This window comes from Henckelia pumila, unplaced genomic scaffold (assembly GCF_033568475.1).
Source record: "Henckelia pumila isolate YLH828 unplaced genomic scaffold, ASM3356847v2 CTG_466, whole genome shotgun sequence".
NCBI lineage: Eukaryota > Viridiplantae > Streptophyta > Magnoliopsida > Lamiales > Gesneriaceae > Henckelia > Henckelia pumila.
This window is the reverse complement of record NW_027331833.1, coordinates 4,574,251-4,646,339: the sequence shown is the minus strand read 5'-3', so window position 1 is coordinate 4,646,339 and position 72,089 is coordinate 4,574,251. Positions and strand designations below refer to the sequence as shown.

General features: G+C 33.1%; 6 protein-coding genes and 1 long non-coding RNA gene across 9 annotated transcripts in view; 2 read left to right on the top strand and 5 right to left on the bottom strand.

The window, feature by feature from the left end:
- The window catches only part of LOC140872458 (luminal-binding protein 5-like), a 3,747-nt gene extending 3,582 nt beyond the window's left edge, over positions 1 to 165 (top strand). Inside the window, exon 8 of the mRNA XM_073275299.1 lies at positions 1 to 165. This exon is cut by the window's left edge and continues 444 nt beyond it. Coding sequence (XP_073131400.1) covers positions 1 to 52 — 52 coding nt within the window. The 3' untranslated portion in view covers positions 53 to 165.
- A 9,119-nt stretch (positions 166 to 9,284) lies between these two features.
- On the bottom strand, positions 9,285 to 13,025 carry LOC140872500 (acyl-CoA-binding domain-containing protein 1-like). Of its 2 annotated transcripts, none has more exons than XM_073275344.1 (6): positions 12,334 to 13,025; positions 11,264 to 11,369; positions 11,048 to 11,154; positions 10,111 to 10,202; positions 9,901 to 9,998; positions 9,285 to 9,537 (listed from the first exon to the last, which is right to left on the bottom strand). In XM_073275344.1, the coding sequence occupies exons 1-6, from the start codon at positions 12,783 to 12,785 to the stop codon at positions 9,367 to 9,369; spliced, it is 1,026 nt and encodes a 341-aa protein (XP_073131445.1). In that variant the 5' UTR covers positions 12,786 to 13,025; the 3' UTR covers positions 9,285 to 9,366. The 2 variants fall into 2 exon arrangements, with proteins under 2 accessions (XP_073131445.1, XP_073131446.1); XM_073275345.1 differs by having other exon boundaries at positions 11,048 to 11,151.
- A 1,574-nt stretch (positions 13,026 to 14,599) lies between these two features.
- Positions 14,600 to 16,192, bottom strand: LOC140872654 (glucan endo-1,3-beta-glucosidase). Of its 2 annotated transcripts, XM_073275542.1 has the most exons (3): positions 15,232 to 16,192; positions 14,836 to 15,118; positions 14,600 to 14,734 (listed from the first exon to the last, which is right to left on the bottom strand). In XM_073275542.1, the coding sequence occupies exons 1-3, from the start codon at positions 16,075 to 16,077 to the stop codon at positions 14,700 to 14,702; spliced, it is 1,164 nt and encodes a 387-aa protein (XP_073131643.1). In that variant the 5' UTR covers positions 16,078 to 16,192; the 3' UTR covers positions 14,600 to 14,699. The 2 variants fall into 2 exon arrangements, with proteins under 2 accessions (XP_073131643.1, XP_073131644.1); XM_073275543.1 differs by lacking the exon at positions 14,600 to 14,734 and having other exon boundaries at positions 14,980 to 15,146.
- Positions 16,193 to 44,248: 28,056 nt separating this feature from the next.
- Positions 44,249 to 45,805, bottom strand: LOC140872605 (thylakoid lumenal 17.4 kDa protein, chloroplastic). Its single transcript, XM_073275497.1, has 4 exons — positions 45,636 to 45,805; positions 45,410 to 45,519; positions 44,834 to 45,080; positions 44,249 to 44,673 (listed from the first exon to the last, which is right to left on the bottom strand). Exons 1-4 carry the CDS (start codon positions 45,742 to 45,744, stop codon positions 44,450 to 44,452), a joined length of 690 nt encoding a protein of 229 aa, XP_073131598.1. The 5' UTR covers positions 45,745 to 45,805; the 3' UTR covers positions 44,249 to 44,449.
- Positions 45,806 to 47,648: 1,843 nt separating this feature from the next.
- On the bottom strand, positions 47,649 to 51,212 carry LOC140872454 (uncharacterized). The gene is made up of 8 exons (XM_073275294.1): positions 50,988 to 51,212; positions 49,999 to 50,143; positions 49,749 to 49,917; positions 49,279 to 49,549; positions 48,740 to 49,005; positions 48,447 to 48,662; positions 47,993 to 48,095; positions 47,649 to 47,879 (listed from the first exon to the last, which is right to left on the bottom strand). Exons 1-8 carry the CDS (start codon positions 51,136 to 51,138, stop codon positions 47,815 to 47,817), a joined length of 1,386 nt encoding a protein of 461 aa, XP_073131395.1. The 5' UTR covers positions 51,139 to 51,212; the 3' UTR covers positions 47,649 to 47,814.
- A 5,116-nt stretch (positions 51,213 to 56,328) lies between these two features.
- LOC140872674 (uncharacterized) lies at positions 56,329 to 58,842 on the top strand. Its single transcript, XR_012147880.1, has 3 exons — positions 56,329 to 56,651; positions 57,651 to 57,786; positions 58,706 to 58,842. It is a non-coding gene; the product is annotated as an uncharacterized lncRNA (long non-coding RNA).
- Positions 58,843 to 63,431: 4,589 nt separating this feature from the next.
- On the bottom strand, positions 63,432 to 65,545 carry LOC140872470 (adenine/guanine permease AZG1). The gene has a single exon (XM_073275317.1). The coding sequence runs from the start codon at positions 65,492 to 65,494 to the stop codon at positions 63,761 to 63,763; it is 1,734 nt and encodes a 577-aa protein (XP_073131418.1). The 5' UTR covers positions 65,495 to 65,545; the 3' UTR covers positions 63,432 to 63,760.
- Positions 65,546 to 72,089: the final 6,544 nt, after the last annotated feature.

Sequence of the window (72,089 nt, the reverse complement as noted above, 5' to 3'; positions counted from 1 at the left end):
TGGTCCTAAGTCAGAGGATGAAGATGTTGATGATTCCCATGACGAACTGTAAAAGATTCTTGAGTAGATTTTAGAGGTTTATTTGGGTGTTCCACAAATGTTTTTCGCCTACAGTTTTACTTGTGTAGACGGAACAACACTTGGGTTATCAAATATGTTTGTTGACGTGAGATTCTGAATTAGGCTTGGGTTGTATTGGTGATGTGAGGTAGTCGTATATAGGAAAAAACCACATGCAAATAATTTTAATACATTTAATTTTTTTCAGTTGGGTTAAATTGCATTTACGTTTCTCGTGCATAAATCTATTATATATAGTATAGATTACTCTTATAAAAGTTACACTTTGAGTTGTGAAATTCCACATGTATCCTCTTTTATATTAGATTAGAAATTTTATTTATTTTTTGGGCTTTGTTGGCATTTCCAAAACTTTTTTGAGGTTTTGTATGTCATTTTATAGTTTAACTAAATATGTCATCAATTTGTCTCCATTTATTTATTTTAGTTAGATTAATGGCTAATATTTAATATATTAATAAAAGTCCTTGATATTTGTGCTCTTAAAACATTATAACTTAAAAAAAATTATTATTAATTATAACTAATATTATTTCCGTGTGCTTAAAACTATACAAATTAACATTTTATTAATTATTATTATTATCTAAATTAATTATTAATTAACAACTAGCATTTTGCGCACGCAATGGGTGTGTTTATCAAATTGCATGCGTGTGTTTATCAAATTATGATATGAAAAAAAGAAAGGAGAAAAACATCTTATTTCATGTCTTTAACTTGTCCTATATATTACTTGATTGTGTTTCATTGGCATGGCATTTCGATCAGATGAGTTGTGAACCATTGCCTTTCTGCTAGTCATATCTAATCTGTTATATATTTCAGGTTAGTATTATTCTATTTGAAGAAAATCGGAAACTTAATTTGGGTCAGTGGGATTAGCGTATTGTTATGAGGCAAATGACTCATTATGTGCTGATGATGTTTTAAGCTAGCATGTTTTAGACTAATTAGTCTAAAAGATCCATAAATGTCAAATATATCTAGATGCATGTGACAAGATCCGAAAGAATTAAATTGGTGCACTTTCACTTACTAGCTTTTACGATAAAATTATACTAATTTCAAAATGGCCGATTTGTGGTTTAAACAATGACGGAAAAGAATTATAGCCCAAAAGTTCAAGTCTGGCACAGTTTCACAAAATGAAACCAACTTTTCCATGACCAAAAATGTTGAATGGCGTTAATGATATTCATTTGGAAGAATTGTGAAAACTTTGTTGGACATATATTCTTCCAGCCCAGCAAAGATATCTTCATCCATGAGATTCTTCACAGCTTGATCATCATCTACATAAGCTTCTTTCTGATTGTAGTCCGTGAGATTAAAATTCGCGTCTTCAATCGATAATTGGCCGCCATCCTGCATGATGTTGACATCTTGATGATCATCTACAGCATTCTGATTAATATTCTGATCTTCATCCATTAATATCAAGTAGTCGTCGACATTAAAATCTGCATCATTCACTTTCTTGGCTCTCTTGGCAGAATTAGAAGACTCGCAGAAGTAGTGGTCGTCGTCGTCGTCATGATCTTTGATTCTAATCTTCATGTCTGCCGCCTGTTTATTCTTGTATATTTTCTTAAGAACCCAATATTTCATCTGCAAAATTAAGTTTAATACGGTTTACACGACAAATTAAAGGAAAATTTAATCCATGATATGAAAATTATGTATTTACTTTTATAAGTTACCTTGTTTGAACTACTCGTAGTTTTGACACAAGCAGATGATGTATATTCATGCATCTTGAACTCCGTCCTCTTATTGTGTTGGTAGAAATCGAGTGATCTTTTGTGACCGATCACCGAGCCAGTGCGATCGCACACGGGTTTATCTTTAGCAGTCGCTTTCCAGAACCCATCTTTGGCCTTGCGAGAACAACGCTTGCCGCTGCCCTCCATCTCTGTAAGGAAGTACCAGCCTAGTTCCGATCCCCCCATTTTCGGCATCCCTGCAGAGCGTACGTGGATCAACAAATATATTAATTAAGCAATTTATATATATTTTACCAACTAATCGGTGCATACATACATACATGGTAATTCTAAAATATATAAAATTGCATGTATAAATTCAAGATCCATCGATCGATCGATCCCAAGAATGCCAAAAATTCTTTTCTTTAAAAAATGGCTCTTCCAGTTTCTTAAAAAATTTCATGAACAATATATAATCGGATGACAGAAAAATAAATTTACATAAACAACAATATTAATAGATTAGTTACCAATGAGTTCTTGAGGGTTGTGATCGTAGAAGTTCACGCAAGGAATAACATGATCCATTCCGTTGGGCAGCGGGAAACCGTTAACTTTGAGCGCCAAATAATAAGCTATCAATACTTCGTCCGTGGGATTGAATCTAAAGCCAACCGGTAGACGACGATTCATCACTCCTGCAGATCCAATCGTATGCATGACTAGCTAGCTGCTCGATCAAGTTGAATTTGAAAGTTGGTGAAGTTTCTTTTTCTGTTTTTTTTTTTTTTTTTTTTTGAGATGAGAAAGTTAGAATATTGCTTTTAGTTCGCATATATATATATATATATGAGTTATTAATTATGTTTATGCGTATGTCAATAGATAATGTAAATTTAATTTGAGTTATCTATAAAATTTTAAATTATTTATCCACTTTCAGATCTAAATATTTGAATCGACTGGACAAAGATTTATTAAGATTGCTACTAGATTCTCTCTCTCTCTCCAAAAAGAAAAAAAAAAAAGAAAAGAAGATTGCTACTACTACTAGATTCCTGGCCCATTTGTTTTATGATTAATTTATTATTTTCCCATGACGAAATTGAAACCCAATTCGGAAGCCATGAGATAAATTAAGATGCATAAAAAGCTCTTGCAATTATAATATATAATATTAAGATACCAATAAAGAAAAACAAAATAAAATAAAAAGAAAACAGTTATTTCAGTTTGAAATTATCAATTTTTTTTTAGTACGTTGTCCCTTGAAATTATCATATTAAAATACATAATTAGCTATATATAAATTGTAATAGTGTAATAAAAGAAAGAAATAGACATATTTTTTGAACTATCATAATAAAAAATATAACTAAATGTTTTTGAAGATTTTAACCATTTTAAGACTTCAATGAAAGATGAGTTTAAGATATATAATTTATGGATAGAGAATCATCATAAATGCTGTTATAATGATTTTAATATTTTAATATATTAAAACAAAAAATAAAATATCTCATCACAAATCAAACTCAATGATTTATGCCATCAAAAGAAAAATAACATTAACAACGGATTTTGTTGAGATTTAACACATTTCATTATATATTTTTGTACTATTAGTATTTCTATCATCTGAATTACGTACACTTGATGTTCAATTTTTAATTGGTAAATAGAAAAAAAAAAAACACAACAAAATACTAATTTAACATGCTAAATTTAGAATGAGATTAAAATAATAATTAAGACTATTAATTAACATGAAATAAGACTTTATGAAACTATCATTTATATATAATAATGATTATAAAACATTTATTTCAGATGACTAAATTATTATGACGATAAAATACACTATTAATTAATATAAAATAATATATTTTAGGGATAATTATATATACCACTCTTGTGAAATCATGAGTTTATTGAAAATCTTCTATGACTATTAACCCCTTGTGTTTTCAATTTTGTGCACAAATACCCCTGAAACACATACAGACAAGGGGTTGTGTGCTCAAAATTTGAAAACATGTATGAGGACGTATGTGCTCAAGGTTAGAAAACACATGGAACTAATAGATCGTTCTTTTTTCATATGAGTTTTTTTAGCAATCTCGGTATTTCAAAGGGGTAGTATATGCAATTACCCCTATATATATAAACTAATTACTGAAGATAAATTTTTTTGATAATTCCTCATAATCTATCTGCATATACTACATACAAGTGATATAGAAACAAGAAAAATGGAGAACAAAGTTTTTTTCATTCTAAATTTATAACTTTGCCCACAAATTATCCATGAATATAAAAAAAACATGCATGAATAATAATGGAAAATCGAGGTAGAAAACAAGGATGAAAAAGAGAATAAAAAGTTTAGTCTAATCTAAGAGTGATGTGATTTATTGTATCATGACTTTCATGAGTAATAGAGATGTATTTAATTTTTTCATTTATATCCATTATTATCTTAAAATTAATTATTAATAGAGTACTATATATTGTTAGGATCGAAAATATGTGTAGAGGGAGGGGTGAATATACACTTTAAAATATTTTGAAAAACTTTGACTGACAATTAAGCTATGTTACCAGCTCGATTGCTAAGATTGGCTTAGCAGATAATTAGCTGTGGGAACTGAACTGGTAAATGCTGAAGCTTCTTACAGTCTAAGTTTGAAATTATATCTAAGGCGAGAGTAAATATGCAGTAAATTAAATAACACAAGGAATTTTTTATGGAAGTTCGAAGTCTAAACTTCTACGTCTTCTGTTTTCAGAAGGATTTTCATTAAAAAAATTTGATTTATACAACTCTTTTCACAAACCCAATCCAATCCATCACTCGATTGAAACTCCTAGCAACACAATCTCATATAAATTATTTTTGAATATTTTAATTGGATGTTAATCCTTTTTTTTGGGTTAAATATCATTCTTGTCTTATAAAGTATTTCTAATACCTACTTTTTTCATATAAATTATTGTTGAATATTTTAAGTGGACGTATAATTCTTTTATTTAGTTATTATATACGATCATTATTGGTGATAATTTATTTTTTTTCGAAAATGTAGGGACATAAGATAAATTAAAATGTATACAAAATTCTTTTTATATGATATTAAGATACTAATAAAGAATTTTTTTTAAAAAATAAAATAGAAAATTATATTTAGTTTCAAATTATCATATTAAAATACATAATGAGCTATATGAGCTCTCCCTCACGCCTTGGGAGCCAACATGCTTCTTCTTCAACACTTACCTCTATGGACCGACTCTATCTCTTAGAATGAGACTCGAACCTTAGTCCTTAGTTTATTGGCCTCAAAAAAATCAATTTTATAATTTTCGTAGCCGAGTTCTTAATTTTTTTAAAAATTTAGGCAGAGATCGGATCACGTATTTTGTCACTCTTCCTCGAGAATCCTTAAATTATGAAATAACACAAGTTTGAGTAGTGTTAGCTAGAAACTGTCACGCATCTCCCACCCTTTGTAGTTTTGCAGTGTTATTCCATTCCTTGGACTTTCCGGTGGATTGCACCATTTTTTTCCCTACTTCTTGATCCTGGGTCAACCGAAAGGTGGATCCATTTACGTGGCATCTCGTTCCAATCCTAAAATTTTTGGCGGTGCTCCTAATCATGTGAACAATTGGAAAAAAATGATTCTTCTTCATCCAACCCCCTAAATAATGGCAGTGCACCACTGAGTGGTATCCTACCTTCACTAAACATGACCCTCCCAAAAAACCTTAAGAAAAACAAAGCATATCTTTGCATGCTAGAGAAATTGGGAGATAGGTGTTTTAGCATTCCTCACCTTTTATCCGAAGATCTCTTATGTCATGCTAATCATAGCGCAGCTGGTGTTCCGTTGAAGGATGATGCCGATAACTACTTTTACTTTTTAAAATTTATGATGAAAATTTTATCACATCTTGTAAACTTCTCATACTTGTTTACTTTTATATTTGTAGGGAAAAATTTGAAAAATTGCAAACAAATAAAAATATAAGGCCAAAAACGTAGTTTTGCCCTTTATTTTTTATATTATAGTTGTGAAAAATTGGAAAGATTGATGGGATGTTGAATTTAATAAAATAATGATAACATGATAAAGTAATAATATTTTTTAGAAAATAATTAATTAATGATAATACATTTAAAATAAAAATAATAATTAATAAAACAAAAAATGTTTGCTAAACATTTATAATTGGATTTTATTAAAAATTGCGTATTATGAGTTAAATAGATTTAAAAATTATTTTCACAGGGGTTAAATATGCATTTTTAATATTTCACATGGGTATTTGGTGCAAAAAAATATCAAAATCTTTGCTCAGTCGCATGAGGGGCGCGTGCGCAACAATCATGCATCTGAAGGGGCGGGTGTGCTAATGTTTTAAAATGTTAGGGTTGAAGATGCCTATTAAAATTTCACAGGAAAGAAATGTGCATTTTCAATATTTCATAGAGATGGTTGGTGCAAATAACTCTGTTAAACTGTAACGAGATGAGTGACTACAAGAAACAAACCTTAAGATTAAAGTTGTTTGAGCATGATCTCTTTTACGTGCCATAACCTCTGAATTTTTTTAAATAGCAACTCTTTCTTCTTCGTAAGGAAAGAAAACAAAGAAGAATAACATGAATTGGAAACAATGATTTGGGAAATGTAAACGGGTAAAACTTCAGATCCTCATGATCGAGTGAATCACCATTTTTAGTAGCATCTACCACAAAGCACTCAAAACCTCACAAAATCGAACATATAAATAAGGATCTAAGTTAAGAGGAACCTGTGTGTCAAACCCATAAGAAAGAGAAAAGGGAAATAACCCTAAAATTTAGAAATTTACATCAATTCAAGAAATGGTGGAGCTATGGCAGAGGAGTTGAAAGCGCGTGATTCTTAGGTAGTGTTTGTGAGAATTTTTTTTAGCTTTTTTCTTAATAAAATTTAACAAAATTTCAAAATTTTGTTAAGAAAAAGCTGATAAATATTTTCTAGCTAGAAACTCTCTTAAACACTACCATAGGTTTGGAGAGATTACTGGAGCCAAAGTGAGGACCGAATTAAAAATATTTAATTTGAGCATTAGAGACAGTTTTGAATAATCCCATACACCACTTAATTAGTGAGTAGGATATGATGAAACATGCTCACAGAGGCATAGGCGAGTTGGTAAGGTATGAGATGACGTGAGAAGAAATTTCTCAGCATTGTGGGTTTGATCCTCGTGTGGAGCATATTTTGTGCTGAAATATTGTGGGGGTATGCCTGGGGTTGGCCATGTTGCTCCCTCTGGTTGGCCATGTTTCTCCCTCCCTCAGGTCTCTGCCGCTCGTGCACATTCCTCGATTTAACCCCGCATGAGCCAATGAGCCTCTGAATCATGTGAGATGGGGTCCCCTTCGGGGTGAACCTTTTTTTTAAAAGGGATATAATGAAACATCGAGATAACATTACCTATTTTTCCACTTCTATTACCGCAAAATTTGAACAAAACAAAGGATGATGCAAAAATATTAAATCACACACGTATCTGCATTTGACGCATGATAGATATAAGGATATTGAATTAATGATGTACAAAATGAATCTAACACGAGTCGATCCGAAAAATATCGGATTATGTTCAGGATTTTTTAAATTTGGGTCGAATCGAGTTGGACATGAAAGCTAACTCGAAGAGCTAACTCGAAGAAATTAATAAGATTCGTGTCAATTTAGGTTGACCCGACATGACCCGATACTGTTTATTATTATTATTATTATTATTATTATTATTATTATTATTATTATTATTATTATTATTATTATTTATATAAAATTAAGAATAATTTGCTATATTTTTTTTATATTGTATGTTTGAAAGATATATATATTGTATATTGATATAATATATTTTCAACATTTACTGTTTACTTAATAAAATTTTGATTTTTTAAAATATTTTTTTTATATTTTGTAATAAATATAATTTAAATTTTCTTTGACTAGACTTTCAAATTTAAATTATGTATAAATCTTATTCAAATTTAAATTATGTATAAATCTTGATTTTGGTATTATGTGTTTAAATTGAATATTACTATTATTATTGTGTTTTTTCAATTTTATTTAATTTTTTTTAAAAGATTAAAAATAAAATCGAGTTTGTTCGGTTGATCGGGTTAGTTGGATTTGGGTTCGGGTTGGTCATTGTTTGATTCGGATTCGGGTCAATTTTTTTTACTAGTACATTGTACCGACCCAACCCAACCCGAACCCACTCGACCTATTCGAATTGACACTTATAATTTAAATTTGAAAATCTAAACGTAAAAAATTTAAAATATATTTATTATAATTTTTTTAAAAAAACCAAATGTTTACAAATAAACATTAATGATGAAAATATATTATATAAATATACAATAAATTATTTTTAAACATAAAATATATAAAATGTAGCAAATCTTTGTTAAATTTTATATAATAATAATAATAATAATAATAATAATAATAAATTTTGGGTCATTTCGAGTTAACCCGATAGATTCGAACCTAACCCAAACCCGATTATTTTTTAATATTAGTTTTCAGATCCAGTTCGATTCGACCCAAATCCAATAACCCTCATGTTTTTCGAGTCGACTGGTTGGATACTTGGATTCATTTTTTACGCCATTAATTTAAATTATATATAAATTTATATTTTATTATTGTGCTTAAATTAAATATTACTTTTATTTGTGATTTGAATTTTTATTAAAAAAAATCAGATTAATTCAGATTAATTGGGTTAAAGGTTTCGTGTTTGGCCATTTTCGAATTTGTTCGTGTGGAGAACTTTTTAAATTGTTTCTTGCGTCAACCTAGCCCGAACCTATCCGAATTAACAAGTCTAATCAAACAACTTATTTTGACATCTTATTATCGGTTTGAAAAAAAAAAATTGTCAAACAAATTTAAAAAGCTTAAAGTCCTGAAACAACTCTCATAAGTTGTTCTCAAAAGCTTATAAGTTCAACGAAACACCCTTTTAACACATTAACTTGCAAATTACATCCATAAATTATAATGAAAACCCTTATAATTCTTTCTGTTTCATCCAATACCAGTTTTACAAGGGCATAAAACTCTGTCTTCCCCTCTGTATTTGGCTTATGTGGAAACCATGGCTAGGAAAGTTTTGGTCTTTTTCTTCATTTCCTTTCTCCTTAGTTTATAGTCAATTCTACATATAGTCAATTCTACATAAATTTACGAGTATTTTAATGAAGTACAACGGTATCAGGGAGCAAAAACTAAATTCTTCAACTAAACAAGTAATGCAATTAGATAATCGAAGCATAAGTTCATGTGTTTAATTATTATTCTGAAAAAAAAAGGGAAAAAAAGGGATGGGGATTTCCTAACATGTGCCCAACATATAGATGGCATGGGACCGCGAAACCCTGGGTCGAAAAATACCACAACACACGAGATATAGGGAGGAAAAGATACATGCAACTCCAAAAGGTTAAGATACCATTTACATGAGTGGAATTACCAATTTGGAAACCACTGATTTAGCTATCGACATACTGCATCCAAGGCCACTTCGACTCACAGAGATCAGTAGCTGTGTTTCCCTCATTGTCCTTTATCTCTATGTCAGCACCGTGCTTCACAAGTAGCTCGGCTATGGAAGCTCTATCACAAAGGGCGGCGTAGTGCAATGCTGTTTGACCCTCGTCATCCTATCAATGAAATGGGGACAAGAAACTTATGAAAGAAGAGTTGGATGAATCTTTAGTCGAAGAACCATCACAACCACCTCTTACTTGAATCTACGTCACACAATAAATCAACTGGTATTCTGTATGGCAGAAGTTCATGTTCACAACAGAGAACATGAAACTAAGCTATGCCTTATGTCCATAAGATCGAATAAAATCACATCAATAACAGCACAGCACGTAAAAACAATTTTAATTGAGGACTAGTCTTCACACGTAACGGTAGATGGACCTTCTTTCAAAGCAAAAAAATAAATTCCCATTTACATTACCACAGTAACAGAGATTCACAAGGAATTAGCAAAATACCAAGTTTTTATATACCTTGGTATTCACGTCAGCATTCTTGTTAAGGAGGAACTCTGTAACATTTATATGGCCACGATCCACAGCCCAATGCAAAGGAGTACGACCCTCGCTGTCTGCAACGTTTCAAAAAATAACAAAGAACTGTCATTAGCATCACATATTAATAAATATAGCCATCACACGAGTAACATAGTTGAGGAATTCAGAAATCAAACATCGATAAACCTTTCAGATTCAAGGGGACGCCACTCTCAATACACTTGAGCAGATTCTCTTCATCTCCTTCTTGTGCAAAGGAATGTATGGCATCCAATTTTCTGAAAAGAGAAAGGAATGGTGATCCTCATTTTTTTCAGTCCAGATCATGGTAACCAAGGAAGAAACAAGAAAGATTGGTTCAGCTTATTGATATTTAACGCGTAGATGCCCCAGAGCATTCTCAATTGTAGATTGATGAACACTTATCAGAAGCTTGATTGCTCAGTTGATGGGGTACAAAAAAATGGGCATTCACCAACTGATCCTATACATAAGGTATGGGTGAAGGATATGTGGGGATGGTACCCAGAGTGACATAGAATCGAAAAAACACAGGGTTTGTTAATACAAGGAAATTTTTTTCAAGAATTCAGCTTTATAATGCAACTAAATGTTTTTCCATCCAATTCGAAACTACATAGAGGTCTTTTTAACCTCAAAGTTTTCAAGTAACCAGGAAAAAACACAAGGGTATATACTCCATGACAAGCTCTATCCTATTGCCCTTCTTGAGAAGGTATATCCGTATATGAATCGAATTAACCCTCCCGAGACTCCATACCAAGACATACACAACCCACAAACAGAAGCTTGCAATTTTTTTTTCTTTTTTAATTTTTTAGTATCTATCCCCTGACCCATCTCTCTTACCACCTCTATTCTGCACGAGGATGAGGGATTATTTTGAGAGTATGAACTCCGGGGGGCATTAACTAAAAATTACAAAAGCCATTTCATCTTATGCGTATAGCATAAATGGGATAACATTAGTTGGAAACAACAGAAAGAGTCCTCTGGAATAACATAACTATATAGAGAGGATAACGAGACCAGGCTTCACATGATGCAGACTATAGTAAAATGCAAAATGCAAAGAATATATGTTTAAGTTCAGAATCCTCACAAATCGCATCCAGGATCTTCCTCGTAAACAAAACTGCTAAAAACAGGTCCCATTGGTCCCTTGGAGCCTGCGTTCGGTGCATCACTGATCTCGTTATCCATTTTCTTCTGCCATCAGTATGGTACCAAGTAATAAGGGCAACAACAAGGTAAAGAACAGTGTAAGCACACATAAAATTTGGTAAAAACCGAATAAACAGAAAAGGATTTTTCTCACTGTTGCAGAACCAGCATCCCAAGACGGATATAATTCAGTTACAATGGCAATGTACTTTTCCATTGCTTCTTCAGGAGGCATAGCACCTAATTTTTGCCATGCTTGCCTGTCACACGAACAAAAAGAACATATATTCCAACTGGTCAGAGATCTCCAGTATCAACTATCAAAGAGCCCAGAAAACAAGCCATCAACATGTGCACCAAAGACAACCATGAATTGGAATTTCAAGGTAATCTCTACAAATAATCACTAGGAAAAAATGATAAAATCCATATCAAAGACAAATGAATATCTATAACTATATATAAAGGGAGAGGGCTTAATAGAAAACCGTAATTTGGTAAAGCCTCGCGTTCCAACAATTCCCTTCTAACTCCCACTACCTACATTTTCCTTATTCTATCCAAAAAAAAAAAAAAACTCATCCAATCATGTTAATCCACATTTTCATTCCTCCCACAACCTCATCATTTTTACACACGAAACATCTACATTGACTGGTTAATCACATTAACCCATTAGTGGGTTTTCAAATTATAAAAAGAAATCTTATCCTAATGATGTAAGTATTAAAAATTTTATTAGATTCGGATTTAGTTTTGATATAAAATTGCATAAAAAATTCATTTTTTTTAAAAAAAAACTAATTTTAAAAAATAAAATATTTCAGCCACACGCACCCATGTGCATCGTTGCTAGTATCAGTTGATGATTAAAAGTAATGAAGAAAATGTAAAAGCCACAGAAAATACATTAAAAGGATGAAATTCTTCTAACTCAGGCATTGACCTCAGAAAAGGGAACAAAATTTCTGTCACAAACTAAACTCTTAAAGAGCAACAAGTATGCCCTAAGAACAGATTACTCCTATCCTATCTTCAGTTCCAGTCCTTTCAATTTTCTAAAAGACAATAAACCCAGGCCTAATCAGTAGATAATGAAAAAGAATAGTAATAATAAAAAGTAAAAACCAATAAAATAACAATTGAAACTTTCGCTATTAACAACAATGAATCGTAAATGACAATCAGAAATCCCAAGGATCGTAATTTAATAGCTCAAAATACCATTTGGCACGAGCAGTCATTTTGAGAGCAGATGGCTGGGGAGCAGAACACGGCCCCTCAGTAGCAATCTTATACAACCCGTACAGCTGCAACTGCACATCATTGGACACCTTCAACGCCGCACGATCAACTGCAGTCGCCGCCACAAAAGCCGTCGCAGCACTAAATGTCTCATCCAACTCAGTACTCTCCACCCCCTCCCAATCATCATCACTGTCGCTGCGATCACCAGTAACCGCGGCACTCTCATCCCTCGACTTCACATCTTCATCGATCAACGGCTCCGTTTCATCCGAAACCCTAGGATCCGGTTCAGATACCACCGGACTGGAGCGAGTGATCCGAAGGTTTTCATCGCGAAAGGCGAATAATACTGAGAAGAGCTTCGCGAGGAGGAACGAGAAAACGACGCCAAAGAACACCGACTGAAAGTATTGTTGCCAGTCAGCCATTGAAAAACCATAAAAAGGATTCGGATATAAGATCAAGATGAACCCTAGAAATGTATACGCGAATACGTATGTATATATGTATATGTATATATCGTATACAACAAAATTGGAAATTTGAGCGGTGGCGGTGATGGCGGTGGTGGCGGAGGAACGGACAGCGCCTCCTCTGACAGCCTCCTGCCGCTTCGTGTACCAAGTATCAACTAAAAAAGTGCTCGAGCTGTGTTCCTACAGTTCCATTTCCTGCAGTTCCTTTCAGTGCGATACGATATCAGGCGAGGTTGATAATTAGTAATTACAGAGCCCCGGCCCAAACTGTTTTGGACCCGAGCCCAATTTACGGTGAAAAATCCAAGGAATTATGTTTGTGTGATTTTAGTAACAAATCTCACATTTGCATGTTAATTGATCGATTTTTAACATGATATTATATTTATTCAAATTCAAAGTAGCACATGAATGTTTGTGTCATTGAGTCACTGACCATTTAATAAATCACTCTGATTGTGTTTGGATCCATGAATTTCAAAAATATTTAAATGTAGTGAGATAAGATCATATAACCTCAAATCTATTTTTTACATGTTTATATAGTATTCTATATTAATTTTTTTCAAAAAAATTAGCATTCCGTATTAATTAAGATGAATTTAAGGTTCACACTCAATAATGAATTTTGAAATTTATTTCAATTTATATTACTAATATGTAAATAAATAACATGTTGATTTAATATTTGATCTAGTATTTTATGATAAACAATACTATAATCAAAATCCATTGCTTTCAAATTCCCCAAATGCACAATTGCACAAATATTTAAAAGTAAAATTTTAAATAACTAATATACATTTTATGAAAATACGAACGCCATAAAAATTTTAGTTTTATAAATTAATAACCAAATAATTTTCAGAAAACTCATTTACGATTGTATCACATGTCAACGATTCGACTTATGAAAATCATTTTCAGAAAACTAATTTTTTATATTAAAAATATTATTTTATTTCATATATGTAAAACAAATGAAACGTTTAGTCTGAGAGGGAGGAAAATAGATATAATATGAAAAATTATGAATACTCAAAAAGAATTGGAATTGATGTATTTATAGATTTTTTTTTCTTCTAAAAAACACAATAAATTAAATTACAAAGGCAACAATCTAATTCGTATTCAGATTTTACATATAAAAAAAATAATTAATTAAAAAAACAATTGCCTTAACTTGAGCCCCACGAGCAATGGTGGAATGGCCGGACATGATCGAATTGTGTCAAAAAAATTGTTCTTTCCGAATGTCTTCCATTGTGGATGTCTTATAGTGTATCCATTGACAAAAGGGTGTCTATTTGTTGCAATTTTAGAACTTTCTTTCTTTTTTTTGGGGTTCATCCGAATATCAAATGATATCAAAAGAGTTTTTTGAACATCTACATTTTATTTTTTTTATTTTTTTTACGGTAAAATATATCATTTTATTAATCCAAATTCAAATTGTTCAATACAAGCTCTACCAACCAATGAGAAAAAAATCACTCTTCCCAAACAAGCGGGATTTATTTTTAAAAGTCTTCTCTTTCTTGTGCAAACTTGTGATTTCTAATCGATCAAAATTTGAAGGAGTTTAAACTTTGACTCTACGTGATTAAGGTTAATTATTTGAGAATCATTACACCATTCGGGAAGTAATTAATACCTCTAAAAAAAGCATCAATTTGGTATGTCTAACCTATATATAAGACAATAGAATTTGGTTTATAAATTCTAAAATAATATCGTAAAAAAGTCAGGGAATTTCATGAATTCATCCCATGGTCTCTTAACTCAAAACACGATGATGCCTCGACAAACAAAAACAAAACAAAGTTCCATTCCTTCAAAATCATCAGCTCCATTAATATTCTCCAATTATAATTTCCCTTCATATTTACAACCACCGTAACCTGAGATATGATACAAAAAAAAATGTCATTAAACACCATTTTCTGGCAATAAATCTCACACAATACACCAAAATCAAGATTTATTAAGAAACTCTACATACTTGGGTCAATATTAGTGACTGCACCACTCTGCACAAAATCACAATCAAATGCATCCCTTCCCATGGCCTTATAGTACTTATTCATGGCGTAGGCCGCATGATCCCGAACCGTGTTCGGGTAAAAGCATGGCCCGCCTTCTTGAATCGGGCTGCAGTCGAGGCCCGAACCACACACATAGTCAAGATTCATCTGCAATCTGTTATCACTTACATCATGTTTGGGTAGACACCAATGTTGTTTCCCGGGCCTCTGTTTCTTGCCCGGTGGGACGGTTCGGGTAGCCTGCCAGACCCAAATATTTAACAAAAACCTATCAAGAATATGCATAAGAAGATCAACAAGCATGAACTAGTACTAGTATAATATTGTTGAAGTTTGTTGGCTGCATCAGCTACCATCGGTTTCAGAATTCCTATGTCGTAAACTGGCGTGAAGTTCGGTTGGAACAAACCAAAGTTCCTCTCGCACGTCGGACCGGGCTTCAAATCTTCATTAAAAAGTGCAAAAATGTATGTCTCGAATGTTCTGTTTGGCATGAGGGGTGTCCCAATGCCTGATGTCACATGTTGCATCAGTTTCCTATTGTACTCTGCTGCACTTTCTGCATCAACCCCGACTTGCCCCGTATCCCCTCTTGATGGCCACCCTGTTTCAGCTATAACGATATCTATATCGACGAATCCTAGACGTTTTATAGCCGAAAATACAGCGTCTAGCTGCCCATCCAGCATGTTACCATACGTAAGCTCGGTGTCTTCATCGAACACCCCAACGTTCGGCCTAAAAAGAGCATAATCTAATGTGCTTTCAGAACATCCAAAGAATGGATATGGATTGATCATGAAAGGTGAGTCTGTGGCTTTCAAGAATTCGAGAAGTGGTTTGAGGATATAAGCGTCGTAGCCCCGCCTAAACGTCCCCGATGAAGGAGGAGTCGAGTTGGACAGTATGCCTAATGAATGTGGGGTAGAAATCTTGATCTTTTGATTCAGTGACTCTTTAACTAAGGCATTGTGAAGACTGTGCATTGCAGGGACAAGATTAGCTATCAGAAGCTTATTTGTAGTTGAAAGTACTTCATTTCCGACGAGAATCCTGGCGATGTTTGTAGCATTCATGTGTGGCAAAACGTTGATCTTCACCCATTTTTGAGCATAATCCAACTTCGTCAGCTGTGGGATTTCACCATTGGGTATGGTAACCGTGATGACTACATCGGTGCCCGCGAATGCTTGGAGCATTTCTGAGTTAGCATCGAACAGCCTGACATGGCCTATAATGGTGGATTCTTGTAAAAAATGCGCGACTTGTCGCGGTGGAGGGAGGTCATCAGCCACCGTGCCAAAGTTCACGCCAATAGACCCCTCCACACCTGCTAAGAGAAGGGGAACCAATTAATTGTTTAGTTATACAAAGATCGAACGTCGCTATAGCATATACGAGAGCTTGCACTTACCTGAGGTGCGAATCGATACAAGTAGAGGCAGCACAAGTCCGATGATTTTGAAGAGAGAAGGAATGGAGATTTTTCTTTCCATTAATGTTATTGTGTGGAAAGTGATATATGGTGAGTAGTGAGTTGAAGATAGGCATGCCAAAAGAAGAGATGCTTTACTTTGTCTTGAGGAGTTTCTTTTAGAGAAAGAAGATCATTGAGTGTGTATTGAGCAAAAGAATAAGGGCGCTTGGTTTCTTGCTTTAGTCACTAATTAGATGTTTATTTTACATGCGCATATCCCCATTCGACTACACATCTTATATGGTATGAGTCCGGTCTTTATTAAACTCGATTAAATCTTCATTTTTTTAGTTGGGAAAATACTTTTCTTTTTATATAATCCACTTCTAATTTTGGTTTTGGTCCACGGAGTTTTTATATATAGTTTAGTTTTGTTAGATTGATTTTTAATTTTTGAATATTTTGGTTCAATTGTCAATGTGACACCGGAAAATATTGACATGTATCAAAAAAATACAAACTTGTTAGATGTTACGTCAACAATTGAACAAAAATAGTCGAAATATTAAGTGTGTGTTCACCAAAATCAAACTTTTAAAATTAGTGTACTAAAACTCAAACTTAAACAAATTAATGGATTAAAAAATTCATTTCCCGTTTTAGTTTATCAAATTTACTTTGTGGGCACACCACTAAACTAGGGTTTAGTTTATGCTAAACTGAGAGACATACACCTCCTTTTTCCCAAGATGTTCGCATGATATCACGCTAAAAACCCACAAAAATACTGATAGAATTCACATGTTTTTTTTAGTGAGATGTTCACGCAAATATTTAGTGTTTTTAGCATGATATTCGCGTAAACATTGAAGAAAATATTGAAGAGACAAAATTCCCGATGTAGCAGAGAATATCTCCACACTAGAGCCGCATGCTTTATAGGTTCAATAAATGAGTAATCAAATGGATTGAAATCTCACAGTCGAAGGCTTGTAGTCATGCTCAAATACCGACTCCGTCTCAATTTTCATTTGTAGCTTTATGTGCATGGTTTGGGTTGTGACACACGATCCAAGATACATTCATATTTGAATGGGACTCAAAATTATATTTGAAAAAAATATGCACGGTAGTTTGAAGAAATATTTTTTTAAGGAAATATTAAAAATAATTTTAATATTTTACAAGTGCAAAAATTTAAAGTATGTATTTGAATAAAATTTATGTAAAACGTTTTTGAAAAATATTTTTAAAAAAATATTATTCAAGTATAGTTTTTTTTTTAAAAAAACAACTAAGTTTTTTGATGTTTCTAAAATTGATATTTAGCTAAGGATGAAGCTACAAAATTTCATTATAGCGGGTGGAATTTTATGATTGTTATTTATAAAGAATGTACAGAAAAAAATAAAATGATTTATTTTGTTCCTTGGTTTATAAAAAGTAGTAATGATATAATCAAATTTTTTTTTGTAAAAATTGATTTAACTAATAAATTTCCCAGTTAGATCGAACCTTCCTATGATTCCCATGATATTAAGATCTAGAATGGTATTAGAGCCATGGAGTAGTGATATTTTTGATTTAGCATGTTTTATTCAGATGAATATTTTTCGTTTGAAGAATACTGTTCAAAACAGTATTACTCAAGAATATGATATTCCTAATAATCTTGATTTATTAAATAAATGGACTATTCCTAAGATAGAACCTAAAATGATCTATCAATTAGGAACCTTTGAAAAAATTGGTCTTAAACAAATTGTTAAGACTACTGAGTCTTCAATTCCTCTTAATAATGAAGAGATGGTTATTCCTTTGTTAAATGAAAAGGATATATTAATATTTTCCAAAGAATATAAATTTTTTCATATAGGTCTAGTTCAAATTGCTTTTAGACCACTTACTTTAGAAGGTTTACCTGAAAGCTTTATTGCAGCTTTAAGATATGGTAGAAATTTAAATTGGAAACAATCTTTAATTGGAATAATTGAATCCAGTCTGGCTCATGGTTCAGTTTACTTTGATGTTTATCCCAATCTTTCTTTATCATTAACTGACATAAATATTTTAGATTCTTTGACATTAAATGTTAAGACTCATAGTTATAATTATTCTGTTGGAATAGAAGTCATATGTATATGTTATCGTATATATTATAAACCTCTTTATACATTAAATCCAATGTGTAAAAGAATTGACAAAAAAAAAATGAAACTGTTCTTATTGAGACTAATTTCAATAAATCTAAAATAACTACCCGTAGATCTATTAAATGGGAAGAAATAGATTTTCCATCAAATTGGACTTTTGAAAATTCTATTCCTAGAAATCCTATTTTAAATATGGATTTATAGCATGTAATACAGACTAATGAAGGATCTGTTAATATATAATTTTAAAATAAAAATTATTTTCCTATTACTAGATCTCAATCTGTTAGATCTTATATTTCTCCTTTAGATTATATAATTGATATTCCTCAATCTTCTAGAGCTTCTACTTCTCAAATTCGAGAAGAACTTAGATCTAATTCCTCTAAAGATAATAATATTGAAGAGGTTATTATAAACAGAAATAATATTGTTCATGGAAGTGTCCAGAACATTACAGAATCAGATACTATCCCAGAAATGAATTTTGTTTAGATGGATAGTACAACCAAAATAGATTTCAGTAAAGGATCTAGAGCAAGAGCTCAGATTAATAAGGAATTCTGTGATCATAAATGGAAATCTTTTAGAAAATGGTATTTTAAGAGTTTTTCCAAAAAAGGATTTGATTATATCATTACTACTTTTTATAAAGAATGTACAGAAAAGAATAAAATGATTTATTTTGTTCCTTGGTTTATAAAAACCTTTCTTGTTAATTATATTTCTGTTATAGAAAAAAATTATAAACTTTCTTCTGGAAATATTCAAAGATCTGTGCATCCTCCATAGAATTCTTTTCAAATAGAAAAGAATGAAAATGTTTTAAATTTTAATGCTTTCTCAAAAATTTTTGAGGATAATATGTTACCTGTTACTATTAATCATATTAATCAACTTTTTGAAAAGCAAAATTATACTAATCTTTATCTTATTCTTTTAGGAGAAGAATTGGTTTCTTTAAAAAAGAATATCGATAGTATTTTATTGGTTATACAACAGATCAAGCCTAATATACACATTGAAGATAAGAAAGATAGAAATATAGTTTCTATTGCTTCTTCTTCTATTTAATCTCCTCTAGAGATTCAAGATTTTAAATTTAAATATTATGTTTCTGAATTTGAAAAAATTTTATCAGAAAAACTTAAAAGTATGAATATTTTTGTTATTAATGACAATGCATCATTTAGTAATAATAATACTGATGATGATGATACAGATAAAATTCAAAAGATGAAATGGGCTGATAGGCCAACTCAAAATCGTTATTGTTATTCTCGTCCTACTCCTTTAGATGTTCTTAATGACGAACAAGAGTACATTATATCAAATAGTTATAATGAGAAAAGTATTTATGAATAGAATGCTAATGGGTTAACTGATAAGCAGATTTATAATCTTGCTCATAGAATGCTTATGTATAGTACTGTGTGTAAAAGTACTGGTAATACTGATAAAAATATAGCAAAAATGCTTATTTCCGGTTTTACAGGTCAACTTAAAGGTTGGTGGGATAATTATTTATCTCAACAACAAAAAAATGATATTTATAATTCTATTAAAATAGAGAATAATAACCAGACTGAAAATGTTGTTTATAGTCTTATAATGACTATTATTGAACATTTTACTGGTCGTTTTACTGATAATAGTGAAAATATTAGAAATCTTTTGAGTAATATGAAATGTAAGACTCTTACTGATTTCAGATGGTATAAAGATACTTTTATTTCTAGAATTTATGAATTACCGGATTGTAATAACAATCAATGGAAAGCCAAATTTATTGATGGTCTTCCTCATCTCTTTGCTGAAAGAGTTAGAAAAGTTCTTCGTAAAGATAATATCTCTATTCAGTATGATAATTATACTTACGGTAACTTAATAAGTACTTGTATTCAGGAAGGTTTATCTTTATGTAATGATTTAAAATTAAATAATCAGTTAAAAAGACAAAATATTTTTGAAAAAAAATAGCTTGGTCATTTTTGTGATCAATTTGGGATTGATATACCCAAGAAGAAGATTCAAAAATCTTTAGATAAACCTCATAGGAAGAGACATTTGTCTGAGAGACAAATATTGAAAAAACAAAAGAGAAAAGAATTTTGTAATACTCAGAAAGATGCGAAGAAGAAACAATTTTGGAAAAAAAATAAGGATAAAAAGCCTTTAATTACCTGTCATAAATGTGGTAGACCTGGACATTATGCTAATCAATGTTGGGCTAAAGAGAAAATTAAATCTCTTGATATCTCTGATGATATTAAAAATACTTTATACGAAATTTTCATGAAAAATTACTCTGAAGATTCTTATACTTCTGATTCCAGTCAAGATACTGATGATATTATTAATCTTGATAATGATTCTTTAAACTCTTCAGAAGATTGTGATAATTGCATCCAAGGTCAGTATTCTAATTGTTGCAATTATATTAGTGATAATGATGAATTTATAAGTTAAAATCTCAATTTGATGACTTAAGTATTAATGTTTTATTTGATGATAAAATTATTTAATTTTTAAAATTAATTAAAGATCCTAATCTTCGTACCTCTATCATTGATCATATTGATAATAAAGTTTCTACTAGTTATATTGATCTTTTGAAAAATGATCAGACTTATTCTTTAAAATAAATAAAAAAGCTTTTAAAAGAAAAACACAATGTTAATACTCCTGTGACTTTAGATAATTTAAAGACTGAAATTGATCGACTTAAACAGCAAGTTGTTATTTTACAACATGAGAATATTCGTTTTAATAGAAGGATTTCTGATTTAGAAATTCCTGGGTTAGAAAATAGTTCTAACAATGTTTCAGACCAAGAACAACATTTATCTGTTCTTAGTAAAATAAAATCTCAAAAATGGTATATACTAAAATAACTTTATTAATTGATAATAATTATAAAAAAGATTTTATTGCTTTAATTGATAGTGGAGCAGATTTAAATGTTATTTAAAAAGATATAATACCTTCAAAATATTTTCATAAAACTTCTCACTCTTTATCTCATGCAAGAGGTGAAAAATTACAGGTAAATTATAAGTTACCAGAAGCTTATATTTGTAAAAATAAGACTTGTATTAAAACAAGTTTTTTCTTGATAAAAAACCTTTCCACTCAAATCATTCTTGGATTGCCTTTTCTTTATAAAATTTATCCTATTATTTCTATAAATCCTACAGGTATAATTGGTACTTATGATGGTAAGAATATTCACTTTCAGTTTATAACTAAATCTTATTTAAAAATTTTGAATTCTATTCAAGATCATATTGACAGAAAATCTTTCATATTAATTCTTAAAAAGAAGAAATAGATTCTTTAACTATTGATGATACTTTGAAAAATCCTAAACTACAGGATAAAATCAAATTGCTTCATAACCAATTCTCTTTAGAAATTTGTAATGATTTTCCCAATGCTTTTTGGAATCGTAAGAAACATATTGTTTCTCTTCCTTATGAAGACAGTTTTGATGAAAAAAATATTCCTACCAAGGCAAGACCTTGTCAGATGAATTTTGAATATTTAGAATTATGTAAGAAAGAGATTCAATCTCTTTTAGATAAAAAGTTGATAACTCCTTCCCAATCTCCTTGGTCTTGTACTGTTTTTTATGTCAATAAACATTCTGAGATTGAAAGAGGTGTTCCTCGTCTAGTAATAAATTATAAACCTGTAAATAAAGTTTTAAAATGGATTAGGCATCCTATTCCTAATAAAAAAGATCTTCTTGATAGATTATTACATGCTTTAATATTCTCTAAATTTGATTTAAAGTCAGGATTTTGGCAGATCCAAATTGATAAGGATGATAGATATAAAACTGCTTTTAATGTTCTTGAGTAATTTTTCATGACAATTTCGTATAAAGTATTTTTAATATCATCGGAGATATCAAGAGATTTAATTTTCTCTTTAGCCCAACATTGATTAGCATAATGTCCAGGTCTACCACATTTATGACATGTAATTAAAGGCTTTTTATCCTTATCCTTTTTCCAAAATTGTTTCTTCTTCACATCTTTCTGAGTATTACAAAATTCTTTTCTCTTTTGTTTTTTCAATATTTGTCTCTCAGACAAATGTCTAATTCTAAATATTCAAAATTCATCTGACAAAGTCTTGTCTTGGTAGGAATATTTTTTTTCATCAAAACTGTCTTCATAAGGAAGAGAAACAATATGTTTTTTACGATTCCAAAAAGCATTGGGAAAATCATTACAAATTTTTAAAGAGAATTGGTTATGAACCAATTTGATTTTATCCTGTAGTTTAGGATTTTTCAAAGTATTATTACTAAATGATGCATTGTCATTAATAACAAAAATATTCATACTTTTAAGTTTTTCTGATAAATTTTTTTCAAATTCAGAAACAGAAGATTTAAATTTAAAATCTTGAATCTCTGGAGGAGATTGAATAGAAGAAGAAGCAATAGAAACTATATTTCTATCTTTTTTTTATCTTCAATGTGTATATTAGGCTTGATCTGTTTGTATAGCCAATAAAATACTATCGATATTCTTTTTTAAAGAAGCCAATTTTTCTTCTAAAAGAATAAGATAAAGATTAGTATAATTTTGCTTTTAAAAAATTTGATTAATATGATTAATAGTAACAGGTAACATATTATCCTCAAAAATTTTTGAGAAAGCATTAAAATTTAGATATCATTCTAGATTTAATATCATGGAAATCATATGAAGGTTCGATCTAACTGGGAAATTTATTAGTTAAATAAATTTTTACAAAAAAAATATAAGGAGTTTACCGAGACTAATTAAGTAGATCAAGATTCAAAACAAATACCCACAATGCTCTAAAAGTCATTACTCGGCACAAACGAGCTGAAGGGTAGTACATGAATATGAGCTACTTAATATTAACCTCGAACCTTATAAAAAATTTTAACCAACCTTCAGATTACCATAATATCATCGACCATTACAATACCATGGTCATGTCGTAGGATAGTTATGATCTAGCATAGAGGACTTAGCCTGTTATTAGGCTAAATCAAAATATAAAAATAAACAAAATATACAAAATAAACAAAATAAAAGAGAATTACTTACAAAGATTGCGACCAGAAACTTCAAACTTTTATTAAAAGAAAGACTTTTATTACAAGAGAGAGATAGAGAAGAGAGAGAGACGAGCAAACTCAAGCGTGCCTCTAAACTTACAAAACACACCTATAAATAGGAAGAGCCGAACATCAAACCCCGGATTCCACGCTACAACTTTTATTAAAATAATAAAAAGTAAAGATGCATTATTACATCTTTTAAAAGTAATATGACTTCTGACAATTTTTATAAAAGATGAAAGAGATATATTACCTAAAAGATTCCTTTCTTATCCAATCTTGGACTTGAGCGATGCTTTTAGTTTTTCAAAAGTTTCATCAATTTGATTTTCTTCAAGATTATCATCTTCGGGATCTTGTCCATCTTGCATATGCATTAATTTGATAAACTGATTATGGCTGTCATTTGAAGTCATGGACTGATCAGATTTTGAATCAGTACTACCAATATTTTTAAACAAATCTTTTTTCATTTCTTCAACATATAAGTCGATCATCTGTTCTTTTGAGTAGATTTCTTAATATTTCTGAGTGATAATTTTGAAGGGACTTATCACATCAGATTGAATTTCCTTCTCCTGTTGTGCAAAGTCATTTTTGTATTGAGAGATATTTTCTTCCATTTTTTGTAATATCTCTATGTCATGTGGTTTTCCAGTTTCAGGATCATTTCTGAGCAATTTTTCCCAGAATTTTGATAAACTTTTCCTCCATAAGCAAGGGATTCCATAATCATTATATCCGAATTTTGGTGGCCATTTCCAGATCCATGGGATGCCGAATTCAATAAAAAAATTGCAGGATAAATTATTGTTGACCCAATTTGTAATCATGTTCTGTATAACATTTGGAGAGAATCTGATCCAATCTTCAAAGTAATTTTTGAAGTCTTCAGGAAGGATTTTGATGAAGGCCCAAAGAATTGCCACCAATTTATTAACCAGTTAGGAATATTATCATGTGAATTATTTTCACATATTTTCAAGAACCAAGAATTTTTTCTTTTTGAATTTTCATAGAATAGAGTTGTATAAAAACTATGTATATAATCCCAATAATTATATTTAAAAGCAATTTGCTTTTGAGTATAATAGAATTCTTTTTCTGCTAATGGAAAAATTCCCCATTCTTTAATAGAAATAATTTTCTTAATAATAAATTTGGAAAAGTTATAACTTTCCGTTTGCTGAGTATTACTCTGAAAATGGGTAATTTCCACCGTTTTGGTAGAGATTAAGAGGTTTTCATAATATCCTCTTGGCTTGTAAGCACCATGAACATATGATGTATGTGATAGATATCTATCCATGATAATTCAAGGAGTATTTTTCCATTGCTCATCTTCTTCTTCTATGAGAAGAATAATTTTTCTATTTTTATTTTAAGTATATAATACTGAATCATTTTCATTTTCTTTTGCAATGTTTGCATAAGATTCTTCAGAATCATAAATTACCTTATTCTTGCCTTTTTGTTTCAAGAATTCTTGAAACTCATCATATAAAAGATCATTTTTTTGGATAGTATTACTATCATAAGAACTAGAAATATGTTGGCCTATGAGACGTTGATTTCCAAATTGGGCTATCAGCCTTGGAGCACTGCCAATATAATTAATTTGGGGGTTTTCCTCTTCCTCCTCTTCCTCTATAAGAGGAAAATTCACCTCGACCCCTATTCATTCCTGTCATTATTAGATAAATATTCACGGGTTAAGAAATCAGGAAGATAATTTTCTTCTCCTTTTTTATAAATAATTTCAAAATCAAAAGGAGCTAAATTAGCTTGCCATCTGGTAAACATTTGTTTAGAAACATCATGTTTAAAATCTTTATTACACATATATTTTGCAGATTTGCAATCTGTTTTAATAATAAATTTCTGATTGTAAAGATCATCCTGAAATTTCAGAATACATTTAACAATAGAAAGAATTTCTTTTGCAACTGTAAAATAATTTTTCTGAGCAGAATTCCACTTTTCTGAATGGAATCTAACAAGATATTCTTCTTTACTTTGGGGTTTTAATTGTTTTAAAATACTTCCAAAGCCTATATCCGAAGCATCTGTTTCAACAATTTTTTTCCAACTAGGATTAGAAATTATTAAGCAAGGAATATGTTTAATTTTTTCTTTAATTCTCTTGACAGAATTGGTATGTTGATTAGTCCAAGGGGAAGAATTTTTCTTAAGTTCATCATATAAAATAGCAGTATCATTAGCTAAATTCTTAATATAAGCAGATATATAATTTAAACTACTTAAAAATCTTTGTAATTGAGTCTTATCAGTAATAATATCAGGAAATTTATTACCAAATTCTATACTTCTTTGAATAGGGATAATATGAACTTTGTCAATATTATGACCTAAAAATTTAATATTGGTTTGAAATAAAATCATTTTGGGTTTAGAAATAACTAATCCATTTTGAATAATAAGAGTTTTAAATATATTTAAATGTTTAAAATGAGTCTCAATATTTTTTGAGAATATAAGAATATTATCTATGTAAACAATAATAAAGTCACTATAAGGGGTAAAAATATCATTCATAATCTGCTGAAATTCTGAAGGAGCATTCTTTAGACCAAAAGGCATAACATTCCATTCATAATGTCTTATTGGAACTTTAAAACAGTTTTATATCTATCATCCTTATCAATTTGGATCTGCCAAAATCCTGACTTTAAATCAAATTTAGAGAATATTAAAGCATGTAATAATCTATCAAGAAGATCTTTTTTATTAGGAATAGGATGCCTAATCCATTTTAAAACTTTATTTAAAGGTTTATAATTTATTACTAGACGAGCAACACCTCTTTCAATATCAGAATGTTTATTGACATAAAAAGCAGTACAAGACCAAGGAGATTGGGAAGGAGTTATCAACTTTTTATCTAAAAGAGATTGAATCTCTTTCTTACATAATTCTAAATAGTACGAAGATTAGGATCTTTAATTAATTTTAAAAATTCAATAATTTTATCATCAGATAAAACATTAATACTTAAGTCATCAAATTGAGATTTTAACTTATAAAATTCATCATTATCAATAATATAATTGCAACAATTAGAAGACTGACCTTGGATGCAATTATCTCAATCTTCTGAAGAGTTTAAAGAATCATTATCAAGATTAATAATATCATCAGTATCTTGACTGGAATCAGAAGTATAAGAATATTCAGAGTAATTTTTCATGACAATTTCGTATAAAGTATTTTTAATATCATCAGAGATATCAAGAGATTTAATTTTCTCTTTAGCCCAACATTGATTAGCATAATGTCCAGGTCTACCACATTTATGACAGGTAATTAAAGGCTTTTTATCCTTATCTTTTTTCCAAAATTGTTTCTTCTTCGCATCTTTCTGAGTATTACAAAATTCTTTTCTCTTTTGTTTTTTTAATATTTGTCTCTCAGACAAATGTCTCTTCCTATGTAATAATAATAATAGTTGAATAACTGTGTCTTTGGATAAGGTGGATCAATAGTTTCTTAAAAAAGAAATTTAATTATTAAATTTAATCTTTCAAAAAAAATTATTAAATTTCAGAATCAGTCGGACTACGAGGGGTTTTGACTAAATTGAAAAGAACAAAGTGCTAAATTATTTTAAAAATAAATATTTCTTAATGAAATAGATCTCGCTATAAGAGGCTTGGAGGAGTTGAGGGCGGCTTTCGCACCCAGTGCCAGCCTTCGGCTCTGTATATATCAATGGCGAAAACAATATATAATAATTTTTAATTGTAAATTTTTTTTTTATAAAACAGTTGTCCAAACACACACACACACACACACACACACACACACACACATATATATATATATATATATATATATATATATATATATATATACTAGCAACAATGCACGTGTGTTGCACGTGAAAAACACGTGTTGGAGTAATATAATTCAAAACAAAATTACAACTCTACAGACAGTAGTATAGAAACTTTTTGACAATTCATACTAAATAATTACTCTCAAATCGATTTTGAAATAAACATATTTTTTTAATTATTTTTAAAAAATGGATTAAATTTTGTAATGTTTTTTTTATTGTATAATTTTCTTTTGTTTGTCTTATTATGGATTTCATTACTTTTTTTTGGTCTTTTGTTATATGTATTATTTTCTTAATATATTTTTTTGGCAATTAATGATACATACTATAACATTCCAGATCCGACGGCTATCCCCACTATATCAACAAGGATCTTTCCAGCATGCTTATGTTCGTCCTCACTCGCACACATCCTCTGAAACTTCTCAAGGGTCGTTCATCCTATAATTGTCTCAAGTCAAACATGCTTAACTTTGGAGTTCTCATATATACGATGAGATCTCAAAAAGAAGATATTCACCTTGATGATATGAGTAGTTCCTATCAAAATTTACAAGCCCAAACCGTTCAGTAACATACTTACGTAGTCTGAAACCTCTCTCATTTCGGTATAAAATCGGTTCATTCAAATTCTTCTTCTCCTAAAAGTCTGTCAAGACTCAAGAGCCGCTTAATTCTTTTAACTTCTTGACACCGACGATTATTCTCCACCCTCTTGTCAGTCTCGGACATCACAAGTACGTACAGTCTATCATGAACTTTGATTTTTTGCAATAATGCAATATAACCACTTAAGGCGAGTGAACTCTTAATTTACACTAAAAGAGATACTTGTATATTTGAGTTTTATACAACTTAACCCATTTAATATTTTCAATAGTTCACGTTGTGTTGCATCTTTTAATCCACTAACTTTGTAGTGAATCATTGTAGCTCAATCAAATGTTAGTTTTTGATTTTTTTTTTCACTAAATAAAATCCTCTTACTTTTCCCAATTTTGATAATTCAATATTAGTACGCTATAGGTAATAGACAATTATTTATTTTTTTACTTGTGGTATTTTTTGTTTAATTGTGTAGTTTTTGTTGGGATCGGTTCAGAGGGTAGAGGGGGGGTGAATACACTCTGAAACTTTTCTTCTTCTTTTTCAAAATGATCAAGTGAGGTTTAGTTCACTTAATCTGTTTTCTCAACTTCTAAAACGGTTTGAACAACTTAAATAGTGCGGAAATAGTTCAGAGGTTTTAGTGATGCAAAGTTTATAATGCAATGTATGAGCAGAATGTAAGATAAATAGCAGTAAAGACTAAGACACGATTTATGGAAGTTCGAAGGCTTAATCCTTCTACGTCTCCCCTTCTTCCACTTAGGAAGGAATTCACTAGAAGACTTTGGTTATTACAACGTCTTGTAATACACCCACTTCAGACTTAGGACTTATCCAATGCCTAATCCGAAACTCCTAGATTTACACAGATAAGATTCTCAGTTCTTATCAGACTGGTGGAAACTTTCAGAGTAGCTTCAATTCTCTTCAACAATGTGTATAGTTGAGTTGAGCTTCTCAAACTGCAGAGCGGTCGAGAGGCTTGAAAACCCTAGGATGATCCTTGACGATCAGATATGTGAACTGTAGGCGAGGGTTTATTTGAGCAGCAGATGAGTGATCTTGTAAGTGTGCTCAAGTATATCAGATGAGGACTTCTGATATTATTCAAGTGATTGAGTTGATTGAGATTTTTCTGAAATGCTTGTCTCTCTTTTTTTTTGTTGTAGACGTTGTTGTCACTTCTTGAGCAATCTTCCCTTTATATAGGTCAATCATCAACGTCTTTATTTTGAACGTTCTGATGCTGCATTGAATGCACATTTAATGCTCATAAATGCATTGATGATTCTGCATGAAGATCGTACACTGCAGACAACTTCCAGGGTCCAAAACTGGAATAAACGGTCGAATGCTTTATCTGTAGTCATTCTGTGTTTTTGCCATTTTGGTGCAACCTGTTGTCTCGATTGCAGGAGTCAACATATCTTCTGACACGCCGGTTCTGCTTTTAATAAAAGATCTTGCAAAGAACATCTTGTCACAGGTACTTGTCTTGAGATATCCTGATAGGCAGTTGGCATTCTACCTGTAGAGATATTTGTCCTCTGCTGGTTTGAATAACCAGTCGATAAGCTTGTGACTTCAACCGGTCGAGAGACAAAGGCGGTTGACAAGCTTCCGGTAGATAGATTTATCTTCTGCTGGTTTTGATAGCCAGTCGATAGGCTTGTGACTTCAGCCGGTCGAGAGCAAAGGCGGTTGACAAGATTCCGGTAGAAGTTGTAGTAGATTCCTGAAATACAATGGTTGGCAGCACATTCCTATACAATGAGTTGTTGTTTGTTATCACCAAAATATCGGATTCAACAATTTCCCCCTTTTTGGTGATGACAAAACTTAAGTGCTCCAAGAACAATATGAAATCATTAAAATGAACTTCATTGAGAGAATGAATTTCATTAAGTACAATAAGCATTTTTATTACACCTACAAAAAAATACAGCTGCGATAAGTAAAAAAGAGATAAGTTGTTCATCTTTTGAACCAACTGGCTCCTCCTGACCTATCGCCTTCTCTTCTTCTTCTGTCGGCCTCTTCTTTTCTTCTGGACTCTTCTTCACGTCTTCTTGCCTCTGCTGCTCTACGTTGCTCTTCTTCCCCCTTTTGGCATCACCTTGGTTGAGTCGAAGGATGACCTCAGTGAGTTGAGTGCCAAGGCAGGCTTGCATAGTGTCCATTTTTGCATCGATTTGAGCAAGTAGAGTGGCTTGCATAGTGTCCATCCGATCATTCAACTGCTTATGAAGGCGGTTTTCGGATCGGATAACTTGTTCAGAGACGGTAGAGAGCGTGTTGATTTGAGTGCGATGATGATTAGTGATCTCTGTGGACAGACGAGCAAGGTCTCGAGACACGGTCTCGAAATGCCGAATCATCGTCTGGCGTGAATTATCGACCGATAAGGATGAGTTTGTTATGTCTTGAGAGAAGGACCTAACCGTTTGCATGAGCTCATGAAGCCGATTTATCAAGGTATGATCTAGAGCTGCGGCCATGGCTTCAATTAAAGAATCATCAGTCTGAAGCATTTGCCCTTCTGGGTCATTTCTTGGTGAAACCGGGCTAGACTCACGATGATGTGGTGCGGGTGAACTGGCTGGAGAGCTACCCGATGGACCTTCCAATAATGGTACAGTTGGAGATATAATAGTTTCGACTGCAGCCAATATGGTTGGTGGAGTACCAGGATCAGCACTTGGTTCATCCATAATGAGATCTTCCATAAACTTTTCAGTAGATGGAGACGGTTGAAGTGCTGGATCAGCATCAGTCACTTGCTGTTCTGAAGATGCAGGTGATACAATAGTGCTTGATATCTCCGATGGGGGCACTGTTGCTTCACTACTGCAAGGAGCCTCTGTCACAGAAGTGACAGGTATCTCTTGTGTAACCACTTCTAAAACATCTTGTGAATGACCGGGAGAAGTGTGAGTGGTCGTCACTGGAGAGGAGTGAGCAATCACAACTGCTTCCGGTTGAGTAACTGCTTGGACTGCGGTTGAGGAGGGGTCGACCGATGAAGATGCTGCCACACTCGATCTTAAAGCAGATGATTGAAAGAGGTCAGCAGTGATGAGATCGGTCAGAATCCCATCTGAAGAAGGGAGAGCATAGACGTCTTCTTCACCCTGATCTTGGGTGAGAAAGGTTTTCATCATCACTTGTGCTTCCAGCACATAAGCTTGTAAACAGGCTGCTGAAGCTGGTGTTTTGACATTGTTTAGAGCTTGGAAGTGCTGAAGTAATTGAGTGATTTGACGTAGACTATCCTGTAGTCCAGTCAAAATCACAAAGTCATCGGCAGCGGTAGGACTCTTGGATTTGAAATTCTTGACACGCTCATTAATTAGCAGAGATAGCAGGCTTCCTCGAAGCTTCAAGTCTATGAGATGTCTTCTTCCCAGAGCCTCCACGATGTCTTCAGTATCAGCAAATAGAAGCATCTTCTGCTCAATGACGTTGAGAGATTTCCATTTGGGAAATATTTGAGCGAGTGTCAAGTGAGTGCGGGAGTGATGCCATCTGTCAAAACGTTGTAGATGACGCTTGACAGTACGGAGCATGTGAGAGATGATCATATTGAGTTCTATCGTAGCTGCTGGTTGAGCCTTGGGTATGTAGATCATCACACCTTTCCCTTTGTCTTTGGGATCAGCTAGAGTGACCTCAGGAGCTGATGAGGCACCTTCCCGGATTATCACACCTTTTGTAGGACGAGGAGCAATAGAAGCAACAACGGTAGTAGTCTCGACCGTTGGCAGGGTAGGAGCAAGTCCAGAAAGGGACTTTAGCTTCTTGTGCTGCCTCTTCTTCTCGCCTGCAGGCGTGGATGACACAGCTGCTTTGGAGACCGTCGGGGATGACTTGCTGAAAGCTTGAATCAGTGGAACATTCTCACGTGATTCATCTTCAGAGTCAGATTCGATGATCAGTTGACGCTTGGCAGACTTTTTGGTATGGACTGGTTTGACCACGACCGGAACCGTTGAAAGCGGTTGAGGGATAGCAATAACCTTTGCGGTTGAGGGCAAGGTGTCGACCGCAGTCTCTTTCTTGTTCAGGAATTTGAGAATCGTAGACTTGTTGAGCCATTTGGTGGGATGCAGAGGCTCAGTCTTGGAAAAGTCCACTCCAAGGATGCCCAAGATGTGGCAGATTTGCAAAGCAAATCCCTCGGATTGCCCTTTGCCCCTGATCATTTCACATAGAATATTGAACAGAATGTCTGACCAGTTTACGTTGATCTTGGAGGCAATACAAGCCATGTATTGAAATTTCTCCAGCGTCACCTTGTCGTAAGATCCAGCCTTGGCCAGAAGATTCTTGGCCACGATATTAGTCAGTAGCCTGAATGGAGCTTTGAGAGATGTCTTCTGGGCCGGCAGTTTGATCGGAGCATCAGTAGTTGAGAACTCCTTCAACCAATAAGAGCAGTTACCATCTGGAAGATCCGTGCATTTTGTCAAACCCTGGAGGGCAGATCAAATGTGCTGGCGAAGAACTTCTGATTGAAGGAGTAGACCTCTGTCTTGATCAAGCATTTGATAGTCCCATGCTCGATTTGAGCGGTTGCGAAGAACTCCTTCAAAACAGGCAAATCGCAGATGGCGCTGCATTCCAGAAATTTCTTCAGTCCAGAGGCTTCAAGCATGGTGAAGACCTCAGATATTCCTGCGTTGTTTGCCTTAACAACGGAATCAAAGTTGATTGCGAGGCAAGTCTTCTGGATCGACATGATAGCTGTAGATAAGAACTCGAGCAGAGAGTAAGCAAAATCTAGAGAATAATTCGATGATGCGTTTAATACAATATGAAAGCTTTTAGCAAAGGTGAAAGATTGATATACGAATGTAAAGAAGTATATATAGGAACCTATGGGCCATAGGGTGACGTCATGAAAAGTATTTTTGAATTTCAAAAGGTTTTGAAGAGCATAATCAAGGCGCCCAATTAATGTCATTTGGTTCAAAGCACCAAGCTGCTAGTACGAAGCCTGTCAGAGACTAGTTAAAGGCGGATGATATGCCAATATTTATGGCAACGTAACAGCTAATCTATTAATGTCATATTGACAATCATTCCCCCTAAACACATGCATACTAATTTAAATCTACTAAGCCAAGAATATTTCGAAAATATGAAAACTTAGCGTCCGGTAGAGGCTTGGTGAATATGTCTGCTGCTTGCTGATCGGTAGAGATGTATTCCAGCCTGATTTCCTTCTTTAAGACATGATCTCGGATAAAGTGATGCCTGACATCAATGTGCTTTGTCCTAGAGTGCATCACTGGATTGTGAGTGATGGCTATGGCACTTGTATTGTCACAGTAGATTGGAGCTTCACTCGACCGAATCCCATAATCATTAAGCTGCTGTTGAATCCAGAGTATTTGAGCACAACAGCTGCCAGCAGCAAGGTATTCTGCTTCGGCGGTCGAGGTAGCAATTGATGTCTGCTTCTTACTTGACCACGAAATTAGTCTATCTCCAAGGAATTGACATGTGCCACTTGTACTTTTGCGATCAATTCTACAACCTGCATAATCTGCATCTGAATAGCCAATAAGATTAAGATTTGAATCTTTGGGATACCAAAGACCCACATTAGTAGTTCCTTTAATATTTAATTATTCGTTTGGCGGCAATGAAATGAGATTGCTTAGGTGCTGCTTGAAATCTAGCGCATAAACAAACTGAATACATGATATCCGGTCGACTGGCAGTCAAATAAAGCAGTGAACCAATAAGGCCTCGATACATGGTTACCTCGACCGGAATTCCCCCTTCATCTTTATCAAGCTTAATTGATGTACTCATGGGGGTAGATACAGTTGAGCATTGTTCCATTCCAAACTTCTTTACCAATTCCTTGGCATACTTGGACTGATTGATGAATATTCCAGTTTCAAGTTGCTTCACTTGAAGTCCAAGAAAGAAGTTTAGCTCGCCCATCATGCTCATTTCAAACTTCTCCTTCATCAGTTTAGAGAACTTTGAGCACAACTTGGGGTTAGTTGACCCAAATATAATGTCATCAACATAAATTTGTACTAGTAACACATGATCATCTTTTACAAATTTAAACAGGGTCTTATCGACCGTTCCAATTTGGAAATCATGTTCTAGTAAAAATTTTAGTAATGTGTCATACCAAGCACGCGGTGCTTGTTTTAATCCATAGAGAGCTTTGTCAAGTTTATAGATATATTGAGGATGAGTAGGATTGACAAAACCTGGTGGTTGTTCAACGTACACCTCTTCTTGAAGTAGACCATTGAGGAATGCAGACTTCACATCCATTTGATAGACTTTAAAATTCTTGAAGGCTGCATAAGCAAGAAAGATGCGGATTGCTTCTAGTCTTGCAACTGGCGCGAAGGATTCCTCAAAGTCTATGCCTTCTTCTTGTCTGAATCCTTGAGCAACAAGTCGAGCTTTGTTACGCACAACAGTGCCATGTTCATCGAGCTTGTTACGAAACACCCATCTAGTTCCAATCACATTTTGATTTTTCGGTCGAGAAACTAGATGCCAAACATTGTTGCGGGTGAATTGATTCAACTCTTCTTGCATAGCTTCAATCCAGCTGACATCTGATAGAGCTTCATCTATTTTCTTGGGCTCTACCTGAGATATGAAAGCTGCATGCAAGAATTCATTAATCATTTGACCACGTGTTTTTCGAGGAGCAGAAGGGTCACCTATGACCAACCCAGGTGGATGATCTTTGTTCCACCTAAAATAATTCCCTAAAGGGTTGTCATCAATTGGTTGATGAACGTCCTCGTTTACTGGATCATCATTGGCTGGAGGATTGTTATCAACCGGTGGATCCACTTCTGGCCTTGTTTGATCACACCCGGTAGAGGGAACTGGATCATCCTTCTTTGGAGGATATAGATCACTGTCACTCTCTTCCTGTAGATTTGTGTTTTCCAGTCTATGACTCAGATCATTTATGCTCTCTTGAGTTTGTTCTGTACAAAGAGTAGATTCATCAAAAACAACATGAATGGTTTCCTCGACCGTTAGTAATCTTTGATTGAACACTCGATAAGCTCTGCTAACGGCTGAGTAACCAATAAAAGTTCCTTCGTCTGCTTTGGCATCGAAGGCTGTCAAATGGTTTTTGCCATTGTTGTGGATAAAGCATTTGCACCCAAAAATTTTGAAGTATGAAATATCAGGTTTTGTGCCATTCCAGATCTCATATGGAGTTTTGTTAAATCGTTTATTAATCATAGATCTGTTTTGAGTATAGCAAGCTGTGTTAACTGCTTCTGCCCAAAGCCTTTGAGAAACATTTGAATCGGCAATCATAGTTCTGGCTGCTTCTTTTAAAGTACGGTTCCTTCTTTCAGCCACCCCATTTTGCTGTGGGGATCTAGCAGCTGACAACTCATGCTTGATTCCCTGATCATCTAGATAAGTCGTAAGAGTGGTGTTTAAAAATTCAGTCCCTTTATCACTCCTGATTCTATCTATCACAGTAGATTGTTCATTTTGCAAGCGTTTAAAAAGCTTAATCAGGTGAGGTGCGGTTTGATCTTTTGAAAAGAGAAAGATGACCCAAGTAAATCGAGAAAAGTCATCAATAACAACAAGAGCATATCTCATTCCCCCTATGCTTCTTACTGGTATAGGACCAAATAGGTCCATGTGAAGTAAGTCTAAACATTTGGAAGAAGACATACACCCTTTATTTTTAAAGGTTGCTCTCACCTGCTTTCCTAGTTGACAAGCAGGACAAACTTTGTCTTTTATAAAATCTCCTTCGGGCAGACCAGAAACCAAATCATGCTTCCTCAAGTTAAAAATGGACTTAAAATTTAGATGATTTAACCGCTTATGCCACAACCAATGTTTATCATGATGAGCAGTAAGACAAGTAGGTGAAGAAATATGTGAGCAAGACCAGTTTACCTTGTAGGTGTTTAGGTCTCGTACACCGGTCATAAGAGTCTCACCTTTGTCATTTTTTATGAGGCAAGTGTGTTTGTGAAACTCGACCGAATGATCATTGTCACATAGTTGACTAATACTTATCAAATTATAGCATAGTTTGTCAACAAGTAACACATCTTTAATAATGATGTTACCATGGATAATCTTACCCTTACCCACGGTTTTACCTTTGGAGTTGTCTCCAAAGCTGATCTTTGGTCCTTTGCACAACACCACTTATGTTAGAAGTTATGGATTCCCTGTCATGTGTCGTGAGCAACCGCTATCTAAATACCAGGTAGTGTCCTTGATAGAAGTGGTTTTCTCGCCCGTTTGGACTTTTAGTACCTGCAAAGAGTGAAGAACTTTTGGCACCCATATCTAGTAGGGTCCAGGTCGGATTAGCCCTTTCGGGACCCACACCTGGAACACCCTTACAGGTTTGCCCGTGTGTGTGTCCAGAAATCTGTGCGGTCGATAGGCAGTAAATGTGTGTGCTTGTGAGGTTGCTGTGTGCTGCTTGCCTTTTTGATTTTCATCAGTTAGCCTGTACCTCTTTTGAACTGGCCTGCAATTAAAGTACTGGTAAGGCTTCTCCTTTGACCATCTTTTCTTAGAGTAGTTAGACTCATTCCATGGCCTTTTGAAATTAGATTGGTTTCCCTTTCTTCTTTCATTAGGTTTTGGTTTGATCCAAGTTCCTCTTTGATTAGAGGTCTGGGGATCCACATATCCCAGCCCTCTATGCTTAGAGCTTCGTTCGTTAGATACTTTCTGATTTTTGTCAAAGCTGCACTTATCGTGTTCATATATCGTGCTGGACCTGACAAATCTTATTTTGTTAAGATTGCCTTTGTCCAGGCTTGACTGAATACAGGATTCCATAGACTGTTCATTTGTTCCAAACCCTAGACTGGTTTTATCATGTACCGGTCTTTGGATTTCTTGAATCTTGTCAATGGTTACAGAAGATTTATTCCAAGCCTTAATGGTTTCAAGTAGTTTTTTATTCTCAATCAAGGTAGCTTGGAATACTCTTTTCAAGGTGTCGTTCTCAGTAGCCAGCAGACTTAGCTTGACCTTAAGACCATCAAGCTCTTTTTGCTGCATGCAGCTTGATTTGCTTGACTTATCTTTTAGGTCAGCTCTTTCTGCCTTTACTTCCTCGAACTCCTTGGATAATGCTTTGTATTCATTAGCCATTTCGTGTAAAGCGGTAACTAAATCACTGTGAGTAAATTCAGGTGAGCCAAAGTCAAATACCTCCTCAGCTTCTTCTTCGATATCGGCCATAAGGCATTCCACTTTTTCATCATCGCTGTCATCTGAAGAGCTTCCGGTATTGGAGTTGTCAGAGTCAGACTCAGCCCATTTGCTTTTGCTTTCGTCTGCTACTAGAACCCTTTGGTCTCTTCCTTTTCTAAACGTCCTTTTATCCTCCTTACCCCTTCTTCTTTCGGAGAATTGCTTCTGATCATTGTTCTTAGGCTTGGTGCAGTCTGCAATGAAGTGGCCTGACTTGCCACAGTTAAAACAAGTAGGACCATCCTTTGTATGGTCCGATTTATGATAATTTTTAAATTTAGAATTGTTTTTACGCATAAATCTACCAAATTTCTTGACAAAGAGTGTCATGGCTTCATTGCTGATTTGCTCAGCTGATCTCTTTGGAGCTTCCTCGACCGGTGGACATATCACGGTTGAGGTTAAGGCCTTGGTTGGTTGAGAAGTAGATGGTTCATCTTCTGTTCTCATGTTGAGCTCGAACTCGTAGGCTTTGAGATCTGCAAAGAGATCATGCAGTTCAACCTTGCTTAAGTCTTTTGACTCTCTCATGGCCATTGTCTTGATCTCCCATTCTTTGGGTAAAGCTCTCATAACCTTCACAGCAATTTCACGGTTAGTATAAGTTTTACCTAAAGCAATAAGATCACAGATGATACTACTGAACCGTTCATCAAATTCAGCCATGGTTTCTCCTGGCTTCATTTTGGCGTTGTCATATTTTTGAATGGCCAAAGTGAGCTTGTTTTCCTTTGTCTGGTCATTCCCTTCACATAGCTGAGTGAGCTTCTCCCAAATCTCCTTTGCTGTGGAACATGACTTGATTTTGCTGAACATATTCTTATCCAGTGTTTTGTATAGGATGTCCCGGGCCACATTGTCAAGATTAGCCTTCTTTTTGTCCTCAGTGGTCCACTCAGCTCTTGGTTTCTCAATCATTTGTCCTGCACCATCGGCTAGAGCTGGGTTGACCTTCATAATTTTGATAGGACCGTCTGTTATGACATATAGCATGTCATCATCCTGTGCTGCAAGATGTGCCTGCATGCGAATTTTCCAATCATCATACTCTTCTTTAGAAAACATAGGAATTCTGTTGAAAGAAGTCATGATTTTAAAACTTCAGATCAGCAGTTGAGAAAGGAACCCGCTCTGATACCACTTGTTGGGATAGGTTCAGAGGGTAGAGGGGGGGTGAATACACTCTGAAACTTTTCTTCTTCTTTTTCAAAATGATCAAGTGAGGTTTAGTTCACTTAATCTGTTTTCTCAACTTCTAAAACGGTTTGAACAACTTAAATAGTGCGGAAATAGTTCAGAGGTTTTAGTGATGCAAAGTTTATAATGCAATGTATGAGCAGAATGTAAGATAAATAGCAGTAAAGACTAAGGCACGATTTATGGAAGTTCGAAGGCTTAATCCTTCTACGTCTCCCCTTCTTCCACTTAGGAAGGAATTCACTAGAAGACTTTGGTTATTACAACGTCTTGTAATACACCCACTTCAGACTTAGGACTTATCCAATGCCTAATCCGAAACTCCTAGATTTACACAGATAAGATTCTCAGTTCTTATCAGACTGGTGGAAACTTTCAGAGTAGCTTCAATTCTCTTCAACAATGTGTATAGTTGAGTTGAGCTTCTCAAACTGCAGAGCGGTCGAGAGGCTTGAAAACCCTAGGATGATCCTTGACGATCAGATATGTGAACTGTAGGCGAGGGTTTATTTGAGCAGCAGATGAGTGATCTTGTAAGTGTGCTCAAGTATATCAGATGAGGACTTCTGATATTATTCAAGTGATTGAGTTGACTGAGATTTTTCTGAAATGCTTGTCTCTCTTTTTTTTTGTTGTAGACGTTGTTGTCACTTCTTGAGCAATCTTCCCTTTATATAGGTCAATCATCAACGTCTTTATTTTGAACGTTCTGATGCTGCATTGAATGCACATTTAATGCTCATAAATGCATTGATGATTCTGCATGAAGATCGTACACTGCAGACAACTTTCAGGGTCCAAAACTGGAATAAACGGTCGAATGCTTTATCTGTAGTCATTCTGTGTTTTTGCCATTTTGGTGCAACCTGTTGTCTCGATTGCAGGAGTCAACATATCTTCTGACACGCCGGTTCTGCTTTTAATAAAAGATCTTGCAAAGAACATCTTGTCACAGGTACTTGTCTTGAGATATCCTGATAGGCAGTTGGCATTCTACCTGTAGAGATATTTGTCCTCTGCTGGTTTGAATAACCAGTCGATAAGCTTGTGACTTCAACCGGTCGAGAGACAAAGGCGGTTGACAAGCTTCCGGTAGATAGATTTATCTTCTGCTGGTTTTGATAGCCAGTCGATAGGCTTGTGACTTCAGCCGGTCGAGAGCAAAGGCGGTTGACAAGCTTCCGGTAGAAGTTGTAGTAGATTCCTGAAATACAATGGTTGGCAGCACATTCCTATACAATGAGTTGTTGTTTGTTATCACCAAAATATCGGATTCAACAGTTTTTTTTATATACCTTGTCTAGTTCACGTTTTATGGGTTTTTTAAATTTTATATTAATGATTATATATGTATTGCATGCATACAATATACATCTACAATTTATATTCCAAATATTAATATTTATTCATCAAAATAAATTTATTGAATCATAATTTAATAACTATTTACAAACTAAAATATACATCATAATTAAGATTCAAGATTAACATGCTGACATAGAATTATGATAAAAATCTGAAGAATAAATGGTGTTAGTTCAAAGACAAAATATGATAATTATAAATGACGTTAGATTAATTAATTAGAATATTTTAATATCTGTGTTTAATTAATTAGAAAGTTTTCGATACAGTATGTTGATAATTATTTTTTATGTATGAGTTAGTGATTGAGTCATGTATGATCATATATGTTTTGAATTATTTTTCCACCTTAAGTTTTAATAATAATTTTTTGTGAGTTAAATTTCCAAATGAAACAAATTATCAAAAACAAAACTAATTATACAATTCAAGAATTCGGTTTATTCGATCAGTGACATCATTAGTTTGCTAATTTAATATATTTTGAACTCATATTTGATGAGTTTGACAAGAAAAATAACGTAGAATAACAAAATTTAAGTAAAATTATTTGATTGTATTTGTAGCGCAATATTTATATTTCATATATGTTTGAATTATTTCATTTATTTATTTTTAATATCCATATATTATTCTGTAATATTAGTAGATAAACAATGTGTAAAAAACGTAGACATTTAAGTATGTAGTACATTATACAATTTTTTATTTAACTATTCATATAATATATTGTAAAATTTATAAAAAAATAGTGTATGAAAAATAAGAATATTTAATTAAACTCATAATTAGAACTCAAACAGTGATTAAAAAAGGATATATAAATTGATTATATTTTGTAATAGTAATTAATATATAATTGATAATAACTAATATATTAACAGAAAAAATAATGTGTAAAAATAAATTACATTGTGAACATTTTTATATTTTAAGTATATATGCATATATTATAATAATAATTATTATTATTATAATCTTGTAAGATTAATAGAAAAATAATTTGCATTAAATAATTTAAATATATTTATAGGACTATGTAACATTAATTTATTTTAAGTACTCATATACTATCTTGTAAGATTAATAAAAAAATGTGGATTAAATAAATTAAATATAGTTTGAAAGAAAAACTTAAATAAGAAAATGAGCAAATAATAAATAGTATATACATAAAATATGAAAGTAGAAAAAATAAAATAGCGTGTAAAAAAATATTTAATTTAATTCATAATTGTTATTTATATATTTATAATAGTAATAGAATAGACCATCGATATATTAATAGAAAAAATAAATTACACGACGTAAATTTTCTACTTTAAGTATTCATAAAATATCTTGTAAGATCTAGAAAAATAGTGTGAATTAAATAAATTAAGTAAATTTTGTAGGAAAAACTCAAATAAGAAAATGAGCAAATAATAAATAGTAGATGTATAAAATATAAAAGTGAACTTCAGAAAATTAGTGTGTAAAAAAATATTTAAGTTAATCGTAATTCTTACTCTCCTATACTCATAATAATAATAGAATAGATAAAAGATAGATTAATATGAAAAATAAAGTACGATATGAATTTTTTTTATTTAAGTATACATATACTATCTTGTAAGATACAAAAATTTATTATTATTATTAGTATTTCATGTGTTGGTTCATCTGTGAAATAAATAATCGAATACGATAAATTATAAATCAATGTAAAAAATTGTTTTAAAAATTTTATTTGAAAGAGTACATAGTATAATTTTTAAACAAATAATTTAATTGAAGAGTCACATGAATAAATAATTGAGAAAAAAACATTCATTATATAATAAGAAAAATGGTAGTCACGTAAATTCACAATGAAAATCACATTTTCATAGTAAAAAAATATTTTAAAAATATTAATTGCATTTTAATTTTTTATTTGAAAGATTTTATAGCATAATGCTTAAATAAATAATTTAATTGAAGAGTCAAGTGTTAAACTCACATATATATATATATATATATATATATATATTTAAAAATACTATTGAAAGAGTTCATAGTATAAGAATAAATAAATGGAGAAAAAACACATTAATCTTATATAATAATAATGAAAGGGTAACCATGTAAATTCACAATGAAACTCAAATATTTATAATAGTAATAATAGATATTTTAAAATACTAACAGTATTTTTTTTTTGAAAGAGTTCAAGTATACGAATAAATAAATGAAGAAAAAACACATTAATCTTATATAATAATAATGAAAGGATAACCATGTAAATTCACAATGAAAATCACATATTCATAGTAAAAAAATATTTTAAAAATATTAATTGCATTTTAATTTTTTATTTGAAAGAGTTTATAACATAATGCTTAAATAAATTGTTTAATTGAAGAGTCAAGTGTTAAACTAACATATTAATATATATTTAAAAATACTAACAGTATTTTTTTTTTTGAAAGAGTTCATAGTATACGAATAAATAAATGAAAAAAAACACATTAATCTTATATAATAATAATGAACAGGTAACCATGTAAATTCAAAATGAAACTCACATATTTATAATTGTAATAGATAATAGATAATAGATTTATTTGAAAGAGTTTACAACATAATGCTTAAATAAATAGTTTAATTGAAGAGTCAAGTGTTAAACTCACATATTTATATAGATATTTAAAAATACTAATAGTATTTTTTTTGAAAGAGTTCATAGTATACGAATAAATAAATGAAGAAAAAATAATTAATTTTATATAATAAAAATAATGAAAGGATAACCATGTAAATTCATAATGAAACTCACATATTTATAATAATAATATTATTATTATTATTATTATTATTAGATATAATCTTAAAATAACTTTTAAACATTTTACAAAAATTTTGTAAAAACATATTTTATAAGTATTTGTCCAAATGAAAACTATATATTTTGAGGAACTTTTTTTGATGCAAAGGACGAGATACATTATGCATACTTTATATCCACATCCATCTGTCGTACTTGAAATTTTGGGAGACACGAGTCGAACTTACGCACAGTTGGGCCTCTCAAATTATGTTAGTGTTTGAGAGAGCTTCTAAAAAATACTTCTCGACTTTTCATTAACAAAATTTCACAAAATTTTAAAATTTTGTTAAGAAAAAGCTGAGAAATACTTCTAAGAAGTTCTCCAAAACACTTCCTATATAGGTCACTATATTACGTTTTAACTATCGATCTTCAATATTTTTATCTCAACTAATGAATCATCAACAATCAATGGATACATTTTTTTTATTCCTACTAACGATCGTGATACACGCGATGCATGTGTAACATAGCAATAAAAATTATGTGAACAACAAAGAATAAATTATACAAAAAACAATAAATTGTCATTAAATAACTCCAAAATAGGAAACTCCTGATTAAAAATAAGGTTAGTCTATGCTACGCCGGAGGTATTCTCCCCCATATTTCAACACCATTAGATCATGTGAGTCTCTATATTTTTATGAAAGTTGAAATATGTGTTGATGATCCAAAAACTAATATTTAACCACATCATAGAGGAAGAAATACTACAGGTATAGTATAAAATAATCATTGAAAAATAGTATTTAAATGTGGATTTTTAGTAAAGGCCACAACAATAATACTAGATCGAACAACAAATTTAATATGAATCCCATTAATTCAATAATCAGTGTTCTAACAAACTAGAAATAATTCATAAAAGAACAAGAAACAATTCAGCACATTAATTTCTTAACGAGTCATGAAAGGCTTATAAGGAAGGCCCATTTAGAAATGTATAAGGCCAACCACAATCTACTTAATTATAAAAACAACCCACAAAAAATAATTAATAGATGTCCTAAAAGAAAGATAATTGAAACAAAATCAAAGGCTGAATTAAGTCATAAAAATATTAAACTCCAACTCTATTGCTTGGGCATGGAGGTTAGGATGCTTTAGTAACAATTGTATTTAAGTTCAGATGATGCTTTGAATGTGATATACCCATATTGAATGGGAGTGTGTATACATACTATATGTGCTTAGTAAGTTTCTTGTATCATTCGGGGCTTTGGACATGAAGTTTAGATGACACTGCAATAGCATGTATTTGACGACAATGATCGATGCATTCTTTCGAAGCATGTATAAGAAAACTATCAGAGACGCTTGATCTGATATGACCACGTAGTTAGGGGTCTATGAGATGAAGAGTTTAAAGTTTGGACCAAGGTAGTGTTTGGAGAGTTTTGTGAAGTAAAAGCTGAGAAATGCTTACTAGAAGCTCTCCCAAACACTATCTGAAATGTAGATAAGCTCTCCCAAACACTATTGAAATGTAGATAGCTCATTTGCTCTTCTAGTTATTTGAATATTACCAAGGAGATTCAATAGCAAAGAGTCTTATGGACGAGCCAAGAGAAAAAAAAATAGTGTGTTGAGCCGAAATAGAAGAGAATCTTCGACAAGCATCGTCAATGTCTCTCCAAGTAATAAGGTTACAAAAACTGAAAGGCACTCCACAAAATGCAACTCGTTTTCATCTACTTACACACGATTCAAAGGGGTGAAAGCAAAAGAAAGAAAGGAACACAAGCCATGTGTTGCGATTAGTTACCGGCATCCCAAGTTAGCTCTTCCTTCGTCGTTGATAGTCTTATTCAGACACAGTTTCTGAAGATCAATATAACCTATGATGGTGTCCTCAAAGTCAACATCTTGAAGTCGTGCATCCTCGAACGTGGATCCTGACAGGACCGTGTTCCTGAACACAGCTCCTTCAAGATTTGCCTTCCCGAAATTCACTCGGTCCAAAACAGCATTGGAAAAATTTGTACCTACAACAAATTGGGTAATGATCAAAGGGCTGGTGTGTCATAGGAAACAAGAAACTCCAAGTAGATCCTTCAAATTGATCGACCAAAAACGTTAAAACTAACTACATTTTCGGCTCCTCTAATGGAAGTTGGGCAATAAAAAAAAAAGAAGAAGTTTTACCCTTAAAACTAGCTCCAACAGCGTAAGCCTTAGACATGACCACTTCAGTCATATCTGCACCATCAAACTTGGCCTCTGACATGAGTGCCGCAGCCAAAGACTTCCCCTTGAGGTTGGACTTCTCATTCGTGTAATCACAAAACCGAAGATCGAGTGGTTTATCATAAACCCCATTTGCTTGACCAATGGTATTGCCTACGAATGCTCGCTCGCACCTATTCGGCTCTGTTGACAATGGGGGCAGCCTCTGCAATCCAAACCCACGCAGAACATCAAGTCTAATTCATAATAACATTCTTATTATATAACCATGTCAATTCATATTTGTATCGACAATTTTACAAAAAAAGAATATGGGACAAAATGTTCTCCAATCCTAGCTAGCCTGAGCATCAGCAATTACGACATCTTCAATTCCTGGACCAAAATCAATCTATTTTCGATCACAATTCCACGCTTAGTTTTCTCAAAGCTTGTTCACAAATGACTTCCGTGAAAAACCAACTAAAAAACAAAATTCTCAGACTTGGAAAAAAAGAAAGATCAAGAAACGCAAAAGGGTTATTGAATTTGAACCTGAGTAGCAGCAATTACGGGAGAAACAGCGGTGACAGCCCAAACAGCAAGCATCCCACAAGCAGCATTTCTAAATTCCTTAAAAGGGGATTTGGATCCATCCCTCGTAGCTGCATAATCAAAACAGTTTCACAATGTGAGAAATCTCTAGTGACCCATAATCAAAATTCAAACCAGAATCAAGTAAATTAGACGAGTGTAGCTGAAATTAAAAAATGCAGCTTACAGGAACATTTGATTGTGAGGTTGAAATTGAGGTCGTGGAGCGTGGAAGTGGCGTAACTGGAACATTTTCGGAAAGAGAGAGGAGGAAGAGGACTGGAGAAGGTTGCCATATTTTTTTGTTTGGTTATCTTATCTATCAGTTTTCTTTTGGTTACTTATCCATTCAATGTCCATCAAACATTCACGTAGTTGTACATATATAATATAAAATTTCTTTAGTAAATAAGATAATTTTATTTTTTTTAAAAAAGATTCTTTTAAAAATCCGGTAAACTGTAAAATTTCTAGATATATAGAAAGATATCAATAATTTATCTGATGGTATCTCGGACAAGAGTAGCTGACACCGCTCAAGCAAGAAGGCTGATGCGAAGTGAAGTGAGAAGTGGCGGCGAGTCAGCTTCACAGAGTGAGTTTATATATATATATATATATATAGAAGAAATAGCACTCTCGATTTTGTTTTTATACAAAATGTTCGTATGAGTATTTTATTTAAAAAATACGAGGTATATCAATAACTTTTATTTTACAACGAGATGTTAGCATGAATATATACAATCATACAAATATATGGGAGTATAACACAAACTCTCACCGGTTTCGCCCCCTTAAATTTTGGTATGAGTGAATGTTGAAGCTTCGATTTTGGTGATAATTTTAGTAAGATGGTTCATATTGGTTAGTTTATAAGTTCGTGATTTTGACTTTAACTTTGATTTTAATTTTATCGATCGAAACTATTATAGTAAAAATAATATTTTATGTTACAAAGATTATTAAGAATGAATAGTCCTTGTAATCGAATGGAAAATTAGTATTTGAAAGATAGTTTAATTACTTATATTAAAAATGATATATTTTGTGGCTTGTCGAATTCTTCAATGTTTGGTTTTGACTCGTTTATAACTTATACAAGCTCAAGTTTCAGTTTTACTTAATGAATATATACATTACTCACGAGCTTATTCGAGATTTTATCGAACATAATCAAACTTAATAAATATAATTATAAATTTAAATATTCATTATTAATTAAAAACTAAATTTTATATTTAGAAAAAATTATAATATTCTTATTAAAATTTGTAGTTTTTATTTCTAATAAATAAATTTAATCGATTTTTTTAATATATTTTTTCATGAGTACTAAAAATTTTTCATGGGAAAAATAATAATGTTTTCCATCTAAAAAATGATTTACGATATTACTAACGAACTGAATTTGTAAAGCTTAATCTTGATTTGTTTACTTTAACAAGCTTTATTAAACAAACTCAAACAAGCTTTTATCAAATTGAATTTCGAGCTTTTATCGAATTGAATTTCGAATAAATCATTAAGCGACTTGATCATTTGCGTCTCTTTTAGCACTTCTAAGTTTAAAAAATAAAAAAATTTAAAAGTTAATACACTTAACAAGGTTTTCTTTTTTTAAAAAAAAAACAATAAAATATATTAATAACAAATCAAAATCAATAAATGATATATTGTTTAGCCTTTATTTAACAGCTGTTTTTAACAGGAAAAAAAAAATTCCTATAATTACATATTCAATATTTCATTTATCCTTCCACTTTCTACCTTTTTTTTTACTTGTTCTTTCGTTCTATATTTGTAGCATTTTCCATTCATCCTCCAAATTTCGAAGTTCTCAACATTATTTCAAATGTTCGAAAATCCAGATCGATCTACACGATCCATGATCCGTAATTTCTGAAGAAATAAATTGGCGGAATATATATGCAGAGGCTGTAGATCATGAACAAGTAATGCTCCAGCTATATGAGCAACAACAATGTATTCATGTATTATTTTGTATATTATGAATATTGAATATGTGGGAGAGGCAGTAATATGTTGATGCATCAAATAATTTTCTGTTGGGACATGAATATTGTAATATGTTTGTTGGGGAGCACAACAAATATTCAGTTCCAGAAAATGTTCAACCATGTTTTTGTAAAAAGTCCCATCATTAGTTTCAATAAAAATCATAATATAAAGTTAAAAAAAAAAATAAGATTACCTGAAAGTGTTTATATGAAGAGAACCTTTGAGTGAACAAATGGTTGACATATTATACACTTGAACTAAAAATAAATCATCAAAAAATAATACGTATTGGATAAAATTGCTAAATGGGTACTTCAACATAATGAAAAGATTATATAAAACCATCAAGCAGAATCTAATGGCTCAGCCTCGGTGTTTCTTTCTTTCAATGAGGTCCATTCTTCTGTCTCTGGAAATGAAGAAAAAACAGACATCAGAAAAGGGAGCATAGAGATTTTGAAATTTTACCGCATTAGACTTCGAAAGAGTTGTCATCGTTGGCAACATGTTATGTTTACTTACTTGGCTTGTCTCCAATTGCCGATAGCCGTTTTTGTAGGATTGAGGCCACGAAGAGAAAGATGGAGCACATACCAAACATAACCGTGATTGGAAATGCGTTAACCTACAAAAATTGAGATTGTTAGCATCCATTAGTCAGCGGGAACATCAAAATCGTAATCTTGAAATGACATTTTGTCATCTGAATTCACTTCCATGCATAAATCACCTAGATCACATTCTTTTTATCAATTTTTTTTTTTAAAATACCCAACTGGATCCGCAAGTTGCAATCTACCTTCATAGGAAGACTGATTTGGATCACATACAGATATTTGGGCAGGGTGTGGAAGAAAAAAACTAAAATTTCATATAGAAAATACGTGTTGTTTGAATCATTATGCAAATCTTCGGCGATAGAGAATACTTCTGGGGGGTGGGGGGGACGCAAATGGGGAAATTGCGACAGACTTACATTGTACAGCACGATGCAGACAAAGATGTTTAGTGGGATGCGGAAGAAGTTCATGATGGTGCTTCGGGCCTCCTCGGGTATGTATTGGGATCTCATCTTCATGATGGATGGCCAGAAGATACCCACACAAGCTTCAAAAGTACAGAAACCAAGAAGCTGGAGACAGCCTGAGAATGTGATACCACCCCCTTTCACGTTTGAAGGAGTTATGAAGAACTGTCATAGAGCAGTAACAAGTTAATATTGTCCAACAATATATAATCATGTGAATAATATAAGAAACCCAGACATACAGTGGTCATTATGGGGAGCAAAAGCGAGGCAGAAGATATAACAAAAACAATCTGCATGTAGCTCTCTACTTTAACCGTATTGCGGGCCAACAAACGAGCTGCAATTGTGCTTCCCAACATTGAAGCCAGCATAAAAGTGGCAAAAATAAACCCATGCGGAATATCCTCGTCATTTGGACTAAGAGCAGGTGTCCAGAGGAACACAAATGTGTACATCGAACCTTCAAACAAAGACTGTATTGCACCAAGCAACGCAATTTTCTCATCTGACAAATATCAAGTTCCAAAATTAAACAAGAGATGGAAATATGTAGCAAGTTTTGCTGTTTTGGTGACAGCAAAACAAATCAAGTAAACAACCGAAGTTCAAGGGGAGCTGCTGAAAAGCATCTAAATCAGGTTATACTGAATTGTCTTCTTTAAATTCTTTGGTGATTAAATGAAGAGATGAGATTCCAAGAAAGGCAACCTTTTACGTCTCTTTACAGCGGTACTGATTCATTAATGGAAGATTCTTCATGCAAAAAATTCAAGAATACCTGAGGCAATTGCTACAGCTGCGCCCTTGAACTGAGCAAGCAAGTCCTTGCTCTCTGAGGTGTCTCCATAGTTCTCTGTCCATGACGCTAATATTACAGCCATTCCGATGGCTAGGAATATGGCAGCAGCATCAAAGGGTGATACGGGTCCAAGGTTCAAGGTATCAACCAGCAGATTTCCGAACAACCCAGCTAAAATGGCAACAAGACCATTGCCGAGAAATATTGCCTTGGAGAAAGTTAATGAGAGCCATTGCTGATCAAAACCCCTCTGCAAATATATCAACAATCAAAGATTTCAATCAATAACTAATCCAGAAGCCAGTCATTTCTAAACTCAACAATAAATTAGTTGATAAGTATAATAAATACAGATTTTTCATTTTAGTACCTAGAAAATTAGCAGATACAATTTTCCAGATGCACAAAGAAACAAGATGATAGAAAAAGGTAGAGACAAGTTCCTTAACCTTGAAGTGCTCTGCCACAAGCCATGACTCAAAAGAAGAAAACAAAAGCGATGTGGCAATGCCACCCAAAACACGTCCAACCATCAGAACTTTGTACTGAGGAGAATGCTTGGTGATGCAGCTCAGTGTATACGTGATGCAGTAAGTAATGCATGCTCTCTTGCGCCCCCTGCAATTTCATCATAATACTCGAATAAGATAAGTTCTCAGAATGGTTACAAATATACTTTATTTCAAGAGGATGCCATACTGTTTATCTGCCAGAGATCCAACAATAGTACCAAACAACATGGAAGACCCAAATCCAGCGATGAAGAGCTGTCCAATTTCACCTTTTCCAAAACCATAAGTAGTGTAAAGGTAGTAAACATATGGACCCTGCAGCCAGTCACCAGCTGTTTCACGTGGAAATCAACTGTCAGCACGATCAAGAATAATTGTTTGCAAGTATTTCGAAGGACCAAAATATTTGAAGAGGAAAGAATTATAATCCACAAAACTTTCCCAGGACCAAAAACGGAACTGATTAAGCTCCCCATCACCAGAAAATCATGCAGATTGCATCGTCGTCTTAATTACTTTTTTCGAAACATACAAAGCATTGATGAAATCTGAGCACAAAAGTACATTCCTCATTATACAACTACTAAAATAATCAGTACTTAGTAGTTCAAGGATGACATTCAACTCCATTTGTCTACAATAAATCATAGGATCAAAACCAATAATTCAAGCAATTAAGGCTTCTCTCACTCTTCTAAAATCCAAATAAAACTCCACAAATCCAACACTCCGAACACCATAAATTCCTCAGCCAAAATCACAAACCTAAAAAACCAACATCCTAGATCCACCAATATTCCATCAAGTTCAGTACAACCGACAAACATCAGATTCAAAACATATAGCTCGAATCCCAAAAGTCCAAGCTCTCACTACAACAGATCACTCATCGCAACCACCAATTCACTAACAATAAACACAAATCAACAGCTCATTTCCCCCAAATCACCTCGCACAAACCCCGCATCGAGTGGATCTAAAGCATGCACAGAGGAAAACCCGAGCACAAACGAACAGTCAAAACGAAATCGAACCGCGAAAGAAGGAAATCAAATATAAATCAAATCAAAAGCCACAAAGCAACAACATTGACCAAATCAAATCACACTCAGACACAAAATGCCGAAGCAATCACCCTCCCCCATGATCCCAAATAAAACAACAGATTTCACCTACCCATCATGAGCGAATAAACAAGCAAGTAATTGTTCTTGAACGATTCAAAGACAGAGGAAGTATTAATCCGATCTTTGTTGGTTTTGCTGAACTCCAAAGCTGCCACCACCGCAGCCAAAGCCCCAAAAACCAGATAGTAAAAGAGCTCCATCTTCCCAACTGGTTTCCCTTTTCTCCCAAAATGAGGATATTTATCGCAGATTCTCAGTATATAGCTGGGGAAAATGTGAAATACACACACACACCGATACACTTCAATACACACACTAAAGCGTGTTGGTGCTAGGAGACGAGAAACCGCGTTTTTAAATATTTTTAGCGTTTTAACACGTGGTGGATTTCTATTGGTAGGAGTGGTGTCGGCAGTTTTAGTAACGAGCAGGTGAAGGTCGCTTTTGGTTTTGGATCTTAGATCTTATATTTCTGCTATCTATTGATTCCAGCTGTTGGATTATAAATGTGTCATCGGGGCATTTTGAATCGAAGATCTCGTCTCAAATTTGAGACGTTGGGTGCATTTTGAGTTTTATTACTCTTTTGAGGTTCTTAAATAATAAAAATAAATTATGGAACTTAATTAATTCTTAAAATATAATTATATTTAAGGTTGTATTTGAATTCATGGATTTGAAAATAAGAATTTTAAATAAAAAAAACACAAATCATTTGGTTTGTTTCCTGAATTCTATTTGACAATAAGAGGAAAGTCGGCATCATCGAAGAGTAAAAAAGAAACGTCGTTATGAATGTTTGACATTTGGTTTGTTTGAGTAAATTCACTTAACAATTAATTTTGAATCTCAACTACCTGTTTTGAATTGTTGTAACAGATTTTAAATTTATTACTATATAGAGTCATTTTTTAAATTTTCTTTCAAACATTTCATAAAATCAAAATATTCGTATCCAAATGCAACCTACATATATTTTTCGTCAAAATTACGTACATAGAGTCAGAAATATATCTTGAAAAATCAATATGGGGTACTATGATTTTCAAAAAAAATAATAATAATGGGATACAATGATGTATAATTAATTATATATCATTTTTAAATTATAAATTTCAGAGATAGAGGTCATATACATTTTGAACAAATTTTTTATGAATAGATATTATTTTATTTGTATGGGTAAATTATAAAATGAGATAATATACGTAGGAACCGTATCCAATGCACCGACACAAAGCCTAACCCAAAGGTTTTTTTTTTTTTTGCCAAAATAAATAAAAATGAAGATTTGTCAAACTACACATTTATTTCTCATTGTACTATCCCTACTATTAATTATTATTCCATTACTTGGCCCAGTGTTATTCCATTACTTGGCCCAGTGTCGGGTTTTCCCGAGATTTGAACCAATGTATTTATAACTAAATCAGTGATCGAATCGATCTATCTTAAAAAAATAGTTCAACCGGTTCGATCGTTTTAACGGGACGGTCGGACCGGAAAACCGTTTATATAATATAATATAATTAATAATATCTTTTAAATTTTAAAAATCTAAAAGATGTATATAAATAAACAAAAATATATTTATCATACTTTAAAAAATAAATAACTATATAAATATATTCAAAATATTAATTATAGTTATATATACTATATTTTTAAAAATAAATAAATTAATTAAAAAAATATAATAATAAAAAAATATTATTTTTAACGAATAATCATGTGCATATATATATAATAAAATATTAAATTAAGATTTTAAAATTAAAAAAACAATTTAAAAAAAATAAAAAAATTCGAAAACCGGTTCAACCGGTTTTCTGGCCGGTTCTTGGGACCGGTTCTTGGCCGGTTCGATCGGTTTTGACCGGTTCTTGACTGGTTCTGAGCAGTTGAACCGTTAAAACGATTTTTAAGGGTATTCCGGACCGAACCATTGACCTGTTCCCGGTCGAACCGGTCAAACCGGCCGGTCCGGTTCGGTTTTTAAAACACTGATTTGAACCTATTCTCAATTTGCAGATCTAGCTAGCTATATGGTTGTATATAAAACTAATAAGGGTAACCGCAATCCTGAACTAAAAAACCCAACTTCATCGTGGGACCTACTATAACACATCATTCATATCACAAAATAAAATTTTTATAATTTTTTTCCACAATCGTAAACCCAACAACTAACTTTTTTGGAGTCTCACTAATCAATTCTATACATATTATATAATTCTTATTTATTAAATAATTTAAATTTAATTTTTATAATAAAGTAAAATTAATTTTAATTAAATAATGCTAAATACGAAAAAAAATTAATAAATTAAATTTTAATTTTTTATGTAATTAATTAATCTTTGATTAATTATATTTTAGTATTTTAGATTGATTATGTAAATTAATGTAAAATGATGATTAATTAAATAATGCTAACATTTCATTTAATAATATATATATATATATATATATATATATGTAACCCATGGATTCTGTGATTAAAGGAACCACAAATCAAATTAAAAATAAAAAAAATTTCTAAACAATTAATGCTGACGCGAGCTTCAGCTGCCTATATTAAACCTACAGGCTGCAACGCAGCAGCCTGCAGGTTCAGCTTCTTCCCTACTAAAAAAGTTGGGAAGCAGCTGGGGTTGCGGATACCCTAATTAGGCTGATGAATATATAAACAAATTGCAAAAATATTTAATGAGAAAACATTTACATTAATTTCATTGACATATATAATGACTGTATTATTTTATGTTACATATGTAGTACTTCTCCCCTCATGATGTGGTCAAATATCAATCATTGGATCATCAACATATATGTCAATTTCCATAAAAATATAGGAGTTCCACGTGATCTAATGGTATTGAAATAGGGAGAGAAACACTCTTGGTGTAGCATAGACTAACCCATAATGACTCCTCCATCTCATTTTGTTGATTTTATTTGGATTTGCAAACGTTGATCAATTTTAAATCCTAGCTTGGATTTAGTATTATGACATACCGTCGAATATATCGACTTTGATTGATGGACGGATTTTAAGCATTGATTGCTATGTGTTTATGAGAAAGGAGATGATTGAGCTACAGATTTAATCATAATTTAAAGTATGTGTTTATGTCATCCTTAATTAATCATATGCCTTTTTTTGTGGCAATGCTAATGCTTGTAAACCCTAAAATTGATAGAGGTGTTGATTATGAATAGTCATTTTCTCGTGTGATGAGATTAATTTTATAATTGTCTCGAAAAACTTACGTCAAAGTGATATTTGAATATCTAAAAAGAACCGTTGAAATCGCTTTGTGTACTAAACATGGAGTTTTGAAACTTGTTGGGTATAGTGCCGTTGATGGGTCGACTAATAAAAATGAGAAGCAATTTTGTATCTTTCTATCCACGGATGGGTCGATGCTACCCTCAAGGTAGCACCCCCAAGTTGATCTAGACGGCTCAGATCAGTTTTTGGGTACTACCCTGGGGGTAGCACGTACTGAACCATGTTGTGCTCCCATCTCTCGAATATTTGTAGATTCATTATTTCACATATTTCATTATCAAATATCTAATTAATCAAATATTTATTGGTTTCACTGTCACTTTACTTTTATTCATTTATTTTCATTTAAATAAAATTATTATATTTTTTAAGTTTATCTTTAATTAAATTAATTTAACTTATAATTTTTTAATAAACGTTTTTCATTTAATATTGAATTTATGTATATATTTTGATATTAACTGCTAATTGGTAATGGCTAGTTCATAACGACGAGTACAATTAATTTAATATTAAATTTTCATTTAAAACAAATGATACAATAGTAACACGAAGGTTTGTCAAATTAGAAACTAAAATAAATCAGATGAAAAAACTAAAATGCATGACATGAAAAAATAAATTACAAACCACATTAAATAAATAAAATAAAGAAATCCACAACACATTCGAAGTTTTCTTGATCTGCTCACATATCGATCGTGATATGGTTCTGAAGTTATCCGTCTGTCATGCATAGCTCGTGTGTCCATTATGAGGATTTGATATACTTGAATGAGTTGTTCCACTTTCTTATTTTTGTTATATTCCTCCAATTGTGATAATGACTGTTGCACAGTCTAATTCGCTTCTTCAATTTGAGTTGTTTTTTTTTTCTCTGTCTTTCCTCTTTGCTGGCTTCTGTCCCAATAAGATGAGATCGGGCATCATGTACTATCATCCATATCAATAGTTGTACGTGTTTGGATATGGCGAGTCTGTATGTGCTCTTGATGATTCGAAGGTTCTTGCATTCTTTGAAGCCGAACAACCTGATGATTGTGGAACATACATTGAACTACTTTTGACAATTTTTTTTTACATATGCTCATATTAGAAAACAGATTTGTAAGTGTCTTGTATTCTCTATGTGTCTGCATCATCAAATCCTCGTCACTCCATCCGTTCAGTCGGTCAGTATACTATTTATTGTAGATTCTAATGTATCTAGTCACGTTCTTTTTCACTAACAACAACGCTTTTTATTTATTTCTTTTTAGCTTCATTCTTTCGATTGGTATTATAGCATGCTATAATCGGTTTCCAAAAAGGCTTATCTGGCCTTCTTGACATTAGCCACTATCAGGTCTTATCTTATAATTGTCTAGGCATTAACAAGGAGCAGATCATCTACTACTATTTATGTTGTTCTCTTGCCTTGATCTCCATCGGACTAGCTCGTAGCCCCTCTCGGTTGCCTTAAATTATGCTTGTGTTGAGAATGAAGGAAATTCTAATATTGAGACCGAAGAAGGTGTTTATGTCCTTTTATCATTGTCATTTGCATCAACACTAACCATTCTCGAATCATTTGATAGAATCAATGATGACTGAAACTGATATATTCCATGAGCCGAGACTTGCATTAAATATTGGCTAATTTGTCAATATTTCGGGGGGACATGTATAAAACGGAGCTCAAGAGACGTTACCCATAACATTCGGGTAATTTGACAAATTGACAATAGGGTGATGGGTGTAGAAAATGTTGAAATTTGATGGATATCTTGTGGGACATGTATATTGAGATTGTTGTTGACAAAATCCAGAATTTTCACTCGTATTTTCGTCTACATTTGGATAATCAACAAATCCCTAAAAAGTTCATTGAATTTTTTTTCCATTTTGATAAAATTTTGGTATAGAGTGTTTTTTGAAATATAAAGATTGGTGTAGGTAAATTATTGAAATGAATGAAAATTTATCAATCTTAAAATTTTGGATTCAAATCTATATATATGTCTTACTATTTAATTAAGCCTCAGCCTACAATAATAACTGTTCGTACGTTGTTGGTACGTTGGTGTGTCCAGTTTTCTTTCTTTTTGTTTGGTATGGCCAATTTCCCTCGCAAAAACTGCTCCTATTTTCCTTCAAAAAATTAACTCAAAAATCTTTCTCGGCAATTCTGTGCTGAACGTGGGCAAGAAAATGAGACTTCTAACCACAAACTGCTGCTCTCCACCTCTTCAATACAAATTCATTATGCGTCTTTCGTTATCTGCACTCCCACGATTCTACTGCTTCAAACCAGTTCATGGTCCTCGGTCTCTCATTCAAAGTTGCAAATTACATGGCTTTGTTACTCGGAAATCTCAGCATCAATAACAACTCCGTGTAGTTACAGACGTCGTCTTTGCATTTCTAGCAAATTAAATGGTGAGACCTTTTATTTCGATTGTGATGCTCTCCGAAATTACACTCTTAGCATGTTTATTTCATTGAATTTCTATGTATTTCTATCGGTTCTGTTGTTATTTTCTGCAAACAACATGTTTGACAAAATAACAAACTCAAATGTTCAAACATTTTGGTATTTAGTCACAGTAAATTTTACTGAATCTGACCTTTGTGTTAAATGTGAACTATGAGTAAGTTGAGTGAGTTGCTTGAATCAATCGAATTTATATGTGCTAGCAATTATTTATAGTAAATCGGTTGTGTTGTTATTTTCTGCAAACAACATGTTTAACAAAATAACAAACTCAAATGTTCAAACATTTTGGTATTTAGTCACAGTAAATTTTACTCAATTTGACCTTTGTGTTAAATGTGAACTATGAGTAAGTTAAGTGAGTTGCTTGGATCAATCGAATTTATATGTGCTAACAATTATTTATAGTAAATTTACTTAATCTAACGACCAGGTCATGATCATAGCTTTTAGTTTCTCGGTGTCTGCATCATTAGCTTCCAAGAAAATTACAAAACCATGCAAATCACAAGCAGCCAACAGATTGATTTTAAATTTGAAATTTACGTATAATATTATATGTAAATTTTAAATTACATGTCTGATTCTTCAGTGGTATTTGCCTTTCCAAAATGGAATATTACAAATGTTTGATCTGCTTCTGAAGATGCATCCCGATCTGGTGATGTGCCTCAGTGCATCAAATTAGTAATATGTTCTGATTGTTTACTTCGACATGATTAAATTAGTAATATCTCTTTCTATTCTATTAAGTATGTACGTTGATATGACATTAACGAAAACTGTATGGCACATTCAAAATCGTACCAATTGCTGTCATTTTTTTTTTCAGCACAAACAAAATAGGAAAAAAAAACCACCACAACTCGAACGTGATTCAGAACGTGGGTAGAGAATAGACGCTAACTGCTAACCCATTTTACTTTGTGTCTTATTTGCTTCAGAATTGTTGTGACTCATGGGTTTCTGCATTTCTTATTCTTGCGTTGCTTGCTTTGGAATATCTCATTCAATTTCGATCATTCAATGCCTCAAATTTGTTAAGCGTCAGGAAGCTAACTCTGAAATTACGTTCTCTTGGTGAGCCTCTTTTTTATTTCCTATACCATTCGACATGATTTTTACTTGGATTGTGTTATCGGTTGTGTTATTGTTGAGTTTCATCTGTTTTGTTTATCAAGAATATTTGTGTCTCCTTCAACTTTATGTTGAATGTGGGTGATAGAATCACAGATACCTTTCAACCAGTTTTACATCATCACCTTATTTTTTAAGAATCGTGAAGCATTTTTCTATTTGTTTTGCAACTGAATTTTGGGTATTTCATTCAATTTCACCAATTCAAAGCTTCAAAAATTTTCAGCATTGGAAGCTAACTCATAGAAATTTGCTAATTACATGCCTCCATTACTCTGAAATCACTTGATCTGGAGAGTCATGTTTTTATTTCAGTGAGATACCCCATAGTAATTTTCAGAATTCTATATAGTATTCCTTTATTTGCTTCAGAACTTCTTATTCAATTATTTCAGATGTGTATTTCTTCACTTCTTGGACTTGATGTGTTTTTCCTCTCAAGAATTTGTTTGCAACACGTATAATATTTGGAGGAATGTGGCTTTCGGTTGATGCTGTAAAGTATGATTTTCATTGCTTTGCCATTTTTTTCTCATTTCAAATATTTTAATATTAATTCTTCAAGTTTTCAGATGGAATATATCACTTCTACAAGTTTTCTTAATTAGTTTTCTTAATTTAAAGACTTTGAAATCAAAATGCTAAGGGAAGTTATTCGTTTTTCACAAAATTGTGGAACATAATGATTTTATATATCTTTGGAATATTTTTTGATTGAAATAAAAAACTCGAAATCAGGTGAATTTCAATGTGATATCCGAAAGCAATTTGATAAATTTTATATATCAACTTATTTACTTATGTCATACATCATGTAGCTTTAAATTATTTGTAAACATGCTAATCGAGGTTTTTTATGTAGTTACATGTACCACAAAGTTCAAGCAGAAATCCGCGGAGTGCTTAAAGAAGTTTGAGGTCGAGTGTCGAGCTATCATTGAATTTTCTTTTAATTTCCATTTTGACACTTTTTTAATGGTACATATATGTGTGTGCATATATTGTATGGATGAATACAAATTTCTAAACTTATATTATGAAAAATAGTTTTTACAACTCCAGTTGTGGGAGAATTAAACCGATTTTCTTGAGCAAAACACGTGCTACATTTAGGAATACGGAGGGATTTCCATGATTTCCAATGCTTTTGTTGGTTGTTTCAAATTTTATCAAAGAGGTCAATACTTTTTTGGTTGTGAATTTATATATGAAACTGAAGCATATATATACAAGTTCTTTTTTCAAATATAATAATAAAATTTTAAAAAAAAACCCTTTATACACGTAATGCGTGTGCGTCAGTAGGGGTCGCTGCTCTAAATGGTTCCGAAAGTTTCTCTGGACAATTTTATGTTATTAACCATTATGTCAACTAAGTTCATAGCACACTTATTATTACACATGATATACATAATATTTTTGTGAAAACATCACACAGACCATTCGCACACGCATCGCGTGTGCTTCGGTCACTAGTATATATAAAGCAAGACAAGTTTACATAAAAAACTTGGTACTTTCCCGCTTAAAATTCTTACTTAAAATAGAATATTCTTTAATAACTTAAATTAAAATAAAAAGTTTTATATCTTTGAAAATTATTTATTAATAAATGATCATTACTTCTATGTGCTAAGTTAAAACAAAAGGTTTTATATCTTTGAAAATTATTTATTAATAAATGATCATTTGTTTGAAAACAGACTCGCCACAATTAATTATAAAATTATTTTAAATCTGTTTTCAATATAATTTAGTTTAAATAATTTGAAATTTTGAAAGTAAAAAACTTATTTATCTTTGTATACAAAATTAATTATTAAATCAGATGTATTACTTAAATGAAATTTTTTTACGAAATTTACCACACAGCTTTGGGATTTAAAAGTCCTTCATTAATTAAAACTCACAATTAGATAATATCGAGAAATAAATTATACTAAAAGCCTTTGAATAATTAAAAAAAACTGATAATAGGAGATCTGCTAAATGTCTAATTATTTTTTGACTCTTTGTTTTTTTGCACGAGAATCCATCAAAAAAAATTCCTATTAAACGCTCTCTATTTTTTGACTCTTCGTTTTGTTATTGAATTGAAGGTACGATTCTTTATAATCGTGTTTGCTTTTCATGCATCCAAGATTCTTATCATTTGGTATCAAAGTTTAAGGTTCTCTTGATCAAGTAAGTCGTATCTTTCTATCTGTTTTTCTTATCTATTTTTCGTTCTTTTTATCCGTTCTTCGTGTTCTTCGTTCTTCGTTTTTCGTTCGTCGTTCTTCGTTCTGTCAATCTTGTTGCCCAAGTTTTCTGTCTTGTGCTACAAGTTTTTCAAAAAAAAAAAATTCAAAAATTCTAAAAAAAAATATTACGAAAATTAGTCAGAAAAAGCAAAAAAAAAAAAGTCAAAAACTTCAAAAAAAAAGAAAAAAAGGTTTTTTTTTTCTTGTAGGTAACAAAAAATATTTGAGGAAAAATCTTTTTGAAAAAGGGAATTCTGATATGAATCTAGAAGTTTATCGAAGATTCATATTATTTCAAGATTTTTCTTATAATTTTCCATCGAGTTTAAAAGGAATTGAGATCAATTACAATCAAGTTGGGGAGCAAGGGAGCCAAGTTGAAATGCATGGAGCTCAAGGTGGTGGACTGAAATTTATTGAAAACTCTAAAGAGATCAAAATATACCGTTCAAAATGTATTTTAGGATGTTATAAAGCTACAGTTCAAATTTCAACCCGATTCGCCGGCTAGAACTTGAGATATGAATTTTTCAAGAATTATGCAAAATTTGGAACAGCTTCATCGCCCAAGCTCCAGTGCCAAGCGCCTAGGCGCTAGTTTGGGATTTACATAGAGTACGACGTGTAGTGTGTGTTTTCGGATTTTTGAGTATTTTTTATATTTTGTGCTATTTTTGAGTATTATAAGTGTACTAGAAAACTTTTAGATGATATCTTTTGATATCTTTGCACTATTTTGCGCTATCTTTTATTATTTTTTAGTTGTATTATAAATACAATATAAACATTCATTATTGAATAGATTATTGAAGATATTTAATTATTGATTTTTATCAATCCTTAAAAAATCTCTCTAGAAGGTTTTCAAAGTTTTTTTTTTTGTTTTTATCAAATCAAACTTATCAAAGTTTCATAAACTTTGTGGCTTTTTTCAATTGATTATTTTCGTGGATTGTCAGAAACAAGTTCTCTGAAGGTTCCGTTGTGATTAATTGTTTATCCATGTGATTATCTGTTGCTAGTTTCGTTGTAAGCTAGAGGTGGATATCCGAAACTTACTCGTTCAAAAGATCGGGACAAAATTATTGAATTTTTTTGTTATTGAATTGAGGGTATGATTCTTTATAATCGTGTTTGCTTTTCATGCATCCAAGATTTGCATCAAGTTGTATTCTGCCGGTTTAGCATGTTGGTTTATTTTCCGCAGTATCTTTGATTATTGTTTTTGCATGTTTCTTAAGACTTTGCTTAGTAGATGATCCGGGTAGGGTCAATACATCATCCAATTAACTTAAATAGTTAAACATATTCACAAATATTGTGGAAACTTAAATAACTACCAATCCGACAGAACACAACCGGAGAAAAACTTGAAACCAAAATAACAAATAATTATACAACTCAATCGAATCAATATAATTAACTAAATAAAACTTAATCTAAAATTTTTGGTAACCTCTGCTCCAAGCCTTGGTCACCAACTATGCACAAGTCCAATTCTTGTGCAACCTGCAACTGTCCCTCGAATGGGGTGTTCATGAAAAAAAACACAGAAGTCAGCGACATTCGCTTAGTACATAAATACTAGTATACAAACTGACATGATGCTTGCAAATGGTTGGGTAGCTTGTCAACTCTCAAGTCCTGTTCCTGTTGGGTTGGCCCCCTCCGCCATACAAAATAGGTGGGTTGAGTTGATAATTTTTCAAATCACCTAAAAGGTGGGCCGTCTCGCTCCGCTTAATGATGGGTTGCGGGTTGGTCCGTCAAAACCCCTCACATTACACGTACGCCCGTCGAATTGGCCTATTCCACCATTTAAAATAGGTGGGTTGAGTTGGTGTTTTACCAACCCGCCTTAAAGGTAGGCCGGCCAACCACGCTCCGCCAAGTGGTGGGTTGCGACGGATTTTTGGGCTGGTCCGCCCCGTCTGCTCGTTTTGACACCTTTACCAATGAGTGTGTAGATGGTAATCTAGGGTCAAATCCGCTGGATAAACTCTCACACTCGTGAAGACCACTGTAGCGCCAGCCCGTTATAAAACATGCGGTATGTATGATCTTTGAAAGATAGAAAGAAATGTATTTCTAAAGAAAAATAATTCAAAATGAAATTTATTTTTTTGAAGTTGAAATGATAGAATCATTGTTTGAAATTGAAATGATAGGAGACTAGTAATGATGAGAAGAGATTTTTTTTTAGTAAAAGATAATTCACTAAATTTATGTTTATTTTGAATGGGTATTTTAGGAAAACCCAACCAAAAATTATACCATGACACCATTTTTTAAGTATATGGTGCTCATGCATTATTAATACTAATAGATTTTCCAACACTGAAAATCAAATTTTTTAAAGAGTGGGTTTATTGTGAATTGTGATATTAGCTCATGCATCTATATTAGTGAGAAATATCTATATGATTCATATAAATAGCGAAAAATAATATTTTTAACATAAACAATAATATTTTTTATGAGTTGTGTTGAATCGTAGACATAAAATATCTTTTTATTGCATTGATAATCATGTATGACATACCGATCATAACCGATCGGACCTGTGGAGAACTGGGAAATCGGTTCAACCAATTGAATCGGTTATTTGAATTTTTTATTTTTATTTTTTGTAAAGTTATTTTTTTAAATATTTATAACTTTATATTTAATATTTTATTATACATATACACGATGATTTGTAATTTGTATTTTGTTAAAAAAATTATTTTAGTAGTATTATGTTTTTTCAACCAATTAATTTATTATTTAAATTTTTTTAACTATAATTGTAATTTTGAATATATTTATATAGATATTTAGTTTTCAAACCATGGTAAATTTTTTTTTCTATTTATATAAATCTTTTAATTTTTTAAATTTTAAAATATATTATTGATTATATTATATTATATAAACGCTTTTTGGTTCGACCGTGCGATTACAACAATCGACCGATTGCAATGCTTTTTTAAAATAGATCGATTCGATCACTAATCCGACTATTTTTTATATATATATATATATATATATATATATATATATATAATACATATTTGGATCACTCTTTCGGAACAACGGGTTCTTCCCACCAATCAACTCCAAATAATTACGTACACGGTACAACAACCAAACACATCATATGTCGATTTCAACTCATAAAAAAATCATGTTAAGCTATAGATAATGAATTTTATATACCATTGCAACTAAAATTTTTAAATGACGTACACAACAACCAAACACATATGTCGATTTCAATTCTTGTGAGACGATCTCATGGTCAAACCCACATATCATTACAATGAAAGTTTTTATTTTTTGCATAAAAAATAATGCAATATCATGTATTACCAAATTAAGATATTCATCTCATAAAATTTATCCGTAAAACCGTTTTACAAGAGTTTTTGTGAGTTCGCTAATACTCTAAAAATAAATCGTTGTTGCTCAACAACACCTCTTATATAAAAATCCTACCAAACAATGGATTAAATAAAAAATCACACACAAACCTATCTAATCTCATGTACCAAACATTGCGTAAAAATAAATCGTTGTTGCTCAACAACAACTCTTATATAAATAGGAACCAAATGTGTACTTCAGAAACTACAATATAGATTCTAAATTTGAACTTGAACGCCATTGAACAAAAACATAATTTTAAAAAAAAACTATACACCTTCCTTAACCTCACCGTTCCAAACATTATTATTATTATTATTATTATTATTATTATTATTATTTCTCCCAAGAATCCCATATTTTGTCAATAATTCAGCACTCCAATCCCAAAAATTGAGAACAATGAAAGTCCCAATCCCACCAATCAAACCATAGGCAATTGAATAAGTCAAAGGCATCAAAAGCAAAGTCACGAACGCCGGAATCGCCTGCCGCATGTCATCCCACTCCACCTCCACAACCGCCCTCATCATCAGCACGCCCACCAGAATCAGCGGCGGCCCCACCGCCCATGCCGGGATTGACGCCAGCAGCGGCGTGAAGAAGAAGGACAGCATGAAATACCCGGCCACTGTCAACGCCGTCAGCCCCGTCCTCCCTCCTTCCCTTATCCCCGTCGACGACTCGATGAACGCCGTTACCGGAGATGTACCTAGCAAAGAACCCAACACGATCGCCGACGCGTCGGACATGAACGCGAAATATTGCCCCTCGAAATTGCCCGCAGAGTCTGTAAATCCCGCGAAACGCGCCATTGAGTAAAGAGTTCCCGTGGTGTCTAGTATGTCTACGTATAAAAATGTCACCAGGGCTTCCCAGAAATGGCCGGTTCCGATGCTTTTGAAGCTCAAAGCTCCGGCGGTGCTCTCGATTTTGTGAATATCGACTACCTTCCTGAAATAATCATAGGCAGAATCGCCGGCGGGCGTATTAGGAAAGGCGGTAACCTTTGTGTTTCTGAACCAAGAAACGGCGGTAACGAAGATAATCCCGTAAATCATAGCCCCCTTAATGTTCTTTACCAAGCAATAAGCAATAATCACGAACCCAACAACGGCGAGCCAGAATGTGGGGCTCTCCATTCGGCCACCCAAACAGAGTATATCGCCGGACAACGTACCGCCAGGGATCAACGAAACAGTCCCGTTGGCAAATTTCATCACCGGCGCCAAGGTTGCGCGGGATGAACTCGGGCAAGCCGCCAGGGTGACCAATGTGGAGGAGCTGTAACCTACTAAACCAATGCCTTGATTGCCTTGCAATCCGATGAAAGCCAAAAACAATCCGATTCCCGCGGAGGAAGAAATCCTTACAGGCTTTGGTACCAATTTTGCGAGCTTAGCGCGGAATCCAAGGGCAGAGATTAGTAAAAACAATAGTCCCTCGACGAAAACCGCTGCTAATGCGGTTTGATAGGAGAGAGTGCCGGAGCCATGGAAACCCACAACGGTGTAGGCGAAATATGCGTTGGTCCCCATCCCAGGTGCTAAAGCTAACGGCAGATTAGCGAACACTCCCATGATTACGCAGCCTATGAGGGAGGAAGCAACGGTGGCCACGATCAAATCTTTCCTCGTCTTTTCCAAACAAGCCGAATAGCCGGGATTGACGGGATCGAATTTGCAGGTGACGTCTGGTTGAATGAGGCTGAGATTGGGGTTGTTCACACAGTCGGAAAGGGAGACGGAGGGATCGGAGCAGGAAGGGATGCAGTCGGAGACAGAGCACGTTCCGCCCGAGTCAGATAATATGGAGGCGTTGACGGCTAGGATGTAGGCCATAGTGAGAAAAGTGGCGGTTCCAGCCCGGAGCTCGGTGGTGAAGGTGGTGTTGCGTTCATTGAGCTTGAAGCGTCTTCCAATTCGGGTTTTTGAGATGTAGGAGTTGACACCGGACACCAGAGACCGTGTGGTGGTTGGTGCCGGGCCTGACTCCACGTCCATTGTGGCGGAGGATCTTATTAGGGATCTGGACTAGCTTGAAAATGTTGGAGGAGGAGGACCTCTTTTTATATTGTTTTACATATTCTTTCAATTTATAATTATTTAATTTTTATTATTTGGCAGTCAAATCTTGTAGGGAATTAAAATCATTATATTTAGTGTTGAAAATAATCCTCTTTCACACAGGATTCCCGACCACCTGACCCGACCCATCCAACACGAAGTGATATTATTAAGATTAACGTTATATGTATACGAAAAGTTACACTTGAATTAATATATATCTTTAGAAAAATGCTATATGTACACGGAGGATTACACGTTGAGTTACACATTATATTTTAAATTACATAAATATCCTTGATGTATTTTTGAAAGAGTTTTTCCAAATAAAATGGATGGATAATTTGATGATTTTAAGTGTAATTTGTGACACAACGTGTAATCCTTAGTAAGTACATGTAGCATCACCCAATGTAATTTACATTAAATTATTTATAGACACCATTATTAATTATACTAAAAAATTGAAACTAGTCAAATGGTTATTTTAAAAATAAAAATTTGGGGTAATAGAAGCACTAAATGTGAAATTCAAGATAATTTGGTTGACTTTGAGATTCCGTAGTCAAAGGAATCTTCATGAAAATTGGTTATTTAATTATTATTTGAGTTTGAAGTTTCAACTTACAGCTGTGACGTCGACGCCGAACCCAATTGTCCACACGATATTATTATTAATTAATTAATTTTTTTTTTTTTTTAGAAAAAGACAATATTTTATTAAGAGAAAAGAACAATCAGCTTTTACAAAACCAGATAACCAACGAGGAAGATAGTCATTTCAAACAAAAGAACTTTGCAAATTAATCACATGTTGAGCGATAGAATGAACAACTTGATTTGTTGAGCGAGGAAAAAACTGGACCACATTGTAAGAATTGTCCACACGATTTCAATCTATAATTCACACGAAAATTAAACTTAACATTTTTAAATAAAAATAGATATTTTGTTAGAATCTCTACATAGATAATTTATCTCATATATCTGTAATGAAATTAATAATTTTTACCTAAAAAAATATAATTTTTTTTATAGATTGAGTGAGTTAAAAATACTTTTTACAAATTGATTTTTGACACGATCTCATATAAAATTTTATTGCTAAATAATCTTATGTCTACAAGTCACAACTTATGAGTTATTATTAAAAACTATAAATTTAAAAGGGCAAATTATTTTAAACTCCCCATTACCAAACTTGTCTTTATCTTAACTCCCTACCCACCTCTTTCTTTGTTTTCACTTCCTAGTGGTCCCCATTTTTGAATTAATAATTAATTAAAACTAATCTTTTGTATGTGGCTTTGTTATACCTATCGAATCAGTCCCGGCCATGCAAGACTATCAGTTACGCAAAGTTTCCAGCCGATATACTCCGCATTAGGGTCCAACATGCTTCCGTAAGATGAATTAAATTTAAATATCTCTTTGACCATAATGTCTCGGGTCATACCTGCCGAGTTTTAAGAAGTGCTCCTCACACTCCAACCACGTAGTCGCAACAGATAGTTTCTGCACAAGCTCCTTCAACGACACCCATCACAGCTTTAATTTATTTTTTTACCTTAAGACGTATGATATATAAATATAATTATAAAATATGAGCATGAAAGAACGAGAGATTTAAAAAATTTATTCAGACATAATATTATTACATAAAACAACTCCTTTGAAGAGGAGAAGACAACTTGTGTGGGGCCTCGGGTTGCTAATCAAATCTTGAGGCAATTAATCACTAAACATGATTAACTAACGAAGGATCAAAGATAAATAGAACAACTAATTTTTTTTTAAAAGGGGGTTGCACTCGGGCGGTCAAAAACCGCCGCCCGAGCGCCCCTCCCTAACCCAACTCTCGGGTTGGGGATTTTTGGGCTGCGCCCGGGCTACCAAAAAGTGCAGCTCGGGCACTGATCTGGGCAGCCTGCTGCTCTGTTTTTCAACAGCACTTTTTGTTCCTTCCAACTCATTTCAATCCATGTTTTACAAGTCTAGAACATGTATAAATACAAAGAACAAGATCTAATCATGTCTACAAGCATTAGCTACATCAACTAAGTAATTTGAGTGACATCCAAAGAGCTAGTTATAAACAAAACTCAACTAGTGTTCTTCAAACTACTATAAGCATAATATTCTAGCATGCTTGAAAAGATCTCATATACTTCAATTCAGATACAAAACGAGTTTCCACATCTACAACTCTCTCACGAGCTACCCACATCAACTCTGGCCAGCTCCTGCCCCACCTGTTGCCATGCACACATACAAAACAAGACAACAGCCGGATAATTCCGGTGAGAATATAATTCCCAGTATAAAAGACATATACATATCAAATTCATATTAATTCAACTCTAAATACTTCAAATCAAAGCTTCGAATCAATACATCAAATCATACTTCAAATCAATAGATTTTTATAGCGCGCTAACGAAGAATCGATTCATAGTAAATCATTGCCATCAAGATTCGTATACGATCTTGACATGGATATCCATCTATCGTAGTCGCCTGACTCGAAAATAAGGTCCATCTGACCTTGGCAAAAGAATCAATTCAATTTTCTTCATATCATACATAACTCAATAAAGATCCACTACCTAAGATGGATCGACAACATCAAATTCTAAATCAAGAATAAAGAGCAACAAGTATGTGGTTTATCGGGACAACTTAAGAAGCTTCATCCTTGAGTTTAAAACCCCTGACTCTCGATGTCGTCTTATACCTTTCAGTCGTTCAGTCATGGATGAGATGCTCCAAATGTGGACAATCAACACAACAAATCCTCAATCAAAATTCTGTTCACACTCTTCTCAATCTTTAAAGCTAACAAGTCACAACCCTTGTTCTTTCATCATTCGGTTTTGAAGTTGTATTCTTAACTTGAAGCCCCCTGTTTTCAAACTGAAAACACATCATATATATCCAAGAATATCAGCAAGAACTCAAACAATATCCAGCTTAATCAATCTAGACTCAAACACTTGCCAATTCTTGACTCGACGACATAACGGTTAACATTCGGCAACCGTAACTCATTTCTATCAACTCTATGATTCAAATAAACTTCATGTATACCTCAAACCAGCAAGAATATAGTAGTCCGTAACCAAATCAAGTAATTAAGGGAAATAATCGCAATTAGGAACCTTGAGTTCGGACTCTCCGAAAGGAAGATCAGAGGCTCCGAACGTGATCGGACGATCCGAAGCCAGGATCGGACGCTCCGAACGTGTTCGGACGCTCCGTCGGCAGGTTCGGACGGCCCGATCGGAGTCCAATATTACTTCATTGCTTACGTCAGCAAGATGGCGTCATTGGTGACGCATTGATGGGACTTCGGACGCCTCAAAGTCGAGTTCGGATGGCCCGAATGTGTTCGGAGGCTCCGAAGCTAGTTCGGACGGCCCGAACTCCGTCTATAAATAGGGGTGTCGAGCCTCACTTTTGAGTGCACCAATCACTTCTCTTCTCTTGATTCCTAAGTCTTCTAGCTTAGATCTAGGGAATTCTAGGCGTCCCATTGGAAATCCAAAAGTGGCGTAGCGATCCAGGCGTCGTAGCGGGGCTGTGGCCTAGATTTGAGGCAAGCGACAGCAACGGACTGACGACGGACGCAGGTATAGCTTTTGCTTCCTTAAAATATTTAGGAGTATGGAATAGCTTAGTTAAGACTTTTAGAGCACTATAATGATATTAGTATCATTTGGCAGTGTAGTGCGGATTATAGGCGTGGACCTAGAGCTGGTAGAGCTTGCCTAGTATTTGAGGTACGAAAGTACTGTTCGAGATATCTTGACTGAGTACGCATGTATTATGTGACTGCATGATTTATATGACATGATTATATGCTGCATACATTTGCATATTGAGCTATCTCTTTTGATATGTCTGTTAGTAGGGTTTTACCCTATCCTGTTAGTAGATGGACTTCCATCAATTTGGGTCCGGAGTATCCACTGGTTTTCGGTATGTGAGTCACCTCCTGAAGCGACGGAACAACGTGCTACATACCAGGGCCCGGTCTGTCTTCGTTATCTGATTCTTGACCTCTAGTCAGTAGGCGGTACACTTGCATTCATGTATATTCATACTCTCGTGCTGAGCGTTTTATGCTCACGTCTCGTACTTTGTAAATCTGAACACCCTATTCCATGGGGCAGATTTGCGATTGGATGAGGCGGGTGGATCCAAGAGGAGCTAAGTAGTGGATGGCCAGCTGGAGCTTCGCTTAGGGTTTTATTTTATTGTATTGGGTTGATACAGTATTCGATTTGGTTGTATAACTATTTGGGTATTTGCAGATTCCTTTCCTTGGGATTGTATAATATTTATGGCTTCCGCAGTTTAATTCTGGTTTACTGTTTAATTAAATTAATTGCATGCCTAAGTTTCTGATTAGTAGGTGATATCGATAAGGGTCACTACATTTATGGTATCAGAGCTGTGAGGCCTCGATTCTAAACATCTAATCTCGGAATTAAACAACAATAGGGCATTCAAGATCCAAGATTAAAAGTAATAATTTTTTTTTTTAAACAGTGCTTGCTCGATCGGTAGAACTTTACCGATCGAGCGGGCCATCTTAACCAAGTCTCTGCCGAGACTTACAAAAGCTCGCCGCTCGATCGGTCAAAACTTACCGATCGAGCGGAAGAAAAAATCCAAACTTCCTGCCTCAAAACAGGGGTGCTCGCTCGATCGGTAAGAGTCTGCCGATCGAGCGAGACACCTGCCCAGAAAATCTTTTGGTTTTTCTTTCTTTACAATCCCAAATCAATTCAATCAATCCATCAATTCAACAACATGCATAAATTGAAAGCTTGGAACTAAACTCGAAATCATCATACATACTATATACGATATTCCATACATCCAAATTATATTCGTGCTTTCAAAACATAAACTAGATTGACATGCATTTCCAATCCTTACTCGAAGTCTCACTTCTATTCTTCATTTCGTTCTATCCCTGTCGTCTCTGACTCGATCCTGCCCCACCTGTTGCCATGCACACATATAAAAATAAGACAACAGCCGGATAATCCGATAAGAATACAATTCCCAGTAAAAGAGACAATCATGCAGTATCAATCAAACATATCAATCATGATACGCAACAAATCCATCTTATATATCAACTTCAGATATAAATCACGTCAAGACATGTATGAATTTCCAAATATCTATCACCTCAAGATCAATTCAAGTAATTAATCCAAGTACTGAATTAAAATGATATGCATGTCTTTAAAACTTCTGGATTATCAGACTCAGATAATCAAATGGAATTCTTCTTTCTTTCTTCCTTCGGTTTGGGATCCCGAGGTTAAAATATCCAACAATCACACCGAACTCCCCTCTCGAGGTGGACGAGGCATATTTTAATCCTCTTGACTCCAGAGCATTATAGAGAGTTTATTTGACAAGGTATAAAATCTCCAACCAGGTCACTCAACTACAATCTCTAGATCGTCTAATCAAATTGAAATGAATCAAGGGTCAATATGAATGCATATGTCATCTCATGCATTCTAATATCATTTCAATCATCAGTTCATATAAGCATTCAATCATGCTTTCATTCATCAATTCAAATAATCATTCAAACATGATTTCGTCAATATAAATGCATATATAATCTCATGCATTCAAATAAACATTCAAATATGATTTCAAATAAGCATTCAATCATGCAAGTATGTGATTTCTTCGGAACACTCGAATAAAGTCTAATTCGAGTTAATCGTTCCATTCAATTCTAAGTCGTCTTTTACCTTATTCTCTTCGAAGGTACTGAAATCTAAAAATAAATAATAAGGATAATAATCAATATCCAAACAAATTCATTCGAAACTCAATCAACTTCTTCAATCGATAAATAAAAAAATCGATACTGTACCGACTTCAATCTTCCAAACTGTCCAAAGCTGCTACCTCGCAACTCTGCTGACTTCACTTCAATCTATCAGAAGAAGTCAATAAGGATCGATATTGACATCAAAAGCTCTCTCAAACTCGATACGATCAAAATATTGGACGATATCCAAAACTCAAACTGACGGCATAACGGCTATAAACTGATCAAACCGAAAACGCAGACAGCAAGATATCAATCCAATAAACTCATAATCATCTCAATATCATCAAAACAATTCAAATTCTTCAAATCTAAAATCTCCATTTTCGAAATAATCTTTCAAAAAATCAAAACAATTTCGAACGACGCTCTATTTCAAAACCGACAGAGAATAAACGATCAGAACTCTGTCAAGATCAACATACTCCAAACTCAATCGATTCTAACAACATCCAAAAATAGAAGTCTAGTTGATCGAAGAAAAACTTACTATAGAACGAAGCTCTCGCAGTCGTGATCGCTAATTTGCCTTCAGAAATAAATTCCAACGGACGGATCGACAAAAACGGAGAATTCCAAAGCTTGAAACTCACTTTTCTCTCAACAATGGAGGAAGAAGGCGAGATGGGGGAGGAGAGAATGGAGGAGACCAAGTCAAAACCC

Coding starts and splice junctions, on each gene's coding strand:
- LOC140872454 (XM_073275294.1), bottom strand. CDS start 51,138: ATGGAGCTCTTTTACTATCTGGTTTTTGGGGCTTTGGCTGCGGTGGTG. Junction 49,006..49,278: donor AGCTGTAGCAATTGCCTCAG/GTATTCTTGAAT, acceptor GATATTTGTCAG/ATGAGAAAATTGCGTTGCTT. Junction 47,880..47,992: donor GGCAATTGGAGACAAGCCAA/GTAAGTAAACAT, acceptor CTTCATTTCCAG/AGACAGAAGAATGGACCTCA.
- LOC140872500 (XM_073275344.1), bottom strand. CDS start 12,785: ATGGCTGACTGGCAACAATACTTTCAGTCGGTGTTCTTTGGCGTCGTT. Junction 9,999..10,110: donor CGTCCCCTTGAATCTGAAAG/GTTTATCGATGT, acceptor GAAACGTTGCAG/ACAGCGAGGGTCGTACTCCT. Junction 9,538..9,900: donor ATGCTGACGTGAATACCAAG/GTATATAAAAAC, acceptor TTTCATTGATAG/GATGACGAGGGTCAAACAGC.
- LOC140872470 (XM_073275317.1), bottom strand. CDS start 65,494: ATGGACGTGGAGTCAGGCCCGGCACCAACCACCACACGGTCTCTGGTG.
- LOC140872654 (XM_073275542.1), bottom strand. CDS start 16,077: ATGCTCCAAGCATTCGCGGGCACCGATGTAGTCATCACGGTTACCATA. Junction 15,119..15,231: donor TAGGAATTCTGAAACCGATG/GTAGCTGATGCA, acceptor TGGGTCTGGCAG/GCTACCCGAACCGTCCCACC. Junction 14,735..14,835: donor AGTCACTAATATTGACCCAA/GTATGTAGAGTT, acceptor ATCATATCTCAG/GTTACGGTGGTTGTAAATAT.
- LOC140872605 (XM_073275497.1), bottom strand. CDS start 45,744: ATGGCAACCTTCTCCAGTCCTCTTCCTCCTCTCTCTTTCCGAAAATGT. Junction 45,520..45,635: donor CCTCACAATCAAATGTTCCT/GTAAGCTGCATT, acceptor TTGATTATGCAG/CTACGAGGGATGGATCCAAA. Junction 44,674..44,833: donor TGTTGGAGCTAGTTTTAAGG/GTAAAACTTCTT, acceptor AATTTGTTGTAG/GTACAAATTTTTCCAATGCT.